At 39.8% G+C, this 64,431-nt stretch overlaps 1 long non-coding RNA gene across 2 annotated transcripts; it reads left to right on the top strand.

Moving 5' to 3' along the window:
* Window positions 1-4,119: 4,119 nt before the first annotated feature.
* On the top strand, window positions 4,120-16,605 carry LOC132710399 (uncharacterized). Of its 2 annotated transcripts, XR_015732720.1 has the most exons (4): window positions 4,120-8,746; window positions 9,907-10,127; window positions 15,310-15,522; window positions 16,087-16,605. It is a non-coding gene; the product is annotated as an uncharacterized LOC132710399 (long non-coding RNA). The 2 variants fall into 2 exon arrangements; XR_015732719.1 differs by having other exon boundaries at window positions 15,310-16,605.
* Window positions 16,606-64,431: the final 47,826 nt, after the last annotated feature.

Here is a 64,431-nt window from a genome sequence, read left to right as displayed (position 1 = left end):
TGCATTTTAAAAGAGACATCTAAGGTTAACAATTTTGTGGTTCTCAATTTTCAAGGTGCCCAATTTCTTCCCTAAAGGTAGGAATAAGAAAAAGATTTGGAGGGATGAGGCAGGAAGAGATAGAAGACCATGGTGGATCATACAAGACAATGTGCACCAGAGGAAATTTCTATTTTTTTGCCAGTATGGAGATGTCCTCTAAATAATGAAATACAAATAATTACAATAGCAACAAAAAAGGGATATAGTTGTGGTTCTAATAGGAAAGCTATATTTCCATATTGGTATTAAAAGGAAACCAATCTAAAGAGAAATCAGGGAAAAAAGAGAACCAACTATGCAATTGTATTTATTTCATATGCTGGAGCAGAATATAGCATTAATACATAAAGTTAGCAGAAAGAGCATATAAAGTGTCCATCAAACTATAAAACACCAGAGCAGTAAATTATTTTAAAAATGCATAATAGGAATGATGGGTACAATTATGAATAAAATTAAATTATGTATGAACAGTTACTAGAGTGGCTAAACCTATTGCTGGATATGTGGACCATTTAGTCATTGGGCAGCAATGCCCTTGAGATGATGTATTTCAAGCAGAGATCCAGAGAACCTTCTTAGGGGGCATTCCATCATAACATGATATAAAGTTTGTGGGATGATCCTACAGTCACAGTTAGTATTGTCAACCTGCCCCTTTGGGTTTTTCAATATTGGCACCTGCCATGGTTGGTCAGTATCATCTGACATCCAAAGAAGATCTTTCTTGAAAGGTGAAAAGAAAAGAAATATTACTTTCTGTTTTCTCAGATACTGAAAAATGCACCAAGTGCCCAGATGATCAATATGCAACAGAGAGCAGAGTCCAATGTATCCCGAAAAGAATAACCTTCCTCTCCTATGAAGAACATCTGGGCATCATCCTGGTGTCCATTGCCCTACTCTTGTTCCTATTCACAGGATTCATTTTAATCATATTCCTTAAATACCTAGAAACTCCCATTGTCAAAGCCAACAACCGGGACCTCTCCTACATCCTCCTGGTCTCCCTCTTGCTTTGCTTCTTGTCCTCCTTTTTCTTCATTGGACGACCAAGGAAAGCCACCTGTCTTCTCCGACAAACAGTGTTCAGCATTGTCTTCTCAATAGCTGTGTCATCTGTGTTGGCCAAAACAATCACGGTGGTGCTGGCATTCTTAGCCTCAAAACCAGGGAACAAAGTGAGAAGATGGTTGGGGAAGAGCTTGGCCAATGCCATCATCCTTTCTGGTTCTGCTGGACAAATTTTGTCTGTGCCTTATGGCTGGGGATTTCTCCTCCATTCCCTGACTCTGACTTAAATTCCCAGCATGGAGCTATCATCCTTCAATGCAATGAAGGCTCTGTCACCATGTTTTATGTTGGCCTTGGCTATATGTGTTTCCTAGCTGCCATTTGCTTCACTGTAGCTTTCCTGGCTAGGAATCTCCCTGGGGCCTTCAATGAAGCCAAGCTGATCACCTTCAGCATGCTGGTCTTCTGCAGTGTTTGGATCTCCTTCTTGCCCACCTACCTGAGCACCAAAGGAAAGTCCATGGTGATTGTTCAGGTCTTCTCCATCTTGGCCTCCAGTGCTGGACTGCTGGGCTGCATCTTCTTCCCAAAGTGCTACATTATTATTCTGAGGCCAGATCTAAACACTAAGGAACATCTCATGATAAAAGGAGAGAAATGACAGTGAAATTGTTTCTTAGGCTTATCACATTTATTTTTTTCATTGCAGTTATTGGTGTTTTGTATTCTTCCTTTGAATCAATGTGACAATTAAGGCTATTTAAAACTGAAGGAAATAAACATATGAAGAGTATAATGTTAATGACATTAAATTCCAACATAATCCTCAATTAGTAAAAAAAACCAATTAGTAATAGAATTTGTCATACATCCAGGAATGAACAAGCTCAGAAATAAGACTCTCCTTCCAACAGGATTTTATGTGCTTTCCAGTTTTGTGCAAATACAATTCTAGCCGCTGTTATTATATGAATAATCAAATATGTATGTTCTTTGGTGTATTATTTTTTTTGCTGTAAGCCACCCAGAGTCCCTTGGGAGTTGGGCGGCATAGAAATTTGATACATTAAATAAAATTAAATTAAATGTATCTTCTTTACTATAATTCTCTGGTAAAATTCCCAATAAGAATATTTCTGGTTTCAACTGTATATGTTGCTGCAACATTCCCTCTAACCATGTTTGTATTTTCTCCCAATATTGTTTTGCTTCTTTACACAACCACCACATATGGTAGCATGATCCCGGCAAGTGGTGACATTTCCAACAATTAGCTGATTTATCTTGAAACATCTTAGCTAATCTTTCTGGTGGCATATGCCATCTATAAAACATTTTATATAGGTTTTCTTTATAGGCTGTTGCCATTGCTAATTTATCATTTCTTTCCCAAAGTTGTTGCCATTTATCCAATTCTATGGTGTATCCAAAATTCTTTGTCCATGCTATCATTGTTTCTTTTACTTCTTCAGTTTCTAGTCTAATACACAATAAATAATTATATAGTTTCTTAATCATTTTCTCATTTGTTCCTGTCAATATTTCATCCAGTTCTGATTTCCCTAAGTTAAAGTCATATTGTCTATGATCTGCTTCATATCTTGATTGTATTTGCAATCTTGTATACCAATCTATCTCGATCCCTTGACTCTCTAGTTCTTGTTTGTGTTTCAGCTCTCCCCGATCTGTCAGAATGTCTTTATATCTAACAATATTCCCCATGTACACAATATTTGGGTATGTCACTGCTTCTATTGTAGAAAGCCACATTGGAATATTTAAATAAGATTTTTCTTTCACTCTCTCCCACACTGATAACAAATCATTTCTTACATAATGTCTTTGGAAATATCCATGTATCCTTTGTTTCCCGTACCATAAAAAGGCATTCCAACCCAATTGTAAATCATGACCCTCCAATGTCAATAATCTTGTATTCCGTAATAAAATCCATTCTTTAATCCATTTTAATGCTGCCACTTGATAATACAATTCCCAATTCGGAAGGCCAAACCCACCTCTAATTCTTGCATCTTGTAGCATTTTTATATTAATCCTTGCTCTCTTTCTTTGCCACACATATTTCCACGTTATTTTCTTCAACTGTTCAAAATATTTTTTCTCCAGTTCTATTGGTATAGTTTGAAATAAAAATAATATTTTTGGTAATACATTCATTTTTATTAATGGAGCTTTTAGCTCTCTATTTTTTGTAAGCTCACTGTCCACACTACAGTCATGTGAAATATAGCAGCTGTTTCATGCAATCATCTGAACGTCCTTTTTTCACTTTTTTAAAGCATTTTTTTAACTACCTATTTGCCCGAACTGCTGGTAAAAAAATGCTTAAAAAGTAAAAAAAAAAAAAAAAAAAGTTCCGACGATTGTGCGTCACTCAGCTGATCTTCGGAACTTTTCTTTTACATTTTTTCATTGCCAGTTCAGCGAACCAGTAGCATTTTTTACTATCGGTTCAGGCAAACTGGCCGAACTGGTACCATTTCACCCCTGGATTCTCCCCAAGTGGAGCCTTTGGGGCAAGTGGGAGCAGTGGCTGCAGGGGAGAATTTGGCTGGAGGGTCTAGAGGGGCCATGAGGGACCCTCAGGATGCATCTTCCTCAGAGTTGTAGAGAATCGCCTACAGGGAGATGCTGATTGCATGTTTATAATCACCATTCACTTATGAATAAAATATGATAAAATGTTCAGATAAAATTTAGCTGGTAGTCTAAAAACATTTTCCAAGAGTTTATTCATGAAGATCAATGTGGCTTTTTATTAAATGACAAAAGACAATGTGAGAACTGTGTTGGTTGTCATAGTACTTTTACAACAACATAACAAAATACAAACCGCATAGTTCTTCTTTGATGTAGAGAAAGCCTTTGATCATTTGCATTGGCCTTTTTTGCTTAATGTTCTGAAAGATATGAGCCTTGCTGAAAATTTTATTCAAGAAATTTAGTGTCAGAAGGCTGAACTTATGGTTAATGGTGTTCTAACTAAATCCTGTGATATCCATAAGGGGACAAATCAAAGCTTTCCTTGGTCCCCTTTGCTGTTTCTTTTGGCTCTTGAAGTGTTGACTTCTCATGGAGGAAGGAGAGCAGAAGGGAGGTTCCGTTAGATTAGTTGCCTAGCAACAGAACAAAGATTCCGATCAGTGACAGTTGGCTGCAGCAACGTTGGGAGGAGTGTGCCCGTCCCTTGTTAAGTGTGGCCTGACCTTGGAATACTGCATCCAGTTTTGGTTGCCACAATGTAAAAAAGATGTTGAAAGAGTGCAGAAAAGTGCAGAGACATGTTATTTAAGTATTCTTTCAAAAATTGTATTTTTAATCCTTCAAAGGCTGAGAGGTTTGGAGGCATTTTCAAATCTCCAAGAATCATTGGATGAAGCTTGAGAATTGATACTGCAACCATCCCATGGGAAAAAAAGTTGTATCAAGTTGAACCTAGGTGATAATCAAAAGAAAGAGACAGGAAAAATGCAACAATGGGCAAAGTGGCCATTTGTACACTGTAGAAACCAGGGAAAAAAAGAGAATGACTGAAGTAGGGCAAAACAAATACGATTTCAGCAAAAGTTAATGGAATCGCTGTGAGCGGCTTAGTAGATGCTGGCAATAGACCAACACTAATATGGCCTCATTTATTTAAAAAAAGGCAACATCATACCTCTTACATAATGTTTGGGCAGACAGAGATAGTTACAGTGCTCAAAGCCAAAGTACAGTCACAGGGAAAGGAATAGATGGAAGTTATTTTTAACTTGGAAGATATTTTCCATTTACTGAAAGTTGGATTCAGAGAAAAGGATTTAAGAAGGAGGATAAGATTGTGGGAGTAGCTAAAAACACCCAGTCTAAGGCTAAAACGAGGATGGAGTAGAAGCAGGTAGGGGGAGAACCTGGGATTCTTCCGAATCTTCCTGATTTAATAGAAGAAAAGAGATGTCCTAGGAAGGAGAAAGCTTTATGTAAAAGAACCTGTGACAAATTGAAATGGAGAAGAAAAACATTCAAATATTACCTATTGAACAAATGTACATTTGTTTATATTAGCTGGAATAAATGTACAGACATGAGCATAATGATGTGGGGAGAATTATAATAGTTCCTTGTATTTGATGGAAGATATGAATTATGCCCACTTTGGTTATGTGAAGGAGTCAAGGAAATTCAGATGTCCATATTTCTAAATGGAAAATGGTTGAATGGATGGAATTCTTATACCTCCTTTCCTTTGCATCTCAAAAAGACTTGTTAAAGAAAATTCCATCAAAACGATCCAATCAAATAGGGACTTAAAGGACCGCAAAAGCAACCTCTCCTTTGCAACAGATTGATATTCATTCATCCACTGCCATATTTCGTTTCAACCACCATGAGACAAAAAAGAGATCTTGATGCAGCCTCCTAAGAGCACATGACAAGCCATGGATGACAGCAGTCACCCTTTCTCTTTTCCCCTGCAGTCTAACTTGGGGCACAACCACAACCGGGGTGGCACATATTCAACCAAGATGGGGATTGCTCCTCTCTGGGCACAACCAGGCTTCCCTGAGATAGGTCAGAAAATATCATGGGTGAAACCAGCCTTGTTATGCATCATCCAAAACAACAGCCAGAATTCAGCATCACAAAACTTCTTGTAGTCAGGCACTGAGATAAGATCTGTAAAATGGGAATAGATTTTTTTTTAAAAAGACCAGATGTCCCCAAGGATATTCCCATCCTCTGTGTATCGCCATCAGGGTGGCCTGCTTCCCCCTCTAACTCAATCCCCCAGTTCTCCCTTCTATGTCAAGGTGTACATCTCAATTTACTTTCTCTCCAAACAAGAATCTTTCTGACAACTGACTGAGATAAACTAGGAACACGGGGATACCCAACCACCTCTTTCAAGATCTTGGCAGTCTTGGGAGGGGGATCACACACAGCCTCAGAGATGTGAAGGCCAAAGAGCTCCACTACCATGGAATACATCCCCAATAACCAGAAGAAGGGAATCCATCTCCCTTTTAGGTGGGTGTGGCACCGAATTGGTGTTGTGGTCATTCATCAGCCTGAAGAGCTGGCAGTGGAGTTGACAGTGAGGAGGCTGGGGAAGAAAATGGGCCAGTCCTGGAGTCAGGGGAAGGCCCAGACAAGGGCTCTGCGTTGGAGGCAGAGATGGGGCCAGGGCCATCTGGGAGTGATGAGCGGACTGCGGAGCCTCCAGAGGCGAATAGCAAAGAGGCAGAGGAACAGGAGGAGCCTGTTCCTAGTGCATGCATGCGAAGAGCTGCCAGAAGGCAAAAGCAGCTAAAGCAAAAAGACGACTCGGGAGTATGGCCAGGAGATGTTTGGCCCCTCCCAGAAGTCTTAAAAAGGCAGCAACGGCTCTTGGGATCTTTGTAGGAAAGCAGCATTGCTACATTTGTTTCTTGTCAGCGTCTCTTGCTTCTGAACTTTTGCCAAGAAAAGCCTTTGGCAGGGTGCCAAAGAAGACAAAGGTTGGTGATAAGGCCGAAGGACTGTTTATGAAGAATTTGTTTTGGATTTAATTTGGACTAAGCTGAGAATGAAGTAATTCTCAGCTGTTCCAATAAAATATATTTGTTTAGGACTGATTGTGTCTGGTAATAACCATTTGGGCCTAGGTCACAACAATTGGTGTCAAGGGAAAAAAGATCTATTAGCCCTATATCTTTCTTCATATTTATACAATGATATAATCCAAAAATATTCAGTGTCCTCAACCTAGAGTGGCACCAAACTCCTTGGTTCTGGGTGACGTTACTCAGCAGTCTCTGGAGAAAAGAGTCCATATTGAAGGATAGAAGAAGCCAACAACATAGGTGTTGAAATGCTGCATTTCCCTCTGGCATCATTTTCTGGACAGGAAAGACCACAACCACTAAAGAACACTGCCCTCAGGGGTATATCTGTATTTTTTCACTAACATGCTGTATATCAGGAATAAGTTCAGGGTCCCCAGGGGAAAAGTTGTTTCTCACTGTAATTATCACCATCCTGCTCTTTGAGATGTCTCTTCTACTTCTCTAGTGACTGCCTTCAATGTCAACATCAGACTGAAGCACTGTGGAGGGTATCCTGCATCAGAAAAGGATAAATGCTTTAGGTGACACTGTGTTATGTGAATTTTAGGACAGGCAGGGGCTATGCTGTTAAATGTACTTTTCTCTCCTTTCCAGGTGAAGCCTGGTTTGTCTCTTAATTCTTCAGGGCTGTTAATTCTTCAACTCTTTTTGTTCTTGTTTAGAAACAGGAAGGGAATTGATTCAGCCCCATGAATTATGAACCTCCTACTTCTGCTTCTGATGCTACTGCTGCCCCGGCCAATCTCTGGAAAGCTTAGAATGAAATGTCCACTGACTCTGGAACACCAGGATGGAGAAAAACCATGGAGCTATTACAGACCAGGAGACCATCTCATTGCTGTTATCACCAGTGGAACAAAAATATCTCCTATAATGTTCCCTTTCAATGCAGCTCCTTCTAGTCAGTCTAATTCGTAAGTCATTCAGGATAATGGAGTTGCATTCCCTCCATTTATAATTCTAACACCTCATTTTTTCCCTCCTTATTCCACTTATTCCAGATAGATATGGCAGCACCTCTCCTGTCTAATTTCCTAAATCATTTAGATTTCCATGCTTTCTTTGTCTTATTTTGAGGAACAGATTCAAATCCAAAGATGGAACAGAAAAATAATATGAAACAAGTCCACATTATTTTCCTCTGCCTGTTCAATCTCGAATTCATGACTTGAATACTGACTTTTGTTTAAATTAGTGATTCTTGTAGTTTTCCCCTGCCCAGCTCAGTTCAAATATAACTACTCATTGATATTTACTTCCAGATCCTTATAGAAATACAGGATAACTTATTTTTAGAATTGGTTTCTGGGTCACTTTTGAAACATCCTCTTCCTTTTATGGCAGTTTTACTGTAATTATTCAATTATTTTGAATCCTGATTATTGGGCAGATGAAAATTAGTACTGCCCCAAAGAATAGTGTATTTCCTATTCTTATCCCATGTGGAGGACTGTATCAATTCCATCTTCCCAATATTCATTAAAATTGAATGGAGATGGGTGAGTATCATTTGTCTCTGGGTTTGGAGTCAGTAATGGCTTAAGACTCTGTAGGCTTCAAAAGAGAAAGTGGTTTAGATTGGAAAGAAGTATATTGCTGGTTCTGTTGATGATAATGACATGATCATATTTACAGCTGTTTGTTCATTTTTACAAGAGTTTATCTAAGGCTCATTAAAAAATGCTATGCTTTATTTTGATTAGTCAAGCAAAAATATATCAAAAATATAAAATATATTTTGCTATTAATGATGATGGTAATGGTGATGATAAAAATGAACATTCTTTTACAGTAGCATATCTTCTGATCGGTCTATAATCCTACGCTTTATTTTCGCTATTCAAGTGGTCAATAAGAATTCCCAGCTCCTGCAAAATCTCACACTTGGCTACGACATCCATGACAACTATATGAACACTATTGGCACTTCAGATGCCTTGATGGACATGCTCTCCACTGGAGAAGCCAATGTTCCTAACTACAGCTGTGGAAGGAAGGACCACCTTTTGGCTCTTATTGATGGAACTGTCAGGGATATCTCCATCCAGATGTCAACGTTAGCAGACACCTACAAAGTCCCACAGGTTTGTGTGTGTGCCTCTCTATCTAGTAAAAAGAGTGAATCGGTAGGATGGGTAAGCAATACATTCAACCATATCCATTCTAGGGCATTCAAGAGTTGCTTTCCTCTGTGGCCAGTGTAGGTATATTGTCTAGTGAAGGATGGGATTGATACTGGGGAGGGGAAAAGCAGCAAAGCAGCCCTATCATCTCATGACACCATCCCCGTTGCTTTGGGGGCTTCTACTGCACACCTGTGAAAATAAAGAGAAGGTCAAAATCCTTATAGTAAAACAACATATAACCTTTGTGGACAGAATTTAAAAATCTGACATAAAATATGGCTTTTTATTTGAAGAAAACAATTCAGTTGAATTTGCAAATGTGGGTCTGATTTCAGAAAAAAAGGGAGTAATCAAAAAATATCATTGGCATTCTTTATTCTGATTTTTTTTTAGTTACTTCCTTTCTTTTCTTGTATTTTTTTTCTGGTCTTGCTAATATTCTGTCTGTAATATTAGCTAATCAGGAATACAATATTCTAATACCTTGATGAGGAAAAAGTTGGATTTATTGAAAGAATGATGGCATTGTTCATTGCTTTTTCAGATCACTTCTAACCTTGTTTCAGCGGCTCTGAGTGATAAAAGTCAATTCTCATTTTTTTACCGGATGCTCCCCAAAGAAGGGTTCCACTACCCAGGAATTGTCCAACTGCTCCTCCATTTCAGATGGACCTTGATTGGTCTCTTTGCTTCAGACACAGAGAAGGGAGAGAATTTCATGAGGACATTGAGTCCTATGCTGGTCAGGAATGGAATTTGTGCTGTTATATCGGAACAAATTTCACCAGCTGGACATACAGGACCCCTCAGGGTTGCCATTTCCAAGTGGAGACAAGTCAATGTCTTTGTTCACATCGTACAATATTTTTCTGTTTGGGACAGAATTCATCTTTTCCATTCAACACTTAAAAGTTTGCCAGAACCCATTGAAGGGAAAGTCTGGATAATTGCAGGCCTTGGGGAATTGCAAATAAAAAGACATATATTTCTGAAATATGTCCATAGTGTTTGGGCCTACAATTTCCAGTTGAAAAAAAGGCCAAAGGACAGTTCCTTTGAACCAGATCTCTTTGTGCAACCACAGTTCGGAGATCAATCTTTTCTCTGTTCTTTTTCAGAAGACATCATTTATGTCAAAGTCCGGAGAAGATGCACTCAGAAATCTCCACTGAAGACCAAAGTGGAAAGAAATTGGATCTGGTACCAATATAACCACCATCTTTACACTTTGATGAATACTCTGGACCATGCCTTGAATGCTGCATATTCCTCCATATCCAAGAGGAGAAGAAAAGAGGGAGAAGAGAAGCTGGGGACTCAAAGGCTGCAGCCATGGCAGGTATGGGGTCCTGACAAAGATCCATCAAACTTACTTTCTTTGGATAAGGAATACAAAGGAGAAAAGGAAACTATCTCAACCATTTTGTGCTTCAAGTGGCCAACAAGTCTGACCAATCCAATCACTTGTGGATAATTTTCGAAAGAGCGGGTACCATGACATATATATATTGATCTTAAACAGTGTTAATTTTATAAAATATGTATGCATTTTAAATAAACTCCTATCTTTATAAATACATTTCATAGATTTGAAGGAGACCCTGAGACTTTCTAGCATAACCCCTCCTGTCTGCAGGAATCGCAGTTAAAGTTTCTATAAGTGATGGCTGCTGGGTCTTTGCATTAAAACAATCAGTGAAAGGGTAACTGAACTTCTCTTGTTCACTGGATCAGCTCTAAAATTGTTCTTCCGTTTATGATGGTTTTCATCTCATTCAACCAGAATCTCCCCTCTTGTGACTGAGCTCAATTTCCATGTCCAACACTCTAGAATAACAGCAAACGTCTGTGTAACGTATTTCCAAAGCCTTTACTAAGAACTTTACTAGAACTTCATGTGATCTTGATTTGATCCCTCTTGATCTGTCCCCGTCCACACACACACACACAAACACAGCCGAGGGTTAAGAAAGTACTTGGCACGCACACAGGTCGTTATCTCAAACTTGGCAGCAATATAATCACCGTCTGCCAAGAGCTTTTACTGCAACAGATAACATAAAATTACATATGCATTGCAAATAGTCCAGAAAAACAATATCCCTTTCGGCAGCTTCAGACGTTGTTCAAGTGACTAGCCAAAGTTAGTTTTTGTTCGTCACGGAGTTTTACCAGCCACCACCCTCTCTTATATAGTCTCTGGGGTGTGGTACAGTGACTCAGTTCTAATCCCTAGCACGCCTCCTTAACTGCTGCAACCGTTTATCACACCTTCGTTGGCGTGCATCCAGGAATGACAGCTCTCCTTCGCTCTCATCTGAGACACCTGGCTCCTGGCTAATCTCCTCTCCCTTGGCCGGCACCTGAGACAGTGCCAGAGGGGAGGAGCCTGGAGAGGGAGGCCTGGCTGACTCCTCTTCCTCATGTTCAGAGCTTTCTTCCTCCAATGAGATAGGCTCAGAGGGCGGGGCCACAACACCCTCTATTAATGCAGCCTAGAATCTCCTTTTTTATTGATGTGCTGCCACACATTGTTGGCTCAATGTGCTGCCACACATTGTTGGCTCAATGTGCTGCCACACATTGTTGGCTCATATTATAACAGATTAACAGAGCTGGAAGGAACCAAGCAGGAGAACCTACACCATTTCTGACAAATGGCAGTTCAATCTCTTCTTGAAAGCTTCCAGTAATGAAGCTCCCACAACTTCTGAAGGCAAGCTGTTCCATTGGTTGATTGTTCTCACTGTCAAAAAAATTCTCCTTATTTCCAGGTTGACTCTCTCCTTGATCAGTTTCTGTCCATTATTCCTTGTCTGCCCTTTGGGTGCTCTGGAAAATAGTTTAATCCCTTCCTCTCTGTGGTAACTCCTCAAATATTGGAAGACTGATATCATGTCAGCACTGGTCCTTCACTAGACTAGCCATGCAACCGTTCTTCATATGTTTTAGCCTCCAGTCTCCAATTCATCTTAGTTGCTCTTCTCTGCACTTTTTCTAGAATCTCAACATCTTTTTTATAGAGTGGTGACCAAAACTCCCCTTGAAGAGCACCCGGAGGCTCCAGCTGGTCCAGAATGCAGCAGCGCGGGTAGTGATGGGAACAACATGGCGCTCCCATGTAACACTGCTCCTGCACGAGCTGCACTGACTCCCAGTGGTCTTCCGGGTGCGCTTCAAGGTGTTGGTTATCACCTTTAAAGCGCTCCATGGCATAGGGCCTAGCTATCTGCGAGACCGCCTGCTGCTACCGATGACCTCCCATCGACCTGTGTGCTGCCACAGAGAGGGCCTCCTCAGGGTGCCATCAGCCAAACAATGTAGGCTGGTGACCCTCAGGGGGAGGGCCTTCTTGGTGGGAGCTCCTACCCTCTGGAATCAGTTGCCCCCTGAGATAAGGAGAATCCATGACCTCAATGCCTTCCGTCGTTCCCTTAAAACCCATCTTTTCCAGCAAGCAGGGATGGCTTAAGAAGAAATTTTAAAATTCTTTTAATCAGTTTGTGATTTCTTAACTTTCGGGCCAAAATTTATATATATTTTTAAATGTTTTTTAATATTTGTATTCTATGTTTTTTATCTTGGCTATACACCGCCCTGAGTCCTCAGGGAGAAGGGCGATATATAAATTGGAAATTAAATTAAATTAAATTAAAAAACTGGATACAGTATTCTAGGTGTGGTCTTACTATGGCTTTATAGAGTGGTATTAATACTTGATCATGATTGTATCTCTCTTTTAATGCAATTTAGGATTACATTGGGTTTTTTGGCTGCCGCCGCATACTGCTCGCTCATATTTAACTAGTTGTCCACTAAGACTCCAAGATCCCTCTCACCATTATTGCATTTATTTATTTATTTATTTATTTATTTATTTATTTAGTCACATTTCTATGCCGCCCAACTCCCAAGGGACTCTGGGTGGCTTACAACAAAGAATAAAACAATGCAAACAATCCCATAAAAAAAGTTAAAAGAAAAACATTAAAACATTAAAACTTTAAAAACGTTAAAACACATACACTCCAATTCGTGGCCGGGTCTTTATAAGAAGATCAATGGCACCAGGCCTGCCGGAAGAGCCAGGTCTTCACCACTTTGCGGAAGGCCAATAGGGTGGGTCTGGACCTTAGGAGGTAATTGGTTCCAGAGATCCAGGGCAGCCACAGAGAAGGCTCTCCCCTGCGGGCCCGCCAGCCGACATTGTTTAGCTGACTGGACCCGGAGGAGACCGACTCTGTGGGATCTTACCTGTCGCTGGGAGCTATGTGGTAGAAGGCGGTCTCGAAGATAGCCTGGCCCTGAGCCATATAGGGCTTTAAAAGTAATAACCAAGACCTTGAATTGCACCCAGAGGTCAATAGGGAGCCAGTGCAGCTCGTGGAGAATTGGTGTAATGTGGGTGTATCTAAGCGCACCCACTAAGCCTGGTTTCACCCAGTCTATATGTCTTTTTTTTGGTTTTTCTTGCCTAAGACTTTACTTTTCTCTACAATGAATTTCATTTTGTTAGCTAGTCCCCAGTGTTCAAGTCTGTCAAGATCCTTCTGGATCTTGAGCCTATCTCTTAAGGTGTTAGCTATTCCTGCCAGTATCATCCACAAATTTGGTAAATTCCCCTTCTATCCCCTCATCTAAGTCATTTATGAAGCTATTAAAGAGTCTGGGTCTAAGACAGAACCTAGGGTACTGTTTTTTCTCCTTGGTTGGGTGGCCTGTAGTATACACCTGTGGCAATGTCATTCTTTTTTTTCTATTATATTGAGTCATATGCATTCTAAGAGGTTTTTTCCCTCTGGTTTTGTGCATTTCTGTAGCAGGATAGTGTTCCTTTACATGCAGTGCAACTCCACTTCCTCTTTTATGGGATCTGGGTTTTTTGACCAGTTTGTATCCTTCTATTACTATGTTCCAGTCATGGGTTTCATCCCATCACATTTCTGTGATGCCAACTATATCATATCTACCTTCATGTATTAATAATTCAGGTTCCCTCTGTTTGTTCCCCAAACGTTGTGCGTTTGTATATAGGCACTTGAGATCTTTATGTCTGAATCTGGGTATGCTTCCTATGTGTCCTATTTGGTGTTTGAGTTTGTCTTCCTTCCCATCCCTCCTTACCTCATTATTTAACTTGCTTTCTAGGGGATTTTGCTTGGAATTAGGTCCTGGAGATCCTAATGATTGGTCACCTTCCCCCCTCAATTTTAGTTTAAAGCCCTCCTGATAAGATGAACCAGCCATTTTCTGAAAATATTCTTCCTAGTCTTTGGGAGGTGCAGCCCATCCCTTGCCAAAAACCCATCATGGAGATAGTGCAGACTATGGTCCAGGAAACCAAAGTTTTTTTGGTCACACTAGCCCTTCAGCCATTTAAGTGATTCTCCACTAAGACTCCAAGATCTTTTTCACACTTACTGACATTAAGTCAAGTTTCACCTAGTCTGTACCTATACATTTGGTTTTTCTTCCCTACATGTAAAACTTTACTTTTATCTACATTCATTTTGTTAGATAGGGCTCAGTGTTCAAATCTGTCAAGATCCTTTTGGATCTTGAGCTTGCCCTCTGGGTGTTGGCTATTACTGCCAACTATATGATTGACAAATTTTATTTATTTTATTTGTCAAGCATATATAAGATAACAGGTAAAAGTATAAACATCATTTGAATGCATGAAAAGAGTAAGTAAAAAAGGAATATTAGGACAGAGACGGTAGGCATGCTGGTGCACTTATGCACGCCCCTTACATACCTCTGAGGAATGGGGAGAGGTCAACAGTAGACAGTTTAAGGTTAAAGTTTTGGGGGTTTGGGGAAGAAACTACAGAGTCAGGTAGTGCATTCCAGGCATCGACCACTCTGTTACTGAAGTCATGTTTTCTGCAATCAAGTTTGGAATGGTTTACTTTGAGTTTGTATCTATTATTTGCTCGTGTATTGTTTTGGTTGAAGCTGAAGTAGTCATTGACAGGAAGAACATTGTGGCAGATAATTTTATGTACTACACTTAGGTCAGACTGAAGTCGCCGTAGTTCTAAGTTGTCTAAGCCCAAAATTTGAAGTCTGGTGGCCTAAGGTATTTTATTGCGGTTAGAGGAATGGAAGACTCTTCTCGTCAAATATCTCTGGACTCTCTTGGTTGTATTTATGTCCGATATGCAATGCGAGTTCCAGACAGATGAACTGTATGCAAGAATTGCTCTAGCAAATGTTTTGTATGCTCTAGTTAATAGTACAACATTACCAGAAAAGAAGCTATGCAAGATTAGGTTAACAACTCTTAGTGCCTTTTTGGCAATGTTGTTACAGTGGGCTCGGGGCACTTTTTTTTTTTTTTTTGCTGAACCTTTCTTTTTTCCCTTTTGAGGACAGTGATAACACTTGTTCTCCCAACTCAGGATATTTACAAGTGAGACAGAAAGTAGCAGAAAGACTCAAATCTGAAAAAAAATAATAATGTGGGATGGAAAAACCAAGGTTTCTGCTTTTAACATTCCTGGATATTTCTCTTCTAGTTCCATCCATTTCTGAAGAAGAATGAGTTTTGCAATCTTTCCCACAAGAAACTGTACTTGGACCAAAATGGTGATGTGGCAGCAGATCTGAACATCATAAGCTTCATAGTTCTCTCCAGAGAGGATCCCATTAGAAAGCAACTGGGGAGTTTTGAAAGACAGAGACTTATTATCAATCAAGATGCTCTTTCACAGCTAAAGTTGCTCAATAAGGTGTGTGAAACATTGGTGACTTTTCTCTGTTTTTCAATGCCTTGAGACACTTTTCAAGTGGCTAAGCCTATTCACCAATACAGTGAGAATTGAATGTGGGGAGAGTAGCAGAAATTTTGAGTAGTTCAGAGAACCAGCAAATACCACCTCTGGCTGGCCCCAGAGTGGTGTGGGAATGGAGATTTTGCAGTATCCTTCCCCTGCCACACCCACCAAGCCACGCTCACCAAGTCACACCACGTCCACCAAGTCACACCACAGAACCGTTAGTAAAAAAAAAATGAATTCCACTACTGGAATAGAACCTTTATAGTTTTCTTAAATGGCTTGGGACGCTTCAGTACAATTGGCAAGGTATCCTTCAGATGCTGTCATATAGAACATTGTTTCAAATTGATTCAGCCATGTCCTATGTGGGATGCTAGGTAATAATTCTTTAGGATGTATGGCTATTTTGTGTCCTCTGTGCATCTGATATCTGTATAAAACAGATGTGCAGATTATGTATATCTGCTGGAGATTTTGGTGCTGATAGCATCACCCTGTCTTGTTTCCTTGCCTAAGATTAGCCCAGGTTCCCAGTGAAGTGAAAGAGGCAAGGATAACTGTAATCAAGATTGGACATGCTTCCTGTTGACACCATTGGAAAATATGCTTCGGAATTCATGTTTACTTTTCATGGCTGGGCAAGTTTACATTCTTAAAAAGACCATACTGGTCAGAATATTCCATACTTGTCTTTCCTGTCTTGGGGATAGAAGAAAAGGCCTTCTGCTCCTAGGGAGAAGGTCCAAGGCTTTCCATTCACAAGAAATCATAATGACTGTTCTGATGTTATCTGACCCAGAAAAGTGAAGCACTGAAGCAAGAATTGACCCAAAGAAAAGCCCTTCCTCATCTTGGAAGAAATGAAGGACAATTTGGGGGTGGGGAGTTACTTAGATTTGGTCTTTGGTTTATCACTTCATATGGAATATCCTTGAATGCAATTGTTTATCTTGATTGTCAGCTACCTTAAGTATCTCTGGGAAAGAGACTCCATATTTAACCAATAATAAATGTAGTTCTGTCTTTTCATGCTAATTGGTGTCTCCTAATTGTGGTTGTTCAACAGAAAAAAACCATTTTCTGAAAACCTTGCTTGACCCTGTCACATGTCACATGTGATACAGCAAAAAATGCCTGACTTACCATTTTTGAGGGTCATGTTCTCATTCAGAGATGGTCTTCACATTCTGTCACCAACGGTTCGCCAAGCACCGGAAATGTGAGCACGCGTGCACACAGTCCATGCATGTGTGTGACGTCAAACAATAGGGCAATTCACTTACATGCGCCATCCACGCATCCATGCAGCATCAAAACCGCAGCAATATAGGATGGGCCCAGGCTGGTGGGTCGCTACTACCAGTTCACCCAAACCGGTCCAAACCAGCTGAGTACTACCTCTGTTCTCATGGCACACATCCATTTCATCTCACTCTAGTTCTAGAAACCAAGCAGTCAGTTTTAGTCTTAGTTCACCAGCACGGTGGCCATATAAAATTAACAAAAAATATACAAATAAACAAGGAACAGATGTATTAAGGTTGACAGCCCAAAGTTGGAAGATATTTAGAACCAGTGATGTCATATCTAAGTCCAATGTTTTTAATTTTGAATGATTAATAAAAAACTTTTTTAAAAAAAGGATTGACCTGAAGAAAAGCCCTTCCTCATTTTGGAAGAAATGAGGGACAATTTGGGGGGGGGGGGTTTACTTAGATTTGGCCTTTCGTTTATCACTTCATATGAAACATCCTTGAATGCAATTGTTTATCTTGATTGTCAGCTACCTTAAGTCTCTCTCTGGAAAAAAAGGAGACTCCATATTTAACCATTAATAAATGTAGCTCTGTCTTTTCATGCTAATTGGTGTCTCCTAATTGTGGTTGTTCAACAGAAAAAAACATTTTTTCTGAAAACCTTGCTTGACCCTGTCACAGGGTTCATATTCATGTCACATGTGATACAGCAAAAAATGCCTGATTTTTGAGGGTCATGTTCTCATGCAGAAGTGGGCTTCACATTCTGTCACCACCAGTTCACCCAGCACCGGAAATGTGAGTGTGCGCTCCACATGCGTAAGACATCAAACAACATGGCAATTCACTCACGTGTCCACGCATTCGTGCAACATCAAAACCACAGAGATATAGGACAGGATTGCGCCTGGGTGGGTGGGTGGACCCACCCGCAGATCACTACTACCAGTTCACCCAAACCAGTCCGAAACAGCTGAATACCAGCTCTATTCTCATGACTAACCTCCATTTCATCTCAATCTAGTTCTAGAAACTATGCAGTCAGTTTTAGTCTTAGTTCACCATCATGGTGGCCATATAAAATTAGCAAATAAACATACAAATAAACAAAGAACAGATGACAACCAAATTTGTAATGAAGTTTTCCTTTATTGGAGGTGGTTCTGGACCACTTTCAAATGGGGATGGCCTTGCAATGATACATGTAGTCCAGAAGAAACCTTTCCAGTTCCAACCGGTTACAGGTTTCTTCATTACAGTTTTATTCTATTTTAATAAATCTAGTAAAATAAAATAAAAAATCATTAACTTTTTAGAATAAATTTAATTCTAAACTTTAATATGAATACAGCATCTCACTTAAAATTCATGGGTAAATTAAGAAAGGAGTAGTGCATGGTAATATAATCATATGGTTGTATTTATATATGTGTATGTATGTATGTGTATGTATATGTGTATGTATGTATGTGTATGTATGTATGTATGTATGTATGTATGTATGTGACACTAATTGTCACTTCATGGTTAAATCTTTTCTCAATTTCTTTGGTCCAGAATTTATTAAGTAGAAATGTCCTGTATTGCAAAGAGATATTCTAGAAACAAAAGAGAGAAATTAAATGAAGAATCTGTCAGTAGTTGTATCTCCTGCAACATTGAGAGTTACTTAAAACGTTCGTATTTACCTAAGTGAAGTCCAGCAACTAGTTGACTAATGTTCATGTCTACCTCCCTTTTTCATTAAGGGTTAGTTCTAACATATTTTGTTTGGCCTTCCTGGTTTTCCTGCTTAGTCTTTGCCTCAGTCCAAATGTGTGGAAAATTGTCATCCTGGATTTTTCAAGCAAGCTCGAAAAGGAGAGCCAGTATGCTGTTATGACTGTATTCCTTGTCCAGAAGGGACCATCTCCACTCAGGAAGGTGAGTGACGCCAAAGAAAAGGCTACTAGATTCATCCAGAGCATTTTGATCAATGTGCATTTTAAAAGAGGCCTCTAAGGTTAACAATTTTGTGGTTCTCAATTTTCAAGGTGCCCGATTTCTTCCCTAAGGAGAAGAATAAGAAAAAGATTTTGAGAGACAAGGTAGGAAGAGATAGAAGAACATGGTGGATCATACAAGTCAACATGCACCAGAGGAAATTTCTATTTTTTTGCCAGTTTGGAGATGTCATCTGAATAATGAAATACAAATAGCTACAACAGCAACAAAAAAGGGATATAGTTGTGGTTCTAATAGGAAAGCCTTATTTCCATATTGGTATTAAAAGGAAACCAATCTAAACAGAAATCAGGGAAAAAAGAGAAGCAACTATGCAATTGTATTTATTTCATACGGTGTAACAGAATACAGCATTAATACAGAAAGTTAGCAGAAAGAGCATATAAAATGTGCATCAAAGTATAAAACAGCAGAGCAGTAAATTATTTTAAAAATGCATAATAGGAATGATGGGTACAATTATGAATAAAATTAAATTATGTATGAAGAGATACTAGAGTGGCTAAACCTATTGCTGGATATCTGGACCATTTAGCCATTGGGCAGCAATGCCCTTGAGATGGTGTATTTCAAGCAGAGATCCAGAGAACCTTCTGAGGGGGCATTCCATCATAACATGATATAAAGTTAGTGGGATGATCCCACTGTCACAGTTAGTATTGTCAACCTACCGCTACTGGGTTTTTCAATATTGGCACCTGCCATGGTTGGTCAATATCATCTGAAATCCAAAGAAGATCTTTCTTGAAAGGTGAAAAGAAAAGAAATATTACTTTCTGTTTTCTCAGATACTGAAAAATGCACCAAGTGCCCAGATGATCAATATCCAAACGAGAGCAGAGTCCAATGTATCCCGAAAAGAATAACCTTCCTCTCCTATGAAGAACATCTGGGCATCATCCTGGTGTCCATTGCCCTACTCTTGTTCCTAACCACAGGATTCATTTTATTCATATTCCTTAAATACCTAGAAACTCCCATTGTCAAAGCCAACAACCGGGACCTCTCTTACATCCTCCTGGTCTCCCTCTTGCTTTGCTTCTTGTCCTCCTTTTTCTTCATTGGACGACCAAGGAAAGCCACCTGTCTTCTCCGACAAACTGTGTTCAGCATTGTCTTCTCAATAGCTGTGTCATCTGTGTTGGCCAAAACAATCACGGTGGTGCTGGCCTTCCTGGCCTCAAAACCAGGGAACAAAATGAGAAGATGGTTGGGGAAGAGCTTGGCCAATTCCATCATCCTTTCTGGTTCTGCTGGCCAAATTTTCATCTGTGCCTTATGGCTGGCAATTTCTCCCCCATTCCCTGACTCTGACCTCCACTCCCAGCATGGAGCGATCATCCTTCAATGCAATGAAGGCTCTGTCACCATGTTTTATGTTGTCCTTGGCTATATGTGTTTCCTAGCTGCCATTTGCTTCACTGTAGCTTTCCTGGCTAGGAATCTGCCTGGGGCCTTCAATGAAGCCAAGCTGATCACCTTCAGCATGCTGGTCTTCTGCAGTGTTTGGATCTCCTTCTTGCCCACTTACCTGAGCACCAAAGGAAAGTCCATGGTGATTGTTCAGGTCTTCTCCATCTTGGCCTCCAGTGCTGGACTGCTGGGTTGCATCTTCTTCCCAAAGTGCTTCATTATTATCCTGAGGCCAGATCTAAACACTAAGGAACATCTCATGATAAAAGTAGAGAAATGACTGTGAAATTGTTTCTTAGGCTTATAACATTTAATTTTTTCATTGCAGTTATTGGTGTTTTGTATTCTTCCTTTGAATCAATGTGACAATTAAGGCTATTTAAAACTGAAGGAAATAAACATATGAAGAGTATAATGTTAATGACATTAAATTCCAACATAATCATCAATTAGTAAAATAAACCAATTAATAATTGAAATTGTCATACATCCAGGAATGAACAAGCTCAGAAATAAGACTCTCCTTCCAACAGGATTTTATCTGCTTTCCAGTTTTGTGCAAATGCAATTCTAGCTGCTGTTATTATATGAATAATCAAATATGTATGTTCTTTACTATAATTCTCTGGTAAAATTCCCAATAAAAATATCTCTGCTTTTAACTCTATATGTTGCTGCAACATTCCCTCTAACCATGTTTGTATTTTCAGCCAATATTGTTTTGCTTCTTTACACAATCACCACATATGATAGTATGATCCCGGCAAGTGGTGACATTTCCAACACTTAGCTGATTTATCTTTAAACATCTTAGCTAATATTTCTGGTGGCACATGCCATCTATAAAACATCTGATACAGGTTTTTTTTATAGGCTGTTGCCATTGTTAATTTATCATTTCTTACTCAAAGTTGTTGCCATTTACCCAATTCTATGGTGTATCCAAAATACTTTGCCCATGCTATCATTGTTTCTTTTACTTCTTCGTCTTCTAACTAATACACAATAAATAATTATATACTTTCTTAATCATTTTCTCATCTGTTCCTGTCAATATTTCATCCAGTTCGGATTTCCCCGAGTTAAAGCCATATTGTCTACGATCTGCTTCATATCTTGATTGTAATTGCAATCTTGTATACCAATCTATCTCAATCCCTTGACTCTCTAGTTCTTGTTTTTGTTTCCGCTCTCTCCGATCTGTCAGAATGTCTTTATATCTCACAATATTCCCCATGTTCACAATATTGGGATATGTCACTGCTTCTATTGTAGAAAGCCACATTGGAATATTCAAATAATGTTTTTCTTTCACTCTCTCCCACACTGATAACAAACCATTTCTTAGATAATGTCTTTGGAAATATCCATGTATCCTTTGCTTCCCGTACCATAAAAAGGCATGCCAACCCAATTGTAAATCATTTCAATTTTTTTCAATTTAATTCAATTTATATGCCACCCCTCTCCGAAGACTCAGGTCGGCTCACAATACATTTAAAATCCTAATAAAAAACATTTTAAAATTAAAACGTTAAAACATTAAAACTCATTCATACCATTCATGGCCGGATCTCACCAGATCGCAAGAGTGAGATCAACGGCCCCAGGCCTGCCGGAAAAGCCAGGTGTGCACCGCTTTTCGGAAGGCCAATAAGGTGGGGATGGTCCGGACCTCAGAAGGTAACTGGTTCCAGAGACCTGGGGCAGCCACAGAAACGGCCCTCCCCCGTGGGCCTGCCAGCCGGCATTGTTTAGGTGACGGGACCCAGAGGAGACCAACTCTGTGGGATCTTACCGGTCGCTGGGAGCTATGCGGTAGAAGGCGGTCTCGAAGATAACCTTGTCCTGAGCCATGTAGGTCTTTAAAGCCTTCAACACCTTGAATTGTGACTGGAGAACAATAGGGAGCCAGTGCAGCTTGCGGTGAATTGATGTAATGTGGGTATACCTAGGTGCACCCACGACAGCTCGCGCGGCTGCATTCTGGACTAACTGTAGTCTCTGAACACTTTTCAAGGGTCGCCCCATGTAGAGCGCTTTGCAATAATCTAACCGTGAGGTGACTACAGTCATATGAAATATAACAGCTGTTTCACGCGATCGTCTGAGTGTCCTTTTTTCACTTTTTTAAAGCATTTTTTTACTATCTATTTGCCTGAACTGGTTGTAAAAAAAATGCTTAAAAAGTAAAATAAAAAAAAAGTTCCAACGATTGTGCGTCACTCAGCTGATCGTCAGAACTTTTCTTTTACATTTTTTATTACCGGTTTGGGTGAACGGGCCCAAACTGGTACCATTTTACCCCTGGATTTTCCCCAAGTGGAGCCTTTGGGGCAAATGGGAGCAGTGGCTGCAGGGGAGAATTTGGCTGGAAGGTCTGGTGGGGCCATGGGGGACCCTCAGGATGCATCTTCCTCAGAGTTGTAGAGAGTCGCCTACAGGGAGATGCAGATTGCATGTTTATAATCACCATTCACTTATGAATGGTAATGATAAAGTGTCCAGATTAAATTTAGCTGGTAGTCTAAATTTTTTTTCCAAGAGTTTATTCATGAAGATCAATGTGGCTTTTTACTTAAATGACAAAAGTCAATGTGAGAACTGTGTTGGTTGTCAGGGGAAGGTCCAGACGAGGGCTCTGCATTAGAGGCAGAGATGGGGCCAGGGCCATATGGGAGTGATGAGCGGACTCCGGAGCCTCCAGAAGCGAATAACAGAGAGGCAGAGGAACAGGAGGAGCCTGTTCCTAGTGCAGGCATGTGAAGAGCTGCCAGAAGGCAAAAGCAGCAAAAGCAAAAAGGACGACTCGGGAGTAAGGCCAGGAGATGATTGGCCCCTTAATTTGGACTAAACTGAGAATGAAGTAACTCTCAGCTGTTCCAATAAAACAGGTTTGTTTAGGACTGATTGTGTCTGGCAATAACTACTTGGGCCTGGGTCACAACAATTGGTGTCAAGGGGAAAAAAGATCTATTAGCTCTATATCTTTCTTCATATTTATACAATGATATAATCCAAAAATATTCAGTGTCCTTAACCTAGAGTGGCACCAAACTCCATGTTTCTGGGTGACCTTACTCAGCAGTCTCTGGAGAAAAAAGTCCATATTGAAGGATAGCAGAAGTCAAATACATAGGTGTTTAAATCCTGCATTTCCCTCCGGCATCATTTTCTGGACAGGTCCTGACAGGAAAGACCACAACCATTAAAGAACACTGCCCTCAGGGGTATATCTGTAATTTTTCACAAACATGCTGTATATCAGGAATAAGTTCAGGGTCCCCAGAGGAAAAGATGCTTCTCACTGTAATTATCACCATCCTGCTCTTTGAGATGTCTCCTTCTATTTCTCTAGTGACTTCCTTTGATGTAAACATCAGACTGAAACACTGTGGAGGGGATCCTGCATCAGAAAAGGATAAATGCTTTAGGTGACACTGTGTTATGTGAATTTTACGACAGGCAGGGGCTGTGCTTTTCTCTCCTTTCCAGGTGAAGCCTGGTTTGTCTCTTTTAATTCTCAGAGCTTTTAATTCTTCAACTCTTCTTGTTCTTGTTTAGAAACAGGAAGGGAATTGATTCAGCCCCATGAATTATGAACCTCCTACTTCTCCTTCTGATGCTACTGCTGTCCCAGCCAATCTCTGGAAAGCTTAGAATGAAATGTCCACTGACTCTGGAACACCAGGATGGAGAAAAACCATGGAGCTATTACAGACCAGGGGACCATCTCATTGCTGTTATCACCAGTGGAACAAAAATATCTCCTATAATGTTCCCTTTCAATGCAGCTCCTTCTAGTCAGTCTAATTCGTAAGTCATTCAGGATAATGGAGTTGCATTCCCTCCATTTATAATTCTAACACCTCATTTTTTCCCTCCTTATTCCACTTATTCCAGATAGATATGGCAGCACCTCTCCTGTCTAATTTCCTAAATCATTTTGATTTCCATGCTTTCTTTGTCTTATTTTGAGGAACAGATTCAAATCCAAAGATGGAATAGAAAAACAATATGAAACAAGCCACATTGTTTTCCTCTGCCTGTTCAATCTTGAATTCATGACTTGAATACTGATTTTTATTTAAATTAGTGATTCTTGTAGTTTTCCCCTTCCCAGCTTATTTCAAATACAACTACTCATTGATATTTACTTCCAGATCCTTATAGAAATACAAGATAACTTAGTTTTAGAATTGGTTTCTGGATCACTTTTGAAACATGCTCTTCCTTTTATGGCAGTTCTACTGTAATTATTCAATTATTTTGAATCCTGATTATTGGGCAGATGAAAATTAGTACTGCCCCAAAGAATAGTGTATTTCCGATTCTTATCCCATGTGGAGGACTGTATCAATTCCATCTTCCCAACATTCATTAAAATTGAATGGAGTTGGGTGAGTATCATTTGTCTCTGGGTTTGGAGTCAGTAATGGCTTAAGACTCTGTAGGCTTCAAAAGACAAAGTAATTTAGATTGAAAAGAAGTATGTTGTTAGTTCTGTTGATGATGGTAATGACACGATCATATTTACAGCACTTTGTTCATTTTTACAAGAGTTTATCTAATGCTCATTGAAAAATGCTACACTTTATTTTGATTAGTCAAGCAAAAATATATCAAAAATATAAAATATATTTTGCTATTCATGATGATGGTAATGGTGATGATGAAAATGAACATTCTTTTACAGTAGCATATCTTCTGATTGGTCTATAATCCTACGCTTTATTTTCGCTATTCAAGTGGTCAATAAGAATTCCCAGCTCCTGCAAAATCTCACACTTGGCTACGACATACATGACAACTATATGAACACTATGGGCACTTCAGATGCCTTGATGGACATGCTCTCCACTGGAGAAGCCAATGTTCCCAACTACAGCTGTGGAAGGAAGGAACACCTTTTGGCTCTTGTTGATGCAGCTATCAGGGACATCTCCATCCAGATGTCAACGTTAGCAGACACCTACAAAGTCCCACAGGTTTGTGTGTGTGCCTCTCTATCTAGTAAAAAGAGTGATTCGGTAGGATGGGTAAGCAATACATTCAACCATATCCATTCTAGGGCATTCAAGAGTTGCTTTCCTCTGTGGCCAGTGTAGGTATATTGTCTAGTGATGGATGGGATTGATACTGGGGAGGGGAAAAGCAGCAAAGCAGCCCTATCATCTCATGACACCATCCCCGTTGCTTTGGGGGCTTCTACTGCACACCTGTGAAAGTAAGGAGAAGGTCAAAATCTTTATATTAAAACAACATACAACCTTTGTGGACAGAATTTAAAAATCTTACATAAAATATGGCTCTTTATTTGAACAAAACAATTCAGTTGAATCTGCAAATGTGGGTCTGATTTCAGAAAAAAAGGGAGTGAGCAAGAAATATCATTTGCATTCTTTATTCTGATTTTTGTTTATTACTTCCTTTCTTTTCTTGTATTTTTTATCTGGTCTTGCCAATATTCTGTCTGTAATATTAGCTAATCAGGAATACAATATTCTAATACCTTGATGAGGAAAAAGTTGGATTTATTGAAAGAATGACGGCATTGTTCATTGCTTTTTCAGATCACTTATAACATTGTTTCAGCGGCTCTGAGTGATAAAAGTCAATTCTCATTTTTTTACCGGATGCTCCCCAAAGAAGGGATCCACTACCCAGGAATTGTCCAACTGCTCCTCCATTTCAGATGGACCTTGATTGGTCTCTTTGCTTCAGACACAGAGAATGGAGAGAATTCCATGAGGACTTTGAGTCCTATGCTGGTGAGGAATGGAATTTGTGCTGTTATATCGGAACAAATTTCACCCGCTGGACATACAGGACCCCTCAGGGTTGCCATTTCCAAGTGGAGACAAGTCAATGTCTTTGTTCACATCGTAGAATATTTTTCTGTTTGGGACAGAATTCATCTTTTCCATTCAACACTTAAAAGTTTGCCAGAACCCATTGAAGGGAAAGTCTGGATAATTGCAGTCCTTGGGGAAATGCAAATAAAAAGACACGTATTCCTGAAATATATCCATAGTGTTTGGATCTACATTTTCCAGTTGAAAAAAAGGCCAAAGGACAGTTCCTTTGAACAAGATCTCTTTCTGCAACCACAGTTCGGAGATCAATCTTTTCTCTGTTCTTTTTCAGAAGACATCATTTCTGTCAAAGGCCGGAGAAGATGCACTCAGAAATCTCCACTGAAGACCAAAGTGGAAAGAAATTGGCTCTTGCACCTACGTAACTACCATGCTTACGCTTTGATGAATACTCTGGCCCATGCCTTGAACGCTGCATATTCCTCCATATCCAAGAGGAGAAGAAGAGAGGGAGTAGAGAAGCTGGGGACCCAAAGGCTGCAGCCATGGCAGGTATGGGGTCCCGAGTAAGATCCATCAAAGTTACTTTCTTTGGATAAGGAATACAAAGGGGAAAAGAAAACTACTTCAACCTTTTTGTGCTTCAAAAAGCCAACAAATTTGGTCCATCTAATCACTTGTGGATAATTTTCCAAAGAGCGGGTACCATGACATTTATTTTTGATATTAAACAGTGTTAATTTTATAAAATATGTATGCATTTGAAGTAAATTCCTATCTTTATGAATTTGTGATTAGCATTTTAGAATTGTATGTTCATACATTTGAAGGAGACCCTAGCACCGTTATGGCGAACCTATGGCACGCGTGTCAGAGGTGGCACGCAGAGTCCTCTCTGCGGGCATGCACACTGTTGGCAGTTGCTCTTCGGGTTTCTGGTGCACAGCTAGTCTTCGTGCATGCCAGAAACCCCAATACCAGCTGGCCAGTGCACATGTGCTTGGTGGAAACCCAAAAACCAGGTGGCCGCCACTTGTGTATGCCGGCCAGCTGGTCTTCGGGTTTCTAGAGCTGTGGCGCGTGCTCTGATTTGGGCACTTGGTGCCAAAAAGGTTCACCATCACTTATACAGCATAACCCTTTCTGTCTGCAGGAATCCCAGTTAAATCTTCTCTAAGTGATGGCTGTTTTGCATTAAAACAATCAGTGAAGGGGAAACTTCTCTGGTTCACGGGATCAGCTGTAAAATTGTTCCTCCTTTTAGGATGGTTTTCATTCAGCCAGAATCTCTCCTTGTTTTCAAGGGCTTTATGAATTATCTTTTCATTTGTTTGTTCAATTTATTTGTGATCCAGTCTAGAATGCTCAAGTAAGACAACTGTAGCAGAAAGATTTTTAACATTCCTTGAAATTTCTATTCTAGTTCCATCCATTTCTGAAGAAGAACAAATTTTGCAATCTTTCCCAACTGAAACTGTACTTGGACCAAAATGGGGATGTGACAGCAGATTTGAACATCGTAAGCTTTATAGTTCAGTCCAGGGAGGATCCCGTTAGAACGCAAGTGGGGAGTTTTGAAAGACAGATACTTATTATCAATCCAGATGCTCTTTCACAGCTAAAGTTGCTCAATAAGGTGGGTGAAACATTGGTGTCTTTTCTCTGTTTTCCAAAGCCTTGAGAGACTTTTCAAGTGGCTAAGCCTATTCATCAATACAGTGAGAATTGAACGTGGGGAATAGAAGCCTTATAATTTTCTTAAAAGGCTTGGGACGCTTCAGTACAATTGGCAAGGTATCTTTCGGATGCTGTAATATAGAACAGTGTTTCAAATTGATTCAGCCGTGCTCTATGTGGGGTGCTAGGTGATAATTCTTTAAGACGTATGGCTATTAAAAAAAAAAAAGTTTTATTAAAAAAAATTCTTTCACCATACATATTTTATGAACAGAGTTCACATTTTATACATAATCAAAATCATCCTTATAATACTTCTTAATCTTCCTATTTTTTCCAATATTTATCTCTTTTGTGTAATCCTTTATCCCAAATTTATTATTTTTCTCCATATCTTATTATTTCAACTTCTGCCATATTAATTCCTCCCCCCTATTATTTTTTATCGTTTTCAATTTTATATTCGAATAACATCACTTTGCGCCTTTTGTTTCTTCTCAATGACAATTGCTCCAGTTGTTTGCCATCTTTCTTCATTTCCAGAAGAGTCTCTCTAATTCCTTTTTCTCATTCATTAACAATAATACAGTCATCTTAATTTACTTGATTATCAAAATGAGCTGAGGTGGCGCAGTGGTTAGAGTGCAGTACTGCAGCTACTTCAGCTGACTGCTAGTTCAGCAAATCAGCGGATCAAATCTCACCGGCTCAAGGTTGACTCAGCCTTCCATCCTTCCGAGGTGGGTAAAATGAAGACCCAGATTGTTGGGGGCAATATGCTATTTAGTATACTGTCTTTGGTGTAAGCTGCCCAGAGTCCTCGGAGAGTGGGCGGCCTAGAAATATGAATAATAATAATAATAATAATAATAATAATAATAATAATAATAATAATTTACCTATTTTCCCCTTTCCATCTGCTGTGGTTTATCACCAACATATTCTATTTTTTCTTCTCTGCAAAAAGAAACACTTTCATGTTTTCAACATTATTATTTTCTATACAATTAGCATTTTAAATATTCATTTTAATTACATTGTTATCAAAATTAATAGTATTGTCAAATTAGTTATTTTCACCTTTCTATTAGGATTTAAAATAAACAAATTCTATTCAGATTAACAGAGTTGATCCAATCCCCTGCCCAAGAAAGATACCCTACATCTTTTTTTTTTTTTTTAATTTGATTTATATGCCGCCCTTCTCCGGAGACTCAGGGCGGCTTACAATGTGTTAAACAATAGCCTTCATACTTTTGTATATTTATACAAAGTCAGCTTATTGCCCCCACAAACTGGGTCCTCATTTCACTTACCTTAGAAAGGATGGAAGGCTGAGTCAACCTTGAGCCTTGGAGAGATTCGAACCAGCAGAAATTGCAGGCAGCTGTGTTAATGACAGGGTGCACTAAACCCCTGTACTATCAAGGCTCTTCATCTGCCCCTACCTAGGATCAAACTTCCAACCTCCTGATTGTGGGGCAAGAGCTCCACCTCTAGGCCACAGCAGCTGGGCTTCATTCATCTTTGTCATATAATCACTTATAATCATTTTCCACCCTATCTTATTTTTTCAACTTCTGCCATGTTATTCTCACATATTGCTTTATCAAGTCATTAATGCTTTCATCTAGCTAACATCACAGTATATCCTATACTTCTTCTCTCTTGCCACTACTATAACAATGAAAATTTCATTCTAATTTAAAAAGCTTTAAAAAACACCATTATTATTATATTGTCTACTTTCCCATTCCCATTTATTATTCTATTTTGTGTATATTTCCTAATGTTTACTTCATCATCTCATCTTTACCCATCATCTCGAAATCTTTTTAACATCCCCCTTTCTAATAGTTTTTTGCACGACCCGTTATCTCGCTCTAATTTCTCAGTTCTCTCTTTTTTTCTTTTATATATGTTACATTTCTTCTTCTGGCTCCTTTTATCTTTGTTGTTGTTGTTGTTGTTGTGTTGTTTGAACTTCCCTTACTAAAGTTTTCCCTTGTCTCTTCCAGATATTCCCCCTTTTCCCTTTTGTCTGTTTCTGTTTTAGGGGGGATTTTTCCCCTTTCTGATTTCTATTTTTTTTTTTATTGAAAAAGTTTTTCAAATACAAATTTTTCCCCCCTTTCCCCCCTCCTCCCTAACCCCCCCTCCCCCTCCCCTCCCCCTGTGGCTTCTCCAAAATAAAACCCAAGTTAATAACAGATTATATAATACTTTACCATCCTTTTGTTCCACCCCCCATATACTAACCCTTTCTTTCTAACAATATTATTATATCCCCCTTATACTATACATTTCGAAAACAACATTCAACTGTAAAATTATATAATAAATTCTAATTTAGCAATTTCATCTATTCAACTCATAATATATCCTTCTAACAATATCATTATACCCCCCTTATACTATACATTTCAAAACAACATTCAAAGCAACTTTCAGCTGTAAAACTATATAATAAATCCTAATTCAGCAATTTTAACTCATAATCTATCCATTTCCTCCCCCCCATACATATATCTCTTAATTCGAATCTTTTACGTATATTGATATAACATAACATCCCTTCTCCTAAACTAAACAATCAGTAAACTAACCTGTCTCCACCCACTTTCCTACAAGTCTACATACATAATATTTTCAATATCTTTATTCTTCTGCCCATTACACTAAAAAAGAATTTATTTACATATATATATAAAATCCTCAATTAACTTTAAATTTGTAATCCATATGATATCTTCTGTAATGTCTCTCAACTGGATTGTTAATTCCATTACCTATGTTAGGGTAACATCACATCCTAATTCCAACAGTATGTTCGGTATCTTCAATTACCATCTGCCCCCATCAATAGTAAATGTTTTCATATATAAAAAAACACCCGAGTGTCTTTATATCTATATTCCATATAGTGCCGTCTGTAATGTCTTCCATCTAGATTATTAATTCCAACCACCGTGTTGGGGTAACAGCCAGATCTTCTGCATGCCCCAATCCCATAGTTCTCTTGCCTTGTAGCTCAGCATAAACGTAGTCCATTTGTCAAAGAATCCAAAATAGAAAATTCCAATCCACTCAATTTATGGCCATCTTCACATCCCAAGAGTACAGCACTGCAGAGATCTGTCACTCTCCTCAAGATAATATACACCAATACTTTGCCTCAACTAAATTTCTAAATATTCAATCAGCTCTTAAGTAACTGGCATTACACTGTTGTTTAGTCTAAAATTTTTTATTTTTGTACGACCTGCTTCTTCTTTTCTTAACTATTTGTGGCTTAAATCTCCATCCTGGTTTCCTTTCTATGAGTTGTATATCAACTGTTTGGTTTCCATGCTGGTCTGTAGCTTGATAAGTCATCACATTAGAATCCAAAGCCACCTCTCTTATATTTATAGGTAATCCAACTGTAGCCTCTGAAGGAGAATCCAGAAGCGACTCATCCACAAAAGCTTCTGTAACTTGTTGTTTTTCCGTTACCTCCACCTCCATCTGCTTAGCCTGAATTTCAATCTCTTGTTGATTTTGCTTTTCTTTATTCCCCTCGTGTATTATACATGGAGATGTTAAACCCATTTTAAAAACCTTATAGTAAAATTCTTCTGCTTTTTCAACAGTATTTAGTTGATATCGTTCTCCTTGATATCTCAATATTATACCAACTGGGACATCCCACCTGAATGGGATGTTTTGTTTCTTTAGTTCAGTCACCAAAAATCCAAAATCCTTTCTATCTTTTAACATCTTGGGCGGTAGTTCTTTAAATATCCAGATCTTCCTTCCATGCATTTCAAGAGTGGAGTTGAAAGACTTTTGCACAATATCATTTCTTATTTCTTTATCAGTAAAGTAAATCACCACATCTCTAGGCAGCTGCCTTTGCTTTGCCACCCAAGAATTAACTCTGTAGGCCTTATCAATCTTGCAGGATACATCTTCAGGGCTAACCTTTAAAATCCCAGCCAAAACTTCAGCAGACATCTTGTCTTTTATCTTCCTGTATTCCCCTAATTCTAACCGCAAATTCCATGAGTCTGAATTGCATTATTGTGGCTTCATTTTCAATCCTTTGTTTTATATTATCTACATTGTAAGTCTTATAATCAGCTTCCTTTATTTTTTTAAACTCTACTTCTGAGCTTTTTTCTTGAATCCTTATTCATATTCATGTCACATGTGATACAGCAAAAAATGCCTGATTTTTGAGGGTCATGTTCTCATGCAGAATTGGGCTTCACATTCTGTCACCACCAGTTCACCCAGCACCGGAAATGTAAGTGTGCGCTCCACATGTGTGAGATATCAAACAACATGGTAATTCACTCACGTGCGACGTCCACGCATTCGTGCAACATCAAAACCACAGCGATATAGGACAGGATTGCACCTGGGTGGGTGGATGGACCCACCCGCAGATCGCTACTACCAGTTCACCCAAACCAGTCCAAACCGGCTGAATACCAGCTCTATTCTCATGACTAACCTCCATTTCATCTCACTCTAGTTCTAGAAACTAGGCAGTCAGTTTTAGCCTTGGTTCACCATCATAGTGGCCATATAAAATTACCAAATAAACATACAAATAAACAAAGAACAGATGCATTAAGGTTGACAGCCCAAATGTATAATGAAGTTTTCCTTTATTGGAGGTGGTTCTGGACCACTTTTGAATGGGGATGGCCTTGCAATGATACATGTAGTCCAGAAGAAACCTTTCCAGTTCCAACCGGTTACAGGTTTCTTCATCACAGTTTTATTCTACTTTAATAAATCTAGTAAAATAAAATAAAAAATCATTAACTTTTTAGAATAAATTTCATTTTAAGCTTTAATATGAACCCTGCATCTCACTTTAAATTCATGGGTAAATGAAGAAAGGAGTAGTGCATGGTAATACAATCATGTGGTTGTATTTATATATGTGTATGTATGTACGTGTATGTATTTGTGTATGTGTGTATGTATGTATGTGACACTAATTGTCACTTCATGGTTAAATCGTTTCTCAATTGCTTAGGTCCAGAATTTATTAAGTAGAAATGTCCTGTATTGCAAAGAGATATTCTAGCAGCAAAAGGGAGAAATTAAATGAAGAATCTGTCAGTAGTTGTATCTCCTGCAACATTGAGAGTTACTTAAAACGTTCGTATTTACCTAAGTGAAGTCCAGCAACTAGTTCATTAATCAAGGGTTAGTTCTAACATATTTTGTTTGGCATTCCTGGTTTTCCTGCTTAGTCTTTGCCTCGGTCCAAATGTGTGGAAAATTGTCGTCCTGGATTTTTCAAGCAAGCTCGAAAAGGAGAGCCAGTATGCTGCTATGACTGTATTCCTTGTCCAGAAGGGACCATCTCCACTCAGGAAGGTGAGTGACGCCAAAGAAAAGACTACTAGATTCATCCAGAGCATTTTGATCAATGTGCATTTTAAAAGAGACATCTAAGGTTAACAATTTTGTAGTTCTCAATTTTCAAGGTGCCCAATTTCTTCACTAAGGGGAAGAATAAGAAAAAGATTTTGAGGGACAAGGTAGGAAGAGATTTATTATTATTATTATTATTATTATTATTATTATTATTATTATTATTATTATTATTTATTAGATTTCTATACCGCCCTACTCCCGAAGGACTCAGGGCGGTGCACAGCCAAACAATAAAAACACATACAATACAAAATTTAAAAATAGAATAAAATCAAATTAAATAATTTTGTCCCCGACAAATTTAAAACCCCAAACTTTTAAAACCAATTTAAAATTGAATATATAAAATACTAAAAGATATTTAAAATTTTAAAAATCTTTTATAAAAGAGGGGGAAAATTAGGCCAGGCCGGCCTGGTGAAATAATAAGGTCTTTAAGGCGCGGCGGAAGGTGCGCAGATCCGGGATCCTCCGTATCTCTGGGGGAAGCTCGTTCCAGATAGTAGGTGCCCCCACAGAGAAGGCTCTCCCCCTGGGGGCCACCATTCGGCATTGTTTGGCTGACGGCACCCGGAGGAGACCCTCTCTATGGGAGCGTACCGGCCGGTGGGAGGCTATTGGTGGTAGTAGGCGGTCCCGCAAGTACCCGGGTCCTAAGCAATGGAGCGCTTTAAAGGTGGTAACCAGAAGCTTGAAGCGCACCCGGAAGACCACCGGGAGCCAGGGCAGCTCGCGCAGGAGGGGTGTTAGATGGGAACGCCATGTCGCTCCCATTACCACCCGCGCGGCCGCACTCTGCGCCAGTTGGAGCCTCCGGGTGCTCCTCAAGGGGAGCCCCATGTAGAGAGCGTTGCAATAGTCCAGGCGGGAGGTGACAAGGGCATGAGTGACCGTGCGTAACGAGTCCCGATACAGAAAGGGACGCAACTGGCGAATCAGGCGAACCTGATGAAAAATCCTCCTGGTCACGGCCGTCAAGTGCTCTTCTAAAGACAGCCGTGAATCCAGGAGGACGCCCAAGTTGCGAGCCCTCTCCGTGGGGGCCAATGATTCGCCCCCAATAGTCAGTGATGGCGTCAACTGACTATATCGGGACGTCGGAAAGCACAGCCACTCGGTCTTGGATGGGTTGAGCCTGAGCCTGTTCCTCCCCATCCAGATCCGTACGGCCTCCAGGCACCGGGACATCACTTCAAGGGCATCGTTGGGGTGATTGGGGGTGGAGATGTACAGCTGAGTGTCATCAGTGTACTGATGGTACTCCACCCCAAAACCACGGATAATCTCGCCCAGCGGCTTCACATAAATGTTGAACAGGAGAGGCGAGAGGACCGACCCTTGCGGCACCCCACATAAAAGGGGCCTCGGGGTCAACCTCTGTCCCCCTGTCAACACAGACTGCGACCGGTCAGAGAGAAAGGAGGAGAACCACCACAACACAGTGCCTCCCACCCCCAACTCTTCCAACCGGTGCAGCATGATACCATGGTCGATGGTATCAAAAGCCGCTGAGAGATTTAACAGGACCAGGACAGAGGAGCACCCCCTGTCCCGAGCCCTCCAGAGATCATCAACGAGCGCGACCAATGCCGTTTCCGTGCTGTACCCGGGCCTGAGGCCCAACTGGAATGGATCCAGATACGTCGTTTCATCCAGGTGCTGGGGGAGCTGTTGCGCGACCACACTCTCAACAACCTTCACAACAAAGCGAAGGTTGGAGACCGGACGATAATTTACCAACATTGCCGGGTCCAGGGAAGGCTTCTTGAGGAGAGGCCTCACCACCGCCTCTTTCAAGGCGGCGGGAAAGTCACCCTCACTCAGCGAAGCATTTATAATCCCCTGGAGCCAGCCTCGTGTCACTTCCTGGGAAGCCAGTACTAACCAGGAAGGACACGGGTCCAATAAACAAGTGGTCGCGTTCAGTCTCCCCAGAATCCTGTCCACGTCCTCAGGGGTCACAGGATCAAACTCATCCCAGATAACATTCTCAAGACCTGCCCCTGTCTCTCCCCCTGAGACTACCCAGTCGGAGTCCAAATCTTCCCAAATCTGGGTGATTTTGTCATACAGATACTGAACAAAATCCTCGGCTCTACCCTCCAAGGGGTCCTCCCGCACTTCCTGGTAGAGCAGGGAGCGGGTCACCCTAAAGAGGGCGGCCGGGCGATTATCTGATGACGCAATAAGAGCAGCAAAATAACTACATTTCGCTGCTTTTATCGCCACTAAGTAATTCCTAATATGGGATCTTACTAGTGTCCGGTCAGATTCAGAAAGACTGGCCCTCCAACTACTCTCTAGGCGTCTTTTCCGGCACTTCAACTCCCTCAGCTCCTCGGTAAACCAAGGAGCCAATTGAGATCGGCGCCGGGTCAGAGGCCGCAAAGGCATGACCCGATCCAGAGCACCAGCAGCCGCCCTATCCCAGGCGGCCACCAGGTCTCCAGTCGAGGCGTGTGCCAGAACCTCAGGAAATGGCCCAAGCTCCGTCTGGAATCTGTCAGGTTCCATCAGATAGAAGAACATGGTGGATTCTGCAAGATTATTTGCATAAGAGGACATTTCTCTTTGCTTGTCAGTTTGGAGCTGTCCTCCCATCTTTACTGCTCTTAGGGACATCTGCATTCTTTGAAATTGAGAAATGGTTTCAGATCAATGACTATTGCTCACCCAAACCAAGTTTGTATTACAGGCCAAAAGATATATAAATCAATCAATTAATTAATCAGTCAATCTTTATTAAGGTCATGTAACCAGAAAAGCAGAAAGATCTAATTCAGATAACCATGGAGAGACGAGGGAAATACACACAGAAGACTTTCCATAAACGATGTGGAAGAAAGGACATAAATTACATTTACCATTATTAGGGGTAAAATGTGCCTTTTTCATTTTTAGTGCTTTATTTTTCCATATTATGGATTAAGAGGTAAAACCCAAATATTGTTTATAGCCCAGTTTAGCATTCCCAGATTTAGCATAACCATGGTTTCCTTGTTTTCCTTGGTTGGACTGCTACTGTGATTTACCTTGAATATTGTACATAAATCAATCGATCGATCGATCGAACAATCAATCAATCAATCTTTATCAAGGTCATGGAACCACATAAGCAGGAAGAAGTAATTCAGGGGACCACAGATGTAGAGGATATGGGTTCAAGGGACAAGAGAAATATATACAAAAGACTCACCATAAAAGACTTGGAGCAGTTTTGGGTGAAAGAAGGGATGTAAATTAAATTTACCATTAGTAGGGGTAAAATTTCCTTTTTTATTTTTACTGCTTTAATTTTCCATATTACGGATTAAGAGGTAAAACACAAATATGGTTTATAGGCCAGTTCAACATTCCCAGATTCAGCATTGCCACCATCATGGCTTCCTTGGTTGGATTGTTACTGAATCTTCCCTCTTCGTCTTATCTTTCCAATTTTCTTGGATATTAAATAATGAAATACAACAGCAACAAAAAAAGGGATATAGCTGTGGTTCTAATAAGGACTATTAACTATTGGTATTAAAAGGAAACCAATCTAAACAGAAATCAGGGAAAAAAGAGAACCAACTATGCAATTGTATTTATTTCATACGGTGTAGCAGAATACACCATTAATACATAAAGTTAGCAGAAACAGCATATAAAATGTGTATCAAAATATAAAACAACAGAATAGTAAGTTATTTTAAAAATGAATAATAGGAATGATGGGTACAATTATGAATGAAATTAAATTATATATGAGCAGTTACTAGAGTGGCTAAGCCAATCGCTGGATATATGGACCATTTAGCCATTGGGCAGCAATGCCCTTGAGATGATGTATTTCATGCAGGGATCCAGAGAACCTTCTGAAGGGGCATTCCCTCATAGGTAAAGGTAAAGGTTCCACTTGCACATATGTGCTAGTCATTCCCAACTTTAGGGAGCAGTGCTCATCTCCGTTTCAAAGCTGAAGAGCCAGCACTGTCCGGAGACATCTCCATGGTCATGTGGCCAACATGACTAAATGCCAAAGGCACATGGAACTCTGTTACCTTCACACCAAAGGTGGTCCCTATTTTTCTACTTGCATTTTTAATGTATTTTCGAACTGCTAGGTTGGTAGAAGATGGGACAAGTAAAGGGAACTCACCATGTTACGTGGCACTAGGGATTTGAACCGCTGAACTGCCAACCTTTCGATCGACAAGCTACTGAGCCACCGCATCCCGATTCCATCATAACATGATATAAAGTTTTTGGGATGATCCCACAGTCACAGTTAGTATTGTCAACCTGCCCCTGTTGTTTTTTTTTCAAAATTGGCTCCTGCCATGGTTGGTTGATATCATCTGCCATCCAAAGAAGATCTTTCTTGAAAGGTGAAAAGAGATATAAAAGAAATATTGCTTTTTGTTTTCTCAGATACTGAAAAATGCACCAAGTGCCCAGATGATCAATATCCAAACGAGAGTAGAGTCCAATGTATCCCGAAAAGAATAACCTTCCTCTCCTATGAAGAACATCTGGGCATCATCCTGGTGTCCATTGCCCTACTGTTGTTCCTAACCACAGGATTCATTTTATTCATATTCCTTAAATACCTAGAAACTCCCATTGTCAAAGCCAACAACCGGGACCTCTCCTACATCCTCCTGGTCTCCCTCTTGCTTTGCTTCTTGTCCTCCTTTTTCTTCATTGGACGACCAAGGAAAGCCACCTGTCTTCTCCGACAAACTGTGTTCAGCATTGTCTTCTCAATAGCTGTGTCATCTGTGTTGGCCAAGACAATCACGGTGGTGCTGGCATTCTTAGCCTCAAAACCAGGGAACAAAGTGAGAAGATGGTTGGGGAAGAGCTTGGCCAATTCCATCATCCTTTCTGGTTCTGCTGGACAAATTTTCATTTGTGCCTTATGGCTGGCAATTTCTCCCCCATTCCCTGACTCTGACTTAAACTCACAGCCTGGAGTGATCATCCTGCAATGCAATGAAGGCTCTGTCACCATGTTTTATGTTGTCCTTGGCTATATGTGTTTCCTAGCTGTCATTTGCTTCACTGTAGCTTTCCTGGCTAGGAATCTGCCTGGGGCCTTCAATGAAGCCAAGCTGATCACCTTCAGCATGCTGGTCTTCTGCAGTGTTTGGATCTCCTTCGTGCCCACTTACCTGAGCACCAAAGGAAAGTCCATGGTGATTGTTCAGGTCTTCTCCATCTTGGCCTCCAGTGCTGGACTGCTGGGTTGCATCTTCTTCCCAAAGTGCTTCATTATTATCCTGAGGCCAGATCTAAACACTAAGGAACATCTCATGATAAAAGTAGAGAAATGATAGCGAAATTGTTTCTTAGGCTCATAACGTTTAATTTTTTCATTGCAGTTATTGGTGTGTTGTATTCTTTTTTTGAATCAATGTGACAATTAAGGTTATTTAAAATGGAAGGAAATAAACATATGAAGAGTATAAGATTAATGAAATTAAATTCCACATTATCGTCAAACAGTAAAATAAACAATTAATAATTAAAATTGTCATGCATCCAGGGATGAACAAACTCAGAAATAAGATATTAAATAATATTAAATAATATATTAAGTAAAGACAGCTGAATAGAAAAGTCTCCCGAAAGACAGGGGAAAGGAATCTTTTGCCTGAGGAGCCTTGAATATGAAATTCTAAATCTGTGTGAACATGGTCACTTTCTCTATGACTTTTTCTTGAAAGTAGGTGTGAGCAGTGGAGCTGGGTGTCAAGATCATGCAGATGATCCCACTTCCAACACTCTAGATATCTAGACCAGACATTTCTGGAGGTGTTACGTGACTTCATAGATCTTATGGGATCTCAGAGTTCCATGACTCTGTGTTCAGTCATAACTATCCTAATATCCTTTCTGCACATGTCCAAAAACTAGTGATCCTGCTGCAAAACAGCACCTGAAAAGCTCAACATCCTCTGGGAAGACCTGATCCAGATAAGGAAATGGAAAAAAGCCATGAATCATATTGGTCTCCTATTCAAAGAAGCCATATGATCCCTTTGTATCCCAAATGTGAAGCTTTCAGCATTCACTTGTATGCGAATGGGAAAATCATCTAAGATAGAAAATGGCAGGAGAGCATCCCTAAGGCTTCACTGTCTCGACTCGACCAGGGAGATGCAGGAAGGGTGCACCTCCTCTGGAAGCTGCCTAGAGACCGTCTTTGCCACACCCAATCATAGGGAAAGGATGGGAGCTAAATCCAAAACAGAGAAGGAAGGAAATCTGGAGGTCCAATTGTGGAATTCCTTTTGGGAAAAATGTATTTTCTAAAACTAGCTGATAACACCACTTTGTTTGGAACTATAAAATTATTTATCAATGGAAAGATAATTTAATCAAGAATGTAATGCAATAACTTTTATGAAGGATTTTCTATTACTGTAGAATAGCAGTTATAAAGAAGAAAAGTGAAACACATAGAAAAAACGAGATATACAAAAATGATCACCATGTCAGTTAATACTTAGTTGGGTAACCTTTAGCATGAATTACAGCCTTATGGCGTCTTCCCATGGAGTGAACCAAGTATTTTAGTTCTGCAGCTCTTATAATGTGAAACCAAGATTGAATGATAGCTTCTATTAACTGGGTTTTATTGTTGGGTCATTCTGACTAACAAGTTACTTTAGTCGGCTCCGTAGATTTTCAATTGGGTTAAAGTCTGGGCTATTCCCAGGCCATTCCAGCAGTGGAATATGATTATCTTGAAACTCAAAAAAAAAAAAAAAGTGGTGTTATTAGCCATCAGACCTCAAAAATACACTTTTCCCAAAGGGTTTCCACAATTTTGGCTACTGTATACTGTATACTTATATACAGTATACTACTGTATACTGTATATAAGAAAGGAGAAAGGAGAAAAGGAACAATCCTCCTCTCTGTCATCTTAATCATAGCTGGAACTGTATTTGTAATAAAACTTCTCTATTATTCTGATATTTTATGGAAGACTTCTCTTTGTGTTGATTTTTACGTTTGCTTTTTGATCAGTTCCAGCTGATACTGAGAGACAGGTAAGCCATAGTAAACGGTTAATATGACCCTTCATACATATATAAAACATTTTCTGTCTGGCCATCTTAAAGCAAATTTTGGACAAGTTAAAGCCCAGGAAAAAAACCCTTAATATACATAGCTATAACAACAAGCACCAAAAAAGAGAAAGACCTGTTGCCAGAACTACCTTTCACTGATGCAAGCCACCACATTCTCAACCTTCCCTAACCTTCCCTTATCCCAATGCCTGGGAGAAGAGCCAGGTCTTCAGAATTTTAAAAGGGGTGTATGTGTATTGGAATTCAAGGCTAAGGTGTTCAATAGAACAGGAGTTGCAACAGAAAAGGCATGTGTCATGGTTGAACCCAATTCAATCAGGACTCTGAGGCTTCAGTCAGGCTCAAAAGACCTTTTATTGAGTATATCAGATCGGCATGTAGAAAGGTGATGCTAACTCTAAGTAATTTCTGCACTTTAAGGTAGTTAAAAGAATAGAAACTTCCCACCCCCCTCAGATGTCTTAACTCACATTAACCAATCAGTCCAGTAGGAGCTTCCCCCTCAGTCTCAGCAGATAGAATAGAATAACAGAGATGGAAGGGACCTTGGAGGTCTTCTAGTTCAACCCAGGTGTGAAATGCTCCCAGTTCGGACCAGATCGCCCAATCTAGTAGCGATGGCGGCAGGTGGTTCAGAGAACCAGTAGCAAAAATCCCTGCCCACCCCCCATGTCCAGCTGAGCTGCGCAATCATCAGAGGCTTTTTTTTAAAAAAAAATTAAGAGCATTTTTTCTACAACCTCTGGCCAAAAAAAGTTTGTAAAAGTAAAAAAAAAAAAAAAAAGCCTCTGATGATTGCACGGCTCAGCTGGGATCGTCAGAGGCTTTTAAAAGCATTTTTTCTACAACCTCTTCACCCAAAGAGGTTGTAGAAAAAAATGTTTTTAAAAGAAAAAAAAAGCCTCTGCAAATCAGGCAACTCATCTGGGATCGTCAGAGGCTTTTAAAAACATTTTTGTACAACCTCTTTGTCCGAAGAGGTTATAGAAAAGATGGTTTTAAAAGTAAAAAAAAAAAAAAGTTGGCCACACCCACCCAATCACATTACTCACCACCACCACTAAGCCACGCCCACAGAACCATAGTAACAAATTTTACATTTCACCACTGGTCCAACCCCCTGCTTAGGCAGGAAATCCTACATCACTTCAGACAAATGGTTATCCAACATCTTCTTATAATCTTCCAGTGTTGGAGCATTCAAAACTTCTTTAGGCAAGTTGTTCCATTGATTAATTGTTCTAACTGTCAGGAAATTTGTCCTTAATTCTAGGTTGCTTCTAGAGGCAAGATGTTCATTGCTATGACCTTGGTTCTCACACTGAGTCTGCTCGATGTTTTGTCTAGCGGTTTAAGGCACCACATTCCAACACCTTCTGACTCCCCCTTTTCCCCAAGAGTGGCAACTGAGAAACGCAACTAAGAAAGTAAGCACAGCTTCAGCCAAAGTCATTTCGAAAGTTGAGAGCAGGCTTTCTAGTACTCACAAAGTAGCAATGTTTTAGGGAACAGACCTGAAGCCTGTCTATTATATCCGCCCTCATGGGGAAAGCAAATATCCTGATGGAGAGGAAGTCTCACTGACACCCTGGACCTGTAGGAAATGATCAGGCTGTGCCTGAGGGAGGGGTCAAACACCTCATCAGTTTGGTTCCTGTAACTTCAATGCTTTTTGTCATTTCATCTCTGTTAATGAGAATTAAGTCCAATATGGTTGATCCTCTATTCCCTTCTCTGCTTTTGGAGGGACAAAGTTATCTGCTAGGTCAGGGATCAGCAACCTGCAGTCTCTGCTGCGGCTCCCTGTCACTCAAAATATGTGTCACAACCGCCAATGTGTGACACCGATTTGTTGAGCTTTTCAACCCCCAGTAGGCCAACCATGGATAAATCCAATTCAGAAGAAAACAGAACTTTTAATTCAACTATATATGCTAGTTTTGTGGCCGCTCAAGAAATAGTCAGGCATGGGAAGGGTTTTGTGGCTCCCAGTGCTTTCTTTTCTGTGGGAAACAGGTCCAAATGACTCTGGGTGTTTAAGATTGCAGACTCCTGTGCTAGGTTTTTCAGGAATCTGTTTGATCTTCCACTAGGTGCAGAATTTGTTCCTATGGTACAAGCAGATATCCTCAAGGAGAAGAAGTCCTGTAGATACCCTGATCTTATTCCATGTAGGACTTTAAAAGTGAATTGGAAAGCTTTTAGAAAGACATTGGGAGCTGTTGTGACCCAGGCCCAAGTAAGTAGTAGGAAAATCAGTCAGTGAAAAAACAAATAAACTTTATTCGAACAGCTGAGAATTACTTCATTCCCAGCGTCGTTCAACTAAATTAAAGCAAATTCCTCCCAACACAAATTTCTCAGTCCTATTGCAAACCTTCTCCAATTAGGCAAACTGCCAAAGGCCTTTCTTGGCAAACGTTCAGAAGTCACAGATACAAAAATAAATACAAGACGTAGACGAAGAAGAAGACAAAGCTACCAACGTTGTTTCCCGGCAAAGTCCAAAGTCCAAATGCTGTTGTTGGTCTGTTTTAAGCCTTATGGGAGGGACCAATCATCCCTTGGCCCTACTCCCAAGTTGTCCCCTTTGCTTGAGCTGCTCTTGCCTTCTGGCAGCTCTTCTCATGCGTGCATTAGGAACAGGCTCTTCCTGTTCCTCTGCCTCACTCCTATCAGTCTCTGGAGGCTCTGGAGTCCGCACTTCACTCCCCGATGGCCCTGGCCCCAACTCTGCCTCTGACGCAGAGCCCTCATCCGGCCTTCCCCAGACTCCAGCTCCGCAGGCTGCTGGCAGGCCACAACAGGAGCCTGTGCAGCTCAAACACTAGACATGAATTGGGGACCCAATACCAACATGCCACTGTACTGTGAACAATTTATATATTCAAAGTGGTGTTCCAGAGCAATCCCAGGTAGAGCACATTGTAGTAATTCAAACAAGAAGTGACCGAGACAAGTACTATGCCCTTCAGTCTAGGAAAGAGCAAAGTTGTTGCACAAGAATAATCCGTGTGAAGTTCCTTCTAGCCATGACTGCCACATGCTCATTGAGGAGTAGCTGTCAGGTGCAAAAGACCAGGACCTAATGGACTTAATCCATCTGTGGCTACGTAGAGACTCTAGGCTGTTTCCTCTTGTTGGCTTTACCCCCAGCATCTGCCACTCCTCCTATAGTAGCCGTGTTTGTAGGAGCCATCTCTATCCAGAGAAGTGTCATTCCATTCAAAGTCATAGCTGACTTATCACTAAACACTTAGAGGGGCAAAAACAGGAAGCCATTGTATTTTGCTTGGGTTGACTCAATGTTGCTTCCTCCCCATCCATTCCACAGCCTCCAGATACTCAGCATCACAACACTACCATCTACCCAGCCATGGGTGGTGTACTTTGATATCAAGCCCGTGACTGCAAATGACCTCACCTAGCAATTCCATGTAAAAGGTAAAGAGGAAAGGAGAGAGACTCCAGTCCTGAGGGATGCCTCATTGCAGGGCCTCTGTTCCCAAGAACATGGATTGAAATTGTTCATGAATAAAGGGAAATATTTAGATATTTTTAATTGTTAATTGATTTTAGTTAGGGTGTTTTAAATTTATTGGGCCAAAATTTGTTTATTTATTTTTTTAAAATTAAATTTTGTATGCAATGTTTTTAGTCTTGGCTGTTCACTGCCCTGAGTCCAGTGGGAGAAGGGCAGTATAAAAATCTAATAAAATAAATAAATAAATAAACCTTTGGAAAACTAAAAGACAAACTTTATCCCTAATAATAATAAATTTAATTTACATTCCTTCTTTCACACAAAACTGCTCCATGTCTTTTATGGTGAGTCTTTTGTGTGTATTTCGGCAATTTTCCACACATTTGGACTGAGGCAGAGACTAAGCAGGAAAACAAGGAATGCCAAATCAACTATGTTAGAACTAACCATCAGTGAAAAATGGAGTTAGACATGAACATTAGTCAAGTAGTTGCTGGACTTCACTTAGATAAATAAGAAATATTTAACTAACTCCCAATGTTTCAGCAGATACAACTACTGGCAGATTCTTCATTTAGTTTTTCCCTTTTGCTTTTGTGCTAACAAGTTACAAGAAAGGACATTTCTACTTAATCAATTCTGAAGAGAAGCAATCAAGAAATGATTTAAACATTAAGTGACAATTAGTGGTTTCTCCACATGGTTTTATTAACCTGCACTCCTTTTTTCATATACCCAGGCATTTAAATGTGATGTTTTATTCATACTAAAGTTTAGAAGGAAATGTATTCTGAAAGTTTTATGAAATTTTTATTTTACTAGATTTATTAAACAGAATAAAACTGTGATGATGAAAGAGACTTCTTTCCAGCTGGATCTGGAAAGTTTTTTTCTGGATTACACGTAGCATTGCAAAGCTACGACCCCATTTGTAAGAGGTCCAGAACCTCCTCCCAGTTAAGATATAAAGGAAAACTTTATTACAGATTAGAACTATCAACCTTAATGGATCTGTTCTTTGTTTGTTTATCTGTATATTTATTTGCTAATTTTATATAGTCGCCATGCTGGTGAACTAAGACTAAAAATGACCGCATAGTTTCTAGGAGTGGAGTGAGATGAGATGGAGGTGAGGTCGTGAGAATGTCTCCCTCAAAAAGGGAAAGGCAGGCATTTTTTTGCTGTATCACATGGGACATGAGTATGAACTCTGTGTCAGCAAGAGATGTTTCTAAAATCAAGCTAGGTATCCAAAAAAGGGTCTTTTCTGTTGAAAAACCACAATTAGGTGATATCCATTGGCATGAAAAGATAGAGTTATTATTATTTAAATTTGGAGCCTCCTTTTTCCCAGACATTTAAGGCAACTAACAATCAGAATAAACAATAGTATTCAAGGATGTTTCATATGAAGTGATAAGCTGAAGACCAAATCTAAGTAACTTTCTTTTTCAAATTGTCCCTCTGTCAAGGTTCCAATAGATGCCCTAATTAACTCATGAATCTCAAGCCAAGTTTCAAAAGAAATCCAATGATTTATTAGGAGCAGCATGTCAGCATCTACTTAAGTGAGGTCTACTCTGCCGCAGGTAAGTTATAGCTCACCTTTGACCCGGTTTCCCCCTTCCTCTCAGTCTGTGTCATAAATCACATTCTCCAATGAGGCACTCCTGCGGGCTGTAGAAACATGCCTCACAAAACGGCTTTGGTAATCTGAGATCCAGCACTGGAAGAAGGTTTGCATGGAATGTGCTCCCCCCTTGCTGCCCATGGCAACTTGAGAGCAGACTAGAAATGCTTTGCGAGTTGACACCCTCATTTCTTCCAAGATGAGGAAGGGCTTTTCTTTGGCTCAAGTCATGTTTCAGTGCTTCTTCTTTTTTTGCATTAGGGCACATCAAAACAGTCATTATGATTTCATGTGAACTGAAAGCCTTGGACCTGCTCCCCAGGAGCAGAAGACCTATTCTTCTATCCCCTTAGCATGAAAGACAACTATGGATAACTCTGACTAGGTATTTATTGTTTAAGAACATCACAGATTAGAAACCTGCCCAACCATGGCAAGCTAAACCTGAATTCCAAAGCACATTTTCCAATGGTATCAACACGAAATGCATCCAGTCTTGATTAGAATAATCCTTGCCTCTTTTACCCCACTGGGAACTTGGGCATTGGACAAAAATAGTTTCATTCTATTTTGCTAATCTAAGGCAAGGAAACAAGACAAGTTGATGCTATCAACACCAAAATCCCCAGCATTTGATGGCGATGGCAATAGCACTTAGACCTATATACCACTTCACAGTGCCTTACAGCATTCTCTAATTGGTTTACAGAGTCAGCATATTGACCCCAACAACAACAACATCACTCCGCCTTCCTCTGACCAGGTGTGAAAAATGTCCTTGGTTCCTAAGAGAAAGTATTTTGTTTTGGCTACAAAATCCCAGCTATCTCAAATCCCACCCACCCCCTGTATCCCTCAGCTCCGTTGTGGCATCACTGAAGCTGTCAAAATGGCATCGATCAGGTCAGCTTCAAGGTTGACACCTTGAGACAAACATCTCCTCTACAATAGTCACCATGCTGGCCACCTACAAAATCCCACAGGTGAGTGCATATCACCCTATAGGCTTTCCCCATGGTGTAGGAATCATCAGAAAGAGGTGCAGTTTCTGAGCAGATCTACAATGCCTGCAACCAAACAGATATACAGTGCTTATATCCAAAGCTTTATTTTCAAGAGTTGGATTTCTCACTCTATCACACCAACTATCATACAGACATCTGGTATGGAAGAGATACTTTTTACCCTCTCTGATATAAAAGAAAGAATATTTTATATACACTACTTTCTTAGCATCCTTTTTCAGTCAGCTACATTTTTGTTCCTCCATTTCACTCCCTTCCTCTTTTTCCATCAGAGGAACTCCAGAAAAGGAGCCAGTATCTGGGGATTGTCAAACTTCTCCAATGGACCTTGACTTTATCCCCATGCTCCTCCAAAAAGAGCGGGGATAAAGGTTTGTTGTTTCTGTGTTTTTGTTGTTTTGTCATATGCCACATCAAATATGACTGTTTGATCCTGCTAGTTTTTTCAAGAAATGGAGTCACATTACTGTCATTATTTACTATTCAGAGGCGATGATTGACTTTTGAGTTCATGATTTCACAAACGTCTTACTTATAGGATGATAAACCCCACCCCAGAAAAAGTGATACCAGGGTTCCAAGTAACAGCCCCAACGAAAGAAAATTTGAGTTTCCTCAAAGTTACATTTTATTAGAGATGTCATATTGGCACATCTGGGAAAACCCGAATCTGAAAGTTTCCAGGTTTTCCCCACCCAAAGGAAAGTTCAAGTCCCTGCCAAACACCCACAACTCCATCACATGGTCCAATCCAAGCACCATCCCAACTGGAGATGCCTCCCAGTTCCAGCCTTCCAAGTGCAGGGCAAGATGACCTTGACTCCTTGAGAAAGGAATGTTATTATGACTATACATCACCCTGGCTCCACACAATTCCCCCCTCCCAGTTTCCCACAGTAGTATATGTGGCAGGCCTGAAGATCCAACAAAAAAGATGGCTTCTAGGCCTGACAAGTGACAGATGTGCAATTTCACTTTGCAGTTGTTATGAAGGCCTCTCCCCTTTCACAAAAACTCTCTCTATCCCTCCCTCCCCCCCCCCTCTCTCTCTCGTGAAATAGCAACATCTAACAATATGCAGGATCAATATTCTGGACCAGTGAAAGGCTGGGCAAAATGTCCAGGGAAAGAGGAACTGAAAACACTCTCCCAGGAGGAGATTGAAAGATCCTGTCCATGGACAATCACACCATTTAGCTCACACTCTGGACTGTGGCACTGGCCTCAATAGCTGTGTATTCATCCAGGTCCACAAACAATCTTGTAATCAGACACTAAGAGTAAAAACCGAGGTCTGTAAAATGGGAATGGATTCAAAAAAAAGATCACAACTCCCCAAGAATGGCCTATCCTCTGCACATCACTATAGGATAGTCCTGCTACCCCCTCTAACTCAATCCCCCAGTTGTCCCTTCTATGTCAAGGTGTTGATGATGGAAATGTCTATCTGGGTTCAGTTCCAAGTGGGGGGAAAGACACTGGTTTTTAATGGTGGACAGGATCACATGCCTTGATGATGTTGGATGAAGAAAAAAAGGGAAGAGATGCTGAGAGTGCCTGAGTTTTATACCCTCTCTGGGCTTTTGAATTTGAGCTTGTATCCTGATTGGGTGTCAGACTCCCATGGGGCCATTCAGGGGCAACTCTGTAGGCTGTCCTGAGTCCCAAGCTTGGTTGAATCTTGCTGGGTGATGATGTAATGAAGGGGCTTTGGGCAATTCCTATCATGGTGTAATGGCTTTGACCTGGTTTGGATCTTGAGTGAGGGCTCATGTCCTGAGGGCCATGTCTTTTGTGTTGAAGATAAACTGGCCTAGCCTTTGTCTTGTAGATAGGTTGGCACCAAAATAACTGCCCCCTGGGTGGGGGGGGGCAGAGAGCTGAGGCTCTGAGTTTGTCGTTAGAAACATGTTTCTCCTTTAGGGAAATATAATACTCTGCCTTTTTAATATTTGCTAGAATATTTCATTTTCCTTAGAGGGGGGTGAGTGCTAACTTCCTACAGTGTACATATCAATGTATCCTCTCTCCAAACAATAAACAATCTTTCTCACAAGGGACCAAGATAATAGCAATAGAGCTTAGATTTTAATACCATTTTATAGTGCTTTAAAGCCCTCTTTAAGCAGTTTACAGAGTCAGCATATTGTCCCCAACAATCTGGGTCCTGGTTTTACCGACTGTGGAAGGATGGAAAGCTGAGTCAACTTTGAGTCAGTCAGGACTGAACTCTTGGGAGGGAGCTGGATTAGCCTGCAATCGTGCGTTCTAACCACTGCACCACCATATCTCCTCCTTTTCTTGGTGTCAAGCAGAGGTGGGTTTCATATCATTTTATAAGTGGTTCGCTGTGCACCAAAAGTATGAGCATGCCTGTGGCCTTCCGCGCATGTGGGCGGCTTAGAAAACGTGGCTAAATAGGACGGCATAACGACAAAGCAGGTGGACGGGGCACACCTGCAGGTCGCCACTACCGGTTCAGTTGAACCGGTCTGAAATGGCTGAATACCACCACTGGTGTCAAGGGGGTGGGGGGAATAAAATAACTCTGGGTGACCTTATTCAGCAGTCTCTGGAGAAATGATACCATGTCGAAGGACAGCATAAGTCAATAACATAGTATCATTTTCTGGACATGTCCTGACAGGAAAGATGACAACTGCTACAGAACACTGCCCTCACATTGTAATTTTTCACTAACATGCTGTACATCAGCTTCCTTTCTGCAAATGGAGCCAAGGAAGAAGTTCAGGATTCCCAGAAGAAAAGTTGCTTCTCACTGTAATTATCACCATCCTGCTCTTTGAGGACTCTCCTTCTACTTCTCCAGTGTCTGACTTTTATGTAAACATCAGATTGAAGCAAACTGGAGGGGATCTTGCATAGGAAATGATAAATGCTTCAGGTCACACTCTGTGTTGTGTGGATTTTAGAATAGGCAGAGCTGTGCTGTTAAATGTACCTAAGTTTCTCTCCTTTCCAGCTGAACCTTGGTCTTGTCTCTGTCTGAATCAGCCATTGGCTCTTGTGAGAGTGCATTTAATGCTTCAAGACTTGTTCTTATTCTTGTTTAGAAACAGGAAGGGGATTGATTCATCCCCATGAATTATGGACCTCCTGCTTCTGCTTCTGGTGTTACTGTTGTCCTTGCCCGTCTCTGAGAATCTTACAATGAAATGTCCTCTGACTTTGAAGCACCAGGATGGAAAAAAACCATGGAGCTATTACAGACCAGGAGACCATCTCATTGCTGTTATCACCACTGCAACAAAAATATCTCCTATAATGTTCCCTTTCAATGCAGCTCCTTCCAGTCAGTCTCACTCGTAAGTCATTCAGGATGATGGAGTTGCATTCCCTCCATTTATAATTCTAACACTCTCATTTTGTTCTCCTTATTCCACTTGTTCTTATATTTCAGCACCTGCCCTATCTACTTTCCTGAATCATTTTGATTCCCATGCTTTCTTTGTCTTATGTTGAGGAAGAGATTGAAAGCCAAAGATGGGAGAGAAAGAAAAATCTGAAATAAGTTCACATTATTTTCCTCTCCCCGTTCAACCTTGAATTCATGACTTGAATGCTGACTTTAGTTTAAATTAGTGATTATTGCAGTTTTCCTCTGCCCAATTCATTTCAAATATAACTTACCCATTGATATTTACTTCCTGATCCTTATAGAAATACAGGATGACTTATTTTTAGAATTGGTTTCTGGGTCACTTTTGAAACATCCTCTTTCTTTTATGGTGGTTCTACCTTAATTATTCAATTTTTCTGAAACCTGGTTACTGGGCAGATGAAAATTAGTACTGCCCCAAAGAATTGTGTATTTGCAATTCTTAATCCAGGTGGAGGGTTGTATCAATTCCATATTCCCAACATTCATTAAAATTAAATGAAGATGGGTGAGTATCGTTTGTCTCTGGGTTTGGAGTCAGTATTGGCATTAGGCCCTGTAGGCTTCAAAAGACAAACTGGATTAGATTGAAAAAAATGTTGTTGGTTCTGTTGTTGATGATAATAATATGACCATTTTTACTGGAGTTCATCTACCACTCATCCAAAAATGCATGCTTTATTTTCACTAGTCAAACAAAAATATTAGCCGTGAGCTGGGAGCCATGGCGGCTCAGTGCTTAGAAATGCAGTAGTACAGGCTATTTCTACTGACTGCTGATTGCCAGCAGTTTGGAAGTTCGAATCTCACCAGGCTCAAGGTTGATTCAGCCTCCCATCCTTTACCGAGGTTGGTAAAATTAGGACCCAGCTTGTTGGAGGTAATAGGCTGACTCTGTAAACTGCTTAGAGAGGGCTGTAAAGCACTGGGAAGTGGTATATAAGTCTAAGTGCTATTGCTGTTGCTATTAAAACTATATAAAATATATGTTGCTATTGATGGTGATGAAAAACATTTTCTTTTACAGTATAATGTCTTCTGATCAGTCTAGAATCCTACAGTTTATTTTCATTATTCAAGTTCTCAGTAAGAATTCTCAGCTCCTGCACAATCTCACACTTGGCTACAACATCCATGACAATTATTTGAACACCATTGGCACTTCAGATGCACTGCTGGACATGCTGTCTACTGGAGAAGCCAATGTTCCCAACTACAGCTGTGGAAGGAAGGACAATCTTTTGGCTTTTATTGATAGACCTGACAAGGACATCTCCATCCAGATGTCAAGATTACTAGGTCCCTACAAAATCTCACAGGTTTGGTGGTTTATATTTCTATAGCTAATGTGAGTGGGGTTGTGGTAGGTGAGCAATTGATCTAATCCTATCTTCCCTATGAAAATCAAAGGCTGCTTTTAATCATGGCAATTATAGGGTTGTGGCTGGGATTGGGATCCGCATTGTTCAGTGGGCAACGATGAAATTAACATATTAATTTCAGTAGGATGGGTAAGCGATAAATCCAACCATATCTACTCTATGGAATTCAAGAGCTGCTTTTCTCTATGGCCACTCTAGGTATGTCATCTAGTGATGGGACTGATATTGGTGGGGGGAGCATTAAAGCAATCATATCATATCATATCATGACAGCCTCTCCATTGCTTTGGGGGCTTCTGCTGCACACTTGTGAAGATTAGGAAGCGCTCTGTGTCCAATCACAAGTTCTTCTGTACAAAAGGAAGCACTGATGGAAAATTATTATTTTCTATATCAACTTAGCCAAACTAACGATATTTCCAATGTTGTACAAATCCCTGTTTCATGAAAAGAATCCCAATGGCTTCTCTTATCTAAAGTTTATAAGACATACAACATATAAGACAAACTCTGCCCCCAATCTGGAGTCCTGACAGGGCTCAAGGCTGATTCAGCCTTCTATCCTTTCAAGGTTGGTAAAATGAGGGCACAGATAGTTGAGGGGCAATATGTTGACTTTATAAACATCCATAGAGGGCCGTAAAGCATTATGAGACTGTATATACCCTTTGATTCAGCTGGAACAATCTGGAGCTGAACACCGTTAAAACTGTAGAAATGAAAGTGGATTTTAGGAGGACCCCTCCTATTCTATTTGCTGTCCTTATAAACCTTATTAGTACTTATTAATAAATCAAACACAAAAGTTATGGTCTTCGGAAAATGACAGGATAGCCAGGTATGGCTATTTGATGGTATAAGACAATAGAACAAGTAACCCCATTCCTTACCTTGAGGTATTTTTTTTCTGAGGCTTCAACTTGGCCCCCTCATCATCAAAGGAGCTCACTTAGGGCTAGAGCATGGCAGTTTAGTGATTAGATTTTTTTAAAAAAAATTAACTGTCAGATGTAAATGCCTTATTCCCTAATGTGTAAATAATGTATATATGGGATATCAGGGGTTAACTTATTCTTTGACTCTTAATGTATTCATAATTCACCACTCCCACTCTTGGCTCCTCCCTTTGTATATATAAGGAGCCACCTTCACCATTTTCTTTGCTTCTATCTGTGAATATTCAGTGAATATAGAATGCCTATTATAATTAAAGAGAAGTATATTTAAACCTCTAACTCTTATTACTATTATTGAGTCTGATCCTGAAAATCTTGCAACAAGCTGGTAGCAGAGGATGGTTAATTGACTCAATAAATACCTAAAAATGTCTAAGAAAGATAGGCCCAACACCAGGGCCTACAGCAAAGAAATAGAAACTGGACAAGAAATAATCAACGAATCCACAAACGCGATTTCGAGAGAATCCGAAGAATACACCACTGAAGAAGAAGAATTAATAAATGAAAATGATGGCCAGGAGGAAATCGAAATAGAAAATAACGAACTCAGGTCAGAGATATTGAAGTTATTAAAAAGCCAGAAGAATGATGAAAGCCTCATCGCGAACCTCCAAGAAATGCTGAAGAACAGCGGAGCAGCGAGAGAGAAAAACATCGCTAAAGAGAAACCCAAAGACCAAAAAACTGTGAGTGATATGACTACAGAGAAAGTCGTTATGAAAAAGAAAAAATGTGATCCCGCGCGAAATTTTGAATGGCAGCCATCTTGGTTTCAACAAGCCTCCAAAGTGAGCGAAGCAGAGCCAATCAAAATGCTCAGTTCAAAATTTCTGGCGCGAAAAACGTTATCAGACAACGAAAGTGAAAAGGAGGATTCAAAATCTTCGGAAGAGCCAGAATCAGAAAGTGAAGACGACTTAACGAAATCCCAAGTAAAGTCAGCAATGAAGACGCTTTTTGCTGCATTTGGGCCAAAATTAAAAATTTCCAAAGCGCCAACGAAGAAGCAAGCGAACAAGCCGATACTTCAAGACCTGCACGCTCCCATCCTGACTTCGAGAGCGATGACGCCCGAGCCCAGAGAGCCATGTCGATTCCGCCCTACACCGCAGACCGAAGCAAGTGCCAACGCACCCAAAAGAAAGAGAAGAACAGTCGCCGCCATCAGAACTCCTAAGACCGAGCCAGAGACCGACTCGTCTGAAGAGGAGCGGAGCGAGCGAGCTACAATGGAGAGAACCTTCCACGACGACGCCAAAGAAGAAATGAACAACGCGCATGTGCGAAACTACGTAGACGGTCCGGAAAGACTTGAACTGGCCAGAGAACCGCGCAGACTCGTTGCGAGCATCCCCATGCCGTTTTGCAATTTCCTACACTTGCGAGACCACGGACTACCTCAGGTTGTAAGTAATGGACAAAATAATGTGGGAAACTTACCCAGTGACTTCCCAAAACTTAGGGTTGATGGCATTAATTTGCAAGAATGGTATCAACAGCTCCAGGTTGTCTTCATGAAAGAAAATTTACTATTTTTTATCACTAGTCCCCCAAGAAGACCTTGGACTTTAAAAATAGATTGTTTACACCATAAGGCATTTTTCTTAATAATATCTAGCATGTCTCCTGCAATGTATCATAGCATCAAACCAAATCTAACTGTTTCAGAAATAATTCAATGCATGTTTAATTTGTTTCACAGCGATAGTGTAGCTACCACCACAAGAATGTCTAAGGACTTCTTTTCTTCCAGAGTAAAACCAGGGGTTTCCATAAGTGAGCATTTAATATCTTTAAACAAAATAAGAGCTGAGCTGCATTTGAGGGGGGAAGTGATTTCAGATCAAACAATGAAAAGTGTTATTATCAACTCACTTGATTCATCATGGGATAGTTTTATGTCACACTTAGACACCATCAATCTAGGATATTTATCAATAGAAAGTCTGTCTAACAAATTGATAGCAGAAGACAATTCAAGAAAAAATCGTTATAGCAATCACACAGAACACAAATCTTTTAGGAAGGTAGCTTTCCAAGAAAAATATAATGAAACTTTTAAATGCCACAATTGTGGGTCCAGGGAACACAATAGAAGAGATTGTCCCAAAATTTCAAAGGAAAGACATAGGTCAGAATATAGGAATAAATACAATTATAGACAGTCTTCCACAGATAGACATAAATATAGAAGCCCACCAAATTACAGAGAAAGTAGAGGGGGCAGAGAAAATTCAAAAGAAAGAAAATCTGGTTCACTGAATGGACTAAATAAACAAGACAGCACTAAAACGCAACAAAATGAGAACAATAATTGGCTTATTGATTCTGGGGCAACTAATCACACCACTAATAACAAAAATATATTGTCTTCATTTACAGAAGATAAGTTTGTAATAAAGGTAGCTAATCAAGAAAAAGTTCAAGTATTAGGCAGAGGGAATGTGACCTTGCCTGGTCTAGGAAAAATAGAGGGGGTATTGTTAATACCAGAAATACCTCATAACATACTAAGTGCCATAAAACTAAGCAGAGATTCTGACATCAATATAGTTTTCTCAAAGGGAAAAGCAACTTTAGAGAAGAATAAAACAAATGTAGGCACTGTGATGATTAAAGGAGGCCTACCCTATCTGATAACAAAAGAAAGATGGTTACATAACATTGATTCAAATATGGAAGATTGTATTGAGGCAGATGATGAAAATATTAGTAACAGTGACAATGATGAATGTAAAATATCTCATGATCACACAGATACACACAATGAGAAGAAACCAAAAATAGGTAAACCAATTCATGACGAGTGTGCTCACATCTTACATAGGAAGTTAGGACATGCAAGTTTTCCTGTAGTACAAAAAATGACTGAACACGCAGAAGGTGTCAAAATAAAAAATTGTGAAAATTATTTGGAATGCTCAGTATGTAAATCTACTAAACTAAAAACTAGTCCCAGGCCAAAAAAATCCACCAGATCAACTAACAAAATTTTTGACTTAGTACACATGGACTTAGTTGGCCCATTAACTCCATCAATCACTTATAGAAAACGTTACTTCCTAACAATAGTAGACGATTACAGTCGCTATGGTTTTGTTTACACATTAAAACACAAGGATGAAACCTTTCAAAAATTTAAGGAATTTTACAAACGCATAGAAACACAACATAATATCAGAATAAAACAAATTATGACAGATAGGGGATGTGAATTCATGTCTAAAGAATTCTCCCAATGGTTAAAAGATAGAGGAATGCTACATTACACGTCTAGTCCATTTTCTGCGTTCCAGAACGGGATTGCAGAGAGAAAGAATTCCACATTACAAACCATGATTAGGTGCACATTAGAGGATGCTGGTTTAGGCAAACAATTTTGGTCAGAAGCCTTACATTATTCAAATTACACTCAAAATAGAACCTGGTCCAGTATTGTGAATAAGACACCATATGAGGTGATGTATAATAGGAAACCAAAATTAGCACACATGCACATATTTGGGGTCACTGCAGACGTACACATACCTAAACAGTTGAGAAGAAAGGGAGAAAACGTATCCAGAAGACTAAGATTTATGGGATATGAAACTGGCACCAAAGGGTACAGATTCATTGATAATAATAACAAATTTATAGTTTCCAGAACAGCTGTGTTCCATGAACAGGCCAACTGGTCTAAATTACATCTTAATGAAATATTTCCAAATAAATGCATAGATACAAAATCTCGTGAGGAAGGGACAATAGAAAATCAAAATATCAACAAAAATAAAAACAAAACCAAAACATGGACAAATAGTCAACACAAAATAAAGACAGACACATTAACAAAAAAGGAAGCAAGATATTTGCATGACTACCATAGCAAACCTGAAAGAGCTATTAGGAATAACAGAAATCAAATACCAAATAAATACAGAGATTACATAATGCATATGGATGGTGAACAAATAACACCTAATACATATGAGGAAGTATTAAAACTCCCTCGTGAAGAAAAGGAAAAATGGGAACTAGCTATGAAAAAAGAGATGGAAAGTTTGCAAGGATTAAATGTATTCACACCTGCGATTGCACCTAAAGATAAAACAATTATTGGTACCAGGTGGATCTATAAAATTAAGAACCTAGAAGGAGGCAATACCCTATACAAAGCTAGATTGGTTGCACAAGGTTATGCACAAAAATATCCGGAGGACTATACTGACACGTACTCCCCCACAGTAAGAACAGAGAGTGTTAAAACAGCTCTAGTAGTAGCATCCGCACTCAATCTTGATGTATTTCAATATGACATACAGACTGCGTATCTACACGCAAAACTAGATAAGGAAATATATGTAAGAGCACCTCACAGTCAATACACTAATAAAAATGAAATTTGGCTATTGAACAAGAGTTTATACGGATTAAAGCAATCTGGCAAAAGATGGTACGATTGCTTGGTAAAAGTACTTAAGACCATGGATTTCAACGCTACCACTGCTGATAACTGTTTCTTTGTCAAAAAGAGTGATGATTGCATTGAATTTGTATGATTTATGTAGATGATATTTTATATATAGGAAAACACAAAGAGAGAAGAGAAATCTTTGTAAACAAGCTAAATGAACATTTCTCGTTGAAATCTCTCGGTAAAGTAAACAAATACCTTGGTGTACAAATTAACAAAACTAGAAGGGGATTCAAACTTACTCAGAAAGATAAGATTATTGAACTTCTAAACAAATGCAATTTAAACAATGCCAAACCCTGTGATACTCCTATGCAAACTGATTTCCTTAGAAATACTGATGAATCTTCCCCTGAATTCAAGGATAATACATTTTATAGATCAGTCATAGGTTCACTTCTTTATATATCTAATTGGACTAGGCCAGATATTGCATTACCACTCAATTTATTATCAAGGCACGTTAGCAAACCAACAATGTATCACTGGGAAGCTGTCAAAAGAATTTTAAGATATCTGAAAAGTACATTAGACTTTTGCCTAGTATTAGAACCTAGTGATAATAAAGAACCAAAACTTACATGTTACGCAGATGCGGATTGGGCTGGAGATATATCATGCAGAAAAAGTACTTCTGGTTATATTTTTCTGTTAAATGACTGTCCAGTTTACTGGTACACTGGTAAACAAGAACTGGTAGCCACTTCAACCACAGAAGCGGAATATGTTTGTTTATCCAAAGCTGCAAATAACCTTGTATGGTTTAATGATTTAATTTCAGATGTTTGGAAAAAACCTGCTTTGCCTTTTGTTATGCATGAAGACAATAAAGCAGCCATTGAAATATCTAGATCCGATGCCATTGGACAAAGATCCAGGCATATAGATATAAAATTTAAGCATGTGAGACAATTGTCTCAAGATGGATTTATCAAAGCAGTGCATTGTGATACCTCTGAACAATTAGCTGACATATTGACAAAGCCTTTACCTTCTAAACAGCACAAATACTTAACTTCCAAATTGTATGTCTTATATTGTCCTGAATCTGAATGTAATTGGTGTTGTATAGCGAACCGGCATTTAGAGGGGGATTTGTCAGATGTAAATGCCTTATTCCCTAATGTGTAAATAATGTATATATGGGATATCAGGGGTTAACTTATTCTTTGACTCTTAATGTATTCATAATTCACCACTCCCACTCTTGGCTCCTCCCTTTGTATATATAAGGAGCCACCTTCACCATTTTCTTTGCTTCTATCTGTGAATATTCAGTGAATATAGAATGCCTATTATAATTAAAGAGAAGTATATTTAAACCTCTAACTCTTATTACTATTATTGAGTCTGATCCTGAAAATCTTGCAACATTAACTATCCCATTTATTTAGCCCCATTTGATAAATTATATAAAGCCAAGATTTGCCTGCGCTCTTATATCAAACTGAAATTTTGGTTTAAATTTATCACTACTAGAACAAATCCAATCACATCACCTGAGAAATAACTTGGGGGTGGGGCTGAATTGGGATTTCAAAACTTCTTTATCTAAAATCTGGACACATTTTTTTTTAATCATAGCTATCCATCTTCTTTTGCCCCATTTATTAAAATGCATAATGTCAAGGTTATCCCCCATTCTCTTTAACAGAGGTGAAGTTTTGAGTCTAAATATATTACTATTAGAAACAACCCAATCACAACATCTGATGACTATCTTAAATGTGGATAAAAGATTTTCAGCTTGTGCCTCAGAGCTGAATTGGAGGGAGGTTTTTTTGTCTAAAATTGGGACATATAATTATTGGTATAAAATTAAATCTATGGAAACTGACAGACTCCCAAAATTCTGCATGTTAGAACAGACAAGTTTCAATGAAAGACTGCTTGGATTGTATAAATTACAAATTATATTAAGAGATATGATCTCTCTCTTGTAGAATTGGAGTACAAGCTAAAAATATTGTTACAGAAAGAATCTGGGCTATCAAAGCAGAGAAAAATATAGCCATTCTCAGTAAGTCTGGGACATTGAAGTGGATGAACATCTAATAATGACCCTTCCAAATTGCAAATATGTAAATACAAAAATAGCTACACATCTTAGGGTGGTATTTATACAAGCAAGAGTGGAGCATCCTGACACAATGTTTAAATACGGGAGATACTGTATAACAGAATAACATTTGGAAGGGACCTTGGAGGTCTTCTATGTCAGGGCGCTGATTAATCCCATTCTGCCTTTGGGATAATCGCACCTTGATTAAGAGGAGTGGATCGAGGCTTTTCCTTGCAAGCATACTTTAAGAAAACAAAGCCCGAAGATATTTCTTCTAAGAAAAAACTCATTTATTTGTTATAAAGAAAATAAAACATCTAACTATCTAAATAAAATTAATTGTTACATTTTTGCAAAAGTTCGTGCCGGCTATTTCTCAGCCGGACCTTTCTTGGCAAGAGAACAAAAAAGAGTGTGTGTGGAGGAATGTGGGTGGACATGCGCAGTTTAGCTTACTGATAAGGATTCTTGGCAAGCTACGGAAAGTCTGATAGTCCAGAAATGAGAGCTCAGCTGGTAAATTAAAAAAACGCAGTGACAATCCCCTTCTTTTGCCAGTTGAGCGAATATCAGGTACATCATCAAATAAGGCACATCTTCTTATGCAGATACTCGTGTTGAGCTGCTGGAAGTGGTTTGTTGAGCATATCAGCAATTTGATCATGTGTAGATACATACTGCATTTTAACAAAACCTTTTTTCACTAAATGTTTTATGTTTTGATAACGGATGTCAATGTGTCTGGACCTAGAACCTGTGAAATGTGATTCAGAAATATAAACCACTGATTCATTGTCTTCCATCACAGTGATTGGTCTGATCGGGTGTGTCCAGATATCTGTGACTAAAGCATCAAACCAAGTTAGAGAATTGCATGCATCTGAAACACAAGCATATTCAGCTTCAGTAGATGAACAAGAAACAAAATTCTGTTTATGTACTTGCCAATAAACAGGACATCCATTTAAGAACATCATATAACCTGAAGTACTTTTACATGATTTCTTATCACTTGCCCAATCAGAATCTGCATAACAACATAATTCTGCATAATCAGTATGTGTTGGTTCTAACAATAACTTCATGTGTTTAGTGTATTTTAGGTATCTCAATAATTTCTTAACGCATGTCCAATGAAACTGTTTTGCCTTACCTACGTGTCGAGACAGGAGATTAACACTAAGTGCAATATCGGGTCTGGTCCAACTACTAATGTACAACAGTGACCCAATAACTGAACAATAAAGTGTTTGATCCTCAAACTCAGGACTTGCTTCTTGTGTCAAGTTATGAAAATCTGTTTGCATGGGTGTCTTTGTTGTGTTAGCATCCTTCATGTTGCAATGATGCAAAATTTGTTCAATTTTATCTTCTTGTGAAAGACTAAACCCCTTCTGTGTTTTTTCAATCTAAATAAGTGTTAATGTGACCTAATGATTTCAATGTGAAGTATCTCTGCAAAGCTTTGGCAAAAATTTCACTCATTTGCTTATTTGGACCAATGTAAACAATATCATCAACATAAACAAGAACTATCTCATATGCACTGTTAGATCTTTTTGTGAACACGCACTCATCAGTTTCAGACTTAATAAAGCCCATTGAATTTAGTTTGTCATTAAGACATAACTATCACATTAAACCAGACTGTTTCAGACCATAAAGACTTTTGTTTAGGAACCAGGTATCCCCTTCTTGCTGTCAGAATCCTGGAGGACCTCTCACGTAGATCTCTTCATCTAGGTCTGCATATAGATAAGCTGTGTCAACATCGAACTGGAAAACTTCTAAACCAAGGATAGTTGCAGTTGCTAAAGCGATTTTTACACTCTCAGTTCGAACTGTCGGTGAATAGGTATTTGTGTAGTCCTCAGGATAACATTGAGCGAAACCCTGAGCTACAAGTCTGGCCTTGTATAGTGACTCACCATTTGCCTTCTTTTTGATTCTGTAGGCCCATCGAGTGCCAATGATCTTTTTGTTTGCTGGAGGTTTTGCAGGTGTAAACACCTTAAGTTTCTTTAGACTGTCCATTTCAACCTGCATTGCTTCATACCATTTGTCTTGCTCTGAATCAGGAAGCTGCTTGATTTGTGTGAAATTATCAGGTGGAAATGTAACATTGCAAATCAAAGGCAAGGGTGCTTTTGTCAGTTGCCAAGAATATCGTTGTGGAGGGATTCCTTTTGTGGCCCTCTTGGAAGATCTCAGAGCAACAGTCCAGTCTTCTTCTGCTTCGTCCTCATCCTCACATTCATCGCTAGCATCAGCATCCGCGGCTTGCAAAGACAGAACATCGGGTTGAGAAGAACCAGTGGAATCTTGATCATCAATCTGCGCAGCATCAGCAGTATCATCTCTAAGAAAATAAACTCCAGGATCATTGGAATGAATCCTGGACCAGTCAATATCTTCCTCAAAATTAGCAGATTGGGAAATCACAATTACATGTTTAGAGTCAATAAATTTGCTCCATTTTGAGTTATCATCAATACCCATAAATCTCAGTCTTTTTGCTGCTGGACCTCCTTTTCTTCTTTGAGCTAAGGGAATGTTCACCATAGCATATGAACCAAAAATATGGATGTTTTTAAGATCGGGCTTGTAGCCATACAACATGAAGAAAGGAGTCTGATTCATCACATTGCTCCAAGTATGGTTGACAATGTAATTAGCATGTTTTATAGCTTCACCCCAGTATATCATACCAAGGTTGACGTCTTCTAGGAGATAACGCATCATGGTTTGCAGGACCCCTTGTCTTCTCTCTACGACCCCATTATGAGCCGCTGTGTAAGGGGCCGAAGTCTGATGAAGAATTCCATTCTTACGCATCCAGTCCTGGAAACGCTGAGACATGAATTCGGCACCACGATCACTCTGGATTCTGGCGATGCGAACTTGGTGTTGGGTAGAAACAAGGGCTGCAAAGTCTTTAAAGATCTGAAAAGTCTCAGATTTTTCTTTCATAGGATATACATATCCATATCTAGAGTAATTATCAACAATTGTTAGAAAATATTTTCTACCACCAAATGATGGCGGAAAAGGACCAACTATGACAGTGTGAACCAAATCAAAAATGCGTGTTGACAGGCGTGTAGCACGTTTGGGAATGGCTGCTGCTTTGGATTTGGCCTTTTTGCAGACAGTACAATCCAAAAACACCTTACACCCCTTTAGATCCAAACCTTTTGCGAACTCTGGTATCTTCCTAAGAACACAGAAACTGGCATGCCCCAATCTTCTATGCCATTTATGGATACATCTAGAATGCAAAGGTTTACCAGTTAGTGAATTTTCAACATTAACAGTTTTATGAGGAACCTCAGGCTTGCTCTGAGCAACCTGTTTCCCAATTTTCTTTTTGTTGGCTTTAGGAGCCTTTGGAGCAGCAACAGGATCTCTCACTGGAGCATCTCTCTCTGGGCCTGTGCTCTCCCTTTTTGGAGTTTGTATACTTGCCTGTGTTTGTGTTTTAGGCTTTGGCTTTAAGTAATAGACACCACCAATTAATATGGTTTCAGCAACAATATCTCCATCTTTAACTATGTAGCTTGCTTTTTCAAGGTGGTGAACCTGGAACTTTAACATTCTAGACAAGTGACACTGACTAAGCAAATTACTGGTTGCTGTTGGTATATAATAAACATCAGGAATGAATTCATCAAGCTCTTCAACATAAACAGTTCCTTTTCCTTTGACCTGACAAGGATGATTGGAAAAAGAATAAAGTTCACGTAGTTCAGGTTCAGGCTCGTGCATCTCTGTGAAAAGTTCCTTTCTGTAGGTAACATGCAATGCTGCACCACTGTCCAAAATCCACAGGAATTGTCTGTCGTACTCTGGTTGAGGTTGTGGATCATTGGTTAAAGCCAGTGTGGCGAGTGGAGCTTGTGGATCATGCCGGGGACCACGACGACCTTGTCTTCTGCCTCTGCCTCTGCCTCCTCTGGAATCTGTTCCTCTGGGCTGGTATGTGACGGGAGCTGGAACTCGTTGGGGACAATCCCGGGTGGCATGTCCCACACGATTACAGATGTAGCATCTTGGCATCCTTGGAGCATAGGTCCTTCCTCGGAAGGGGTGCCTAGCTGGAGCTCTTGATGCAGGTGGTCCTCTCAAGTGTGGCATGGCTAACATAAGTGCTTCTTCTTCAATTAAAAGTCTGCATACATTGTCCACTGTGCATTGAGCAATAGGAACTTGGTTAATCTTTGTAATGGCATCTTTCCATTCATAGTTCAAAGAGTTAATAATAATGCTGATCATTTGAATATCTTCAATAGGATATCCTCTTTCTCTCAATTCTTTTCTCAATCCTTTCAGTTTGGTCAAATGTCCTCCAATTCGATCACCAGGTTTCAATCTCGAACCATGGAATTGAGACATGAGCAAACATGAAAATTCAATTGAAACAGGCCTGTAGCAATTTTCCAATTGGGCCCAAATTTGTTGGGCTGTTGCATCAGGCGAAAATGTAACCTGCAGTTCAGTATCTATGGACATCAATAATGTTGTGCAAGCTTTAGTTTCTAAATCTCTTATTGCAGGAGACCATGGCTGAGCAGGGGGATTAAAAATCATACAGTGAGTGCCTTCTCTGCAAAGTAACAATCCAATCTCACTGACCCAAGCCTTATAATTCTGTCCTGACATCTTTAATTTGGACTCACCAGCTAGTGGAGCAACAGAAGATGCCTGTTGAGGAATGTGCATTTGAGGTGCTGGCTGTGGAAGTAAAGGCACTTGTTGCACTGGAGGTGGACCAGGAGCTGGCCCTGGTTGTACAGCTGGAGGCACATGTGCATGCATTTGTGGCTACTGTGGCATTTGAGCTGCAATATTGACATGGCCTGCTGGAGACCCAGTCATTTGCCTTTGCTGCATTAAGTGTTGTTGTGTTCCATCTAAAAGGACACCAGCACCACCAGGGGGTGCTGGAGATTGAGCCTGTGGAGACACTTGTGGCATTGCAGCCTGAATCTCTGAGTGAGTTGAAGACATCTCTAATAGAGTCTTCTGTAATAGTTCAAAATGTTCATGTAGGCTGTGATGCCTTTCAGCTTTCTTTAGTAAATTACTTTCGCCAGCAGATGGTGCTGCAACTTTAGTTTCGGGCAGCTCAGCTCTTTCTGCTTTCCTGGCTTTTGTAATTTGAGAATAGAGATTATCACCATGTGACAAATGTGACATGTGCATAGCTCTCTGTTCTGATTGGCCTGACACCAAATCCACCAGGGGGTGTGTCTTTGGCTCCGAAGAAGAAGGAGCCAAAATGGCACTTTTAGAGATTTTGAAGTCACAAGATTCTCCCTTATCTTGCTCAAGCAGAAATAAATCCATTTTTGCCTGGGATAGCTTCTGTTCAAAAATTTCTATCTGGTCACGATAGTTTCTTATAGCTTGCTCTTTAGGAGTGACCCTGAAGGTTTGAGAGGGATAATAAAATGTTTCTTTCTCTGCGTAGGAGTAAAAAGGCTTTGCCGTTTGTGGAGAATCTGGCTCTGCACCAAGCGTTACAAAAACAGAAGGCTCTGGGAGGACTGTTTGAGAGCATGCATATTCAGAAGGAGACACTACTGACCTCAGTTGTAGCACGTTATCTTCAAAAGCAGTTTCTCTCTTATCTCTCTCCTGATGCTTTTTAAAAGCATTTCATCTGTTTCTTCTCCTCCCATGGCTCCCACGGCTTCTAGTTCCAGACATGTGGCTGTATCAAGGGGCTGGAAGTTTGAAATCCTCCTTTCTGCCTCTTCTTCATAGGAGAGGTTGA

The sequence above is a fragment of the Pantherophis guttatus genome, chromosome 2 (genome assembly GCF_059756535.1).
Source record: "Pantherophis guttatus breed Tessera chromosome 2, ASM5975653v1, whole genome shotgun sequence".
NCBI lineage: Eukaryota > Metazoa > Chordata > Lepidosauria > Squamata > Colubridae > Pantherophis > Pantherophis guttatus.
This window is presented reverse-complemented; position numbering and strand designations above follow the sequence as displayed.